At 60.5% G+C, this 65,627-nt stretch overlaps 6 protein-coding genes across 12 annotated transcripts; all 6 read right to left on the bottom strand.

Annotated features, from left to right (window-relative positions):
- Window positions 1–1,852: 1,852 nt before the first annotated feature.
- Window positions 1,853–4,274, bottom strand: ATG101 (autophagy related 101). 3 transcript variants are annotated; one of them, XM_062597323.1, is made up of 3 exons: window positions 4,065–4,274; window positions 3,234–3,510; window positions 1,853–2,961 (listed from the first exon to the last, which is right to left on the bottom strand). In XM_062597323.1, exons 1-3 carry the CDS (start codon window positions 4,109–4,111, stop codon window positions 2,557–2,559), a joined length of 729 nt encoding a protein of 242 aa, XP_062453307.1. In that variant the 5' UTR covers window positions 4,112–4,274; the 3' UTR covers window positions 1,853–2,556. The 3 variants fall into 3 exon arrangements, with proteins under 3 accessions (XP_062453307.1, XP_062453308.1, XP_062453306.1); XM_062597324.1 differs by having other exon boundaries at window positions 4,025–4,080; XM_062597322.1 differs by lacking the exon at window positions 4,065–4,274 and adding an exon at window positions 4,025–4,044 and having other exon boundaries at window positions 3,234–3,551.
- Window positions 4,275–6,573: 2,299 nt separating this feature from the next.
- On the bottom strand, window positions 6,574–11,567 carry NR4A1 (nuclear receptor subfamily 4 group A member 1). Its single transcript, XM_062597236.1, has 6 exons — window positions 9,739–11,567; window positions 9,529–9,658; window positions 8,895–9,046; window positions 8,572–8,774; window positions 8,315–8,493; window positions 6,574–7,273 (listed from the first exon to the last, which is right to left on the bottom strand). The coding sequence occupies exons 1-6, from the start codon at window positions 10,459–10,461 to the stop codon at window positions 7,008–7,010; spliced, it is 1,653 nt and encodes a 550-aa protein (XP_062453220.1). The 5' UTR covers window positions 10,462–11,567; the 3' UTR covers window positions 6,574–7,007.
- Window positions 11,568–18,869: 7,302 nt separating this feature from the next.
- On the bottom strand, window positions 18,870–21,890 carry TAMALIN (trafficking regulator and scaffold protein tamalin). The gene is made up of 8 exons (XM_062597310.1): window positions 21,621–21,890; window positions 21,131–21,180; window positions 20,569–20,623; window positions 20,201–20,303; window positions 19,982–20,075; window positions 19,847–19,913; window positions 19,694–19,760; window positions 18,870–19,608 (listed from the first exon to the last, which is right to left on the bottom strand). The coding sequence occupies exons 1-8, from the start codon at window positions 21,768–21,770 to the stop codon at window positions 19,235–19,237; spliced, it is 960 nt and encodes a 319-aa protein (XP_062453294.1). The 5' UTR covers window positions 21,771–21,890; the 3' UTR covers window positions 18,870–19,234.
- Window positions 21,891–24,784: 2,894 nt separating this feature from the next.
- On the bottom strand, window positions 24,785–43,945 carry ACVR1B (activin A receptor type 1B). Of its 2 annotated transcripts, XM_062597248.1 has the most exons (9): window positions 43,862–43,945; window positions 33,866–34,105; window positions 32,313–32,561; window positions 31,199–31,429; window positions 30,635–30,802; window positions 29,898–30,054; window positions 29,271–29,395; window positions 28,527–28,657; window positions 24,785–28,054 (listed from the first exon to the last, which is right to left on the bottom strand). In XM_062597248.1, the coding sequence occupies exons 2-9, from the start codon at window positions 34,038–34,040 to the stop codon at window positions 27,929–27,931; spliced, it is 1,362 nt and encodes a 453-aa protein (XP_062453232.1). In that variant the 5' UTR covers window positions 34,041–34,105; window positions 43,862–43,945; the 3' UTR covers window positions 24,785–27,928. The 2 variants fall into 2 exon arrangements, with proteins under 2 accessions (XP_062453232.1, XP_062453231.1); XM_062597247.1 differs by lacking the exon at window positions 43,862–43,945 and having other exon boundaries at window positions 33,866–42,563.
- A 1,844-nt stretch (window positions 43,946–45,789) lies between these two features.
- ACVRL1 (activin A receptor like type 1) lies at window positions 45,790–56,634 on the bottom strand. Of its 4 annotated transcripts, none has more exons than XM_062597186.1 (10): window positions 56,155–56,178; window positions 54,259–54,546; window positions 50,602–50,672; window positions 49,584–49,808; window positions 49,260–49,465; window positions 49,083–49,182; window positions 48,375–48,887; window positions 48,106–48,303; window positions 46,997–47,127; window positions 45,790–46,656 (listed from the first exon to the last, which is right to left on the bottom strand). In XM_062597186.1, the coding sequence occupies exons 2-10, from the start codon at window positions 54,267–54,269 to the stop codon at window positions 46,522–46,524; spliced, it is 1,590 nt and encodes a 529-aa protein (XP_062453170.1). In that variant the 5' UTR covers window positions 54,270–54,546; window positions 56,155–56,178; the 3' UTR covers window positions 45,790–46,521. The 4 variants fall into 4 exon arrangements, with proteins under 4 accessions (XP_062453170.1, XP_062453168.1, XP_062453169.1 ...); XM_062597184.1 differs by lacking the exons at window positions 54,259–54,546; window positions 56,155–56,178 and adding an exon at window positions 50,801–51,258 and having other exon boundaries at window positions 48,375–48,650; window positions 48,741–48,887; XM_062597185.1 differs by lacking the exon at window positions 54,259–54,546 and having other exon boundaries at window positions 56,155–56,634.
- Window positions 56,635–61,156: 4,522 nt separating this feature from the next.
- ANKRD33 (ankyrin repeat domain 33) lies at window positions 61,157–64,431 on the bottom strand. Its single transcript, XM_062597105.1, has 4 exons — window positions 64,123–64,431; window positions 63,562–63,691; window positions 62,606–62,746; window positions 61,157–61,929 (listed from the first exon to the last, which is right to left on the bottom strand). Exons 1-4 carry the CDS (start codon window positions 64,429–64,431, stop codon window positions 61,157–61,159), a joined length of 1,353 nt encoding a protein of 450 aa, XP_062453089.1.
- Between the last annotated feature and the right edge of the window lie 1,196 nt (window positions 64,432–65,627).

Raw genomic sequence — 65,627 nt, 5'->3', positions numbered from 1 at the left:
CCGCGGCACGGCCGGGAGCAGAGGAAAAGCAGCTCACAGGGGCCGGATCCGGCCCGGGGAGCTCCGTGTGCAGAGCCAAATTGGGGGGCGGGGGGGGGCCCCACATCCAGCCCTGATATCCCTGAGAGCAGAGCAAAGGGGGCTGACACGGGGCCGGATCCGGCCCTGGTATCCCTGAGAGCAGAGCAAAAGGGACTGAATCTGGCCCTGGCATCCCTGAGAGCAGAGCAAAGCGGGCGGAAAGAGCCCGGATCCAGCCCTGGCATCCCTGAGAGCAGAGCGGAAGGGGCCCGGATCCCTGGGAGCAGAGCGGAAGGGGTGCGGGGTGCAGCCTCAGCACTGGGAGGGCAGAGCAGAATGGGCTCAGAGGGGCCGGATCCAGCCCTGGCACCCCCGGAGCAGAGCACACGGGGCGCCGAGCGGCAGGATGCGGCTCCCGTCCCCTCCCAAGCCGCGAGAAGCCGATGCCCCGCCAGCAGCCCGCAGGGATTAGCTGTAAAACAGGGAATAAAAGTTTCCCTTAATCCTCTTGGCGGGATTAGCGGCGCCGCCAAGCCCCCGCGCCGCGGCTTAGGGCCCCGTGGACGCCAGCCGGGGCGGCAGCGCCCGCTCGAGGGTGTCCGGCGACCCATGGGGGGGGGGGGGGGAGCGATTCGGGGTCCCCAGGGCCGGAGCGGTGCCCGGCCCAACGCAGAAGCAATCTTCCCCCAGGATGAGCCCCCTCCCCGCGACGCCGGGGACCGCGGCACGGTGACGGGGCCGGACGCCGGGGCCCGGCGGGAGGGGTGTGCCCGCGGCTTTTCGGGGTGCCCTGACCTCCCATTGTGGCCCCCACCCCCCACCCAGCCCCACAGCAGCTCCGCTGGCACCCGTTGCCTTTTAATGCGTCCGCACAAGGAGCCGGGAGGGGGGCAGCCCCCCAGGGCCCCCGCGCGCAGTCTGCTCGAGGCTCAGCGCGGATCAGCGCCGGGAGCAGGGATGCTCCTCGCAAAGACGCGGCTCTCCTCCCATCTGGCTCCGTCTCCCTCCGGCCCCCCCCCCCGGCGCTAGGTGCCTTCGGCCACCACGTCGGCGTCGCGGGAGGCCCGCCGCTCCTGCGCCAGCTGGGCCACCAGGCTCTCCAACTTGATGAGCAGGTTGCAGCCGAGGAAGAAGATGCCGAAGGCAACGGTGAGGCAGAGCACGCAGAGGACGGCGATCTGGACCGCCTTGGCGAGGGGCTGGCTGCCGGGGTCGCCGCGGGCCGCCCCGTCGGCGGTGGCCAGCGAGCAGCAGGCGCTGACCGCAGCCTCCACCGTCCGCGGGGAGGGGGCCGCCGCGGTGCTGTTCATCCTCCTCCTCCTCCTCCTCCTCCTCGGGGGCTGCTCGGAGCGAAGTGGCAGCGCGCAGGGAGGCGGCTGCGGGTCAGCGACAGACGGGGAGGGTTTAAGTGATGTCAGGCACCGTCCTCGCGCAGCCCGGCGAGTCCTAGCCGCCCGCGGTGCCCCCCTTGCTCCAGGGAGCAGCCTGCCCGGGGGGCTGGCGGCATCTCAGCGAGGGGGCCAGGCCCCACGGGCACCCCCGGCAGCAGAGGAGCCGAAGGGGCTCCTCGGGTGGGCAACTGGGGCTTTTTCTGCAGGAAAGCAGCCGGGGGTTGCCGCCCCGCATCTGACCCCGCGCCCCCCTCCCTCGCATGCCCGCAGCTGCGCTCCGGCAGCGGGATATCGCCAAGCCCACCCCGCCACGGCCCCACGGACACGCCGCCAGGCCCCTCTCAGCTCAGCCTCATCGCCCGTCTCCTCCCCATCCCGCGGACGCCTGCCCCAACCCCCAGCAACACCCAGGACATGATGCGACTCCGGCAAAAAAGGGATGAGGCTCCCACCTGGAAATAACTTTATTACTGTCCCAGAGGAAGCCCACTAGCCCTTCTGCGGGCCCAGAAGGGAAGCACCTCAGCCCCAGGGACGGGACAGTGCCACCAGATAAGACTCGGGCGCTTCGCTCACTCACGACTGGGGCAAGGACGTGCGGCAGCGAGGGTCCTGGTTCGTGCTGCCCACGCCAGGCAGAGCTGCGGGGAACGCGCAGGTCGGTTTAGTGCAGCATCTCCAAAACACCCAGCTCCAGCTCCCAAAGTCCTACTCCAAACGGAAAGGGAAGAGCCACAGGCAGGGACGGGACAAGGCACAGGCACCTCCCCTCCCCTCTGACCATCGCCTTCTCGAGCGCTGCACCCTCCCCGTGGACATGCGGGGCCACACGTGCCGAGCAGCAGGTCCTGCCCCAGGGAGCTCGCGGCGGCTCATCCGACGCAGGACGCAGACCTCGGAGCCAGTTCCACAGGACGAGGGCAAGGGCAGGCTGCCTTGGCCAACGCAGCGGGGCGCTTGCCCCAAACCAGCGGCAACCCACAGTTAAGGGATAGGCCAAGTTCAGCTCCTCGCAGAGGCTTTTTAGAGGGGGAAGAAGGATCTAAACAGAGACTCTGGCCCAAAGAGCTGTGGGGAGGTGACGCTCCCCACCAGCCGTGTAGGAGGAAAGTTGCTTCAGCAGTGCCTGTCCCAGCACCCAGCTCTACAGAGCCAGCGTGTCCTTGATGAGCCGCCGCATGGTGGTGGTGACCGAGGTGCCCAGGGAGTCCGTGATCTGGTAGGAGATCTTGTACAGGTAGGGTTGCACGTCCTTCAGGCTGGTGTCGAAGACGTTGTCCACCTCTGACTGGGTGGGCATCTTGGGCAGGTATTCGTGGCGGTTCATCACCTCGACGATGTTGATGATCTTCTCGCACAGCTTCTCACCCACCTTCTCCCGGCAGATCTGCCTCTCCTGTTCGTTGGCCAGGTTCACCACGTTCACCTTGATGGTCCACAGCTCCCAGGGGATGCACTCGTCGGAGAAGGGCCAGCGCGACTTCTTCTTCTGGTAGAACTCCAGGGAGATCTGCCCCATGCCGTCGCTGCCCGAGCTGCGCAGCGCATCCTGCCGAGAGAGCGCACAGGCCTGCTCAGGGGGGCCGCGGCCTCGCGGGGGGAACAAGGAGCTCACGCCAGCAACACGCAGCTCCAAGCCAACGCGTAGCCGGGACACCGCGAAGATGGTCAAGGGGGATGACCTGATGGCAAGGACACGGCACAGCCCACGTGGAGCTGGCTCAGCAGACCCTGCCGGCTCGCCAGCTCCCCTCCCCGCTGCTCAGCCGCACCCCAGGACGTCCCTGGAGCGCTCGGGGCAGGTGCCTGAGCGCGCGTTACCTTGAACTCCCCAACGGCCTTGCGCAGGGCCCGGTCCAGCTCCTCGGAGGAGACGCGCACGTAGGCGAAGTCGATGAAGTCGCAGTCCACGTCCTGGGTGCCCACGGTGCCGATGGAGTAGGTGCCCTCCTTCTTGTAGTGGAACTTGCCGGTGCTGCGGTGGAGCAGGACGGTGTGCAGCACGGCCAGCATGGCCTCCTCCACCTGCCGGCCCTCCACCGACACCTCCAGCACCTCCGCGCGGCAGTTCATGGCGGCGACGGCTCCGAGCGCGCTCCTGCGGGGCACGAAGCGCAGGCCTGGCGGGCGGCTCTGCCCCTGCCCAGGCCACCACGGCTGAGAGCCCTCTGCCCCCGACTCCCCCCACCACCACCACCTTGGGGGACTCGAAGCTCCCAGACATCCCAGGCCCCTCCCCAGCCCCCCTCCAGAGGGGCCCAGGCGTCCTGCCCCCCCCGACCCCCTCGAGGGGCCCAGGCGTCCTGATCCCCGTCACACCCCTCGAGGGGCCCAGGCGTCCTGCCCCCCCCCGACCCCCTCGAGGGGCCCAGGCGTCCTGATCCCCGTCAGACCCCTCGAGGGGCCCAGGCGTCCTGCCCCCCCCGACCCCCTCGAGGGGCCCAGGCGTCCTGATCCCCGTCAGACCCCTCGAGGGGCCCAGGCGTCCTGCCCCCCCCGACCCCCTCCGATGGCCCCAGGTGTCCTGATCCCTGTCACACCCCTCGAGGGGCCCAGGCGTCCTGATCCCCCCCCCGACCCCCTCGAGGGGCCCAGGCGTCCCGGCCCCTCACCCGCCGCCGGCGCCGTCCCCACTCGCGGCCCGGAACCCACCGTCCGCCCGGGGCCGGGGCGGGGGGCGGGGAAATGGGACAGTCCATCTACGTAGGGGGGTCGGGACACATAATCTCCCGAAAGAGGGGTTTTCCCCCTCCTCCGCCCGCGTCGCCGCCACACGAGGCTCCTCTCCGTGATTATCCCGCCCGGTTGATCTGGTCCAGGCCTCAGTGCGGCCCCGACGGCAGAAACGCGCGCTCGGCCCGCGGAGCGGCCACCCCCCGCCGTCGGCGCCCGCTTGGTTCGCTCCGGCAAGGAGCAGCCATAGAGCTGAGCTGCCCGCGGTGCAGAGCGCCTCATTTCCGGGGGAGGGGGGAGCCCGGGCGCACACTGCCCCCTGGGCTGGAGGCCCCGCGGCGGGGTTCGGGGCGCCGTGACCGCCAGTGACCCCCCCCGCGACCCCGGTGACCCCGGAGTCCCGCGTCCCGGGACGTGGGGGACAGGGCACCGGGGGGGGGGGGGGACGTGGGGCAGCAGACAGGGCTCGGTGTGGGGCCGGGGGACGTAAGGACGGGGGACAGGGCTCGGGGAGCGGGGGCACAGGTACCCCGGGCCGGGGGGGGGCTGGGGACACGGGGACACGGGGACACGGGGAAAGGGGGGTGTGGGCGTCCGGGACAGGGGGACAGTATTCCGGGGGGTGTGGGATGGGGGCGGCATGCGCACGGCGGGGGCAGAGGCTTCCCGGTCCCGTCGGTGCTGTCCCCAGCCCCACACCGCCCAGGCATCCCCGTGGCATGTCCCCACGTGGCCCCCCGCCCCACGCCTGCCCTGTGCAATGTCCCTGCCCCATGGCATGTCCCCATGCGGCCCCCCACCCCATGCCTGCCCTGTGCAGTGTCCCTGCCCCATGGCGTGTCCCCACGTGGCCCCCCCGCCCCATGCCTGCCCTGTGCAATGTCCCTGCCCCATGGCATGTCCCCACGCGGCCCCCCACCCCATGCCTGCCCTGTGCAGTGTCCCTGCCCCATGGCGTGTCCCCATGTGGCCCCCCACCCCACGCCTGCCCCGTGCAGTGTCCCTGCCCCATGGCATGTCCCCACGCGGGCTCCCGCCCCATGCCTGCCCCGTGCAGTGTCCCTGCCCCATGGTATGTCCCCACGCAGCCCCCTCCCTCTGCCACCCCGTGCAATGTCCCCATGCAGTCCCCTGCCCCGTGCAATGGCTCCCCGCAGCCCCCTCCCCGCGCGGCGCCCCGGCGAGGAGGATTTCCCGGGCCCCCGCAGGGAAGCGCGCGCGGCACGCGGGAGCCGCCCGGCGTGCGTCAGACCCCTTTGACTATTGTGCGGGGCCGGGAGCGCCGGGGACGCCGGGCCGGCGGGGACAGAGGCGCCTTGTTGTGCGCCCGGTGCGGGGCCGCGGGCCGTCCCCCGCCGGCCTCAATGTGCCCCTTGTGCGGCACCGGCCTTTGGTGGCTCCAGCAACAGTTGTGCTGCGGCCAGGCCGGCCCCGGCAGCGCGGCGGAAGGAAGGGGACAGCCCTGGGGCACGGGACCGTGCCGTCCTCCCCCCGCCCCCCCGCAGTGTCCCCAGCTCTGGCCCCTCTCCTCCTCCTCAGCATTGCAAGACCGTGGCAAGGTGCCAGGGCCTTGCACCGGGGGCTTTGCACAGTGCCGGGGCCTTGCACCGCGGTGCAGGGGGGGGCGGGGGCTTTGCACAGCGCCGGGGCCTTGCACCGCGGTGCAGGGGGGGCCGGGGGCTTTGCACCACGCCAGGGGCCTTGCACAGTGGTGCGGGGGGGGGGCGGAGGCTTTGCACCGCGATGCAGGGGGAGCCGGGGGCTTTGCACAGCGCCGGGGCCTTGCACCACGGTGCAGGGGGGGCCGGGGTCTTTGCACCACGCCAGGGGCCTTGCACCGTGGTGCAGGGGAGGGGCGGAGGCTTTGCACCGCGATGCAGGGGGGGCCGGGGGCTTTGCACAGCGCCGGGGCCTTGGTGCACAGGGAGCCGGGGGCTTTGCACAGCGCCGGGGCCTTGCACCGCGGTGCAGGGGGAGCCGGAGGCTTTGCACAGCGCCGGGGCCTTGCACCGCGGTGCAGGGGGAGCCGGAGGCTTTGCACAGCGCCGGGGCCTTGCACCGCGGTGCAGGGGGAGCCGGAGGCTTTGCACAGCGCCGGGGCCTTGCACCACAGTGCAGGGGGGGCCGGAGGCTTTGCACCGCGGTGCAGGGGGGGCCGGGGGCTTTGCGCAGCACCGGGGCCTTGGTGCACAGGGAGCCGGGGGCTTTGCGCAGCGCCGGGGCCCGGGTGCAGGAGGGGGGAGTGGCGCCCGCTCCCCGGGTTATTTTGGGGAGGATAAATCAGGCGGGCGACAGGTGCGGGGCGGCGGGCGCCGCGGGGTGAGCGCCGGTTCAAGGGCAGCGGGGCCGCGGCGTGGGCGACGTGTGGCTCCGCGCTGTTCCCGGCCGCTGCAACCGGAGCCGCGGGGCGGCCGGCACCCGGCCCGGGGCACCCGCGGGTGCTGCCCCCCCGCCCCTGGACGGCGCAGAGTCACGGCCAGCCAGGCGCTTTCTTCCAAATTTCCATATATTAAATATAGAATATATTAATTGGAGGAAAGGGCAGAGGGGAGGGAGACCCATCGGGTAAATCCAAAGGGGGATACACAAATATAAATGTCGATTTTTTTTTTTTGGTTGCTGTCAGTTTTTACGTACAAGTTTATATACAGAAAAAGGCCCCCCCAAAAAAAAGAAAAGAGAGAAGAGAAGGCGAGGGAGGAGGCCAGGCGGCCGGGGCCATCCGCGCCCTCGCCCGGCCTCTCCTCCCACGCTCTATGTACAGGGCTGAGCTCTCGGTATTTACAACGCGGGAATTTTTACAATTAAAAAACAACAAAAAAAAAAAAAAAAAAGGGAGAAAGGGAGAGCGGGAGGCGGGTGCCGGCCCCGGGGCGGCCGCGCCGGGCCCCCGCAAGGCACGTGCGGGCGGCCGGGGGCCGCTCAGAAGGGCAGCGTGTCCATGAAGATCTTGTCGACGATGGGCGGCGGCGGCACCAGGTCCTCCAGCTTCAGGTAGAAGATGCGCTGGAGGCCCTGGGTGCAGAGGGTGCGCAGCTCCGGCAGCTTGCCCAGCAGCTTGGAGAGGCCGCCGGGGCGGCCGGGCTCGGGCGCCGCCGCCGCCGCCGCCGCCGCGTGGTCCTTGAGGCAGCTCACGATGCGGTTCTGCAGCTCCTCCACCCGCTTCGGCTCCTTGAGCCCGTGGCGGTCTGCGCGGGGAGCGGGCGCCGTGAGCCGCCGCGGGGCGGGCGGGGACGGGCACGCGGGCGCTGGCTCGGCGGGGACGGAGCTCGATGCAGTGGTGGGGACGGGGACCAGTGCAGCAGTGTGGCGGGGACTGATGCAACGGAGAGATGGGGACCGGTGCAATGGTGGGGACGGGGACCGGTGCAATGCAGTGCTGTGGTGGGGACCAGGACCAATGCAGTGGCGGGGATGGGGACCGGGACTGGTGCAATGGTGGGGACAGGGACTGGTGCAATGGTGGGGATGGGGACTGGTGCAATGGTGGGGACGGGGACCGGTGCAATGCAGTGCTGCGGTGGGGACCAGGACCAACGCAGTGGCGGGGATGGGGACCGGGACCGGTGCAATGGTGGGGACAGGGACCAGAGCAATGCAGTGCTGTGGTGGGGACCAGGACCAACGCAGTGGCGGGGATGGGGACCGGGACTGGTGCAATGGTGGGGACAGGGACTGGTGCAATGGTGGGGACCGGGACCGGTGCGAGGCAGTGCTGTGGTGGGGACCAGGACCAACGCAGTGGCAGGGATGGGGACCGGGACCGGTGCAATGGTGGGGACGGGGACCAGTGCAATGCAGTGCTGTGGTGGGGACCAGGACCAACGCAGTGGCAGGGATGGGAACCGGGACCGGTGCAATGGTGGGGACGGGGACCGGTGCAATGCAGTGCTGCGGTGGGGACCAGGACCAACACAGTGGCAGAGATGGGGACTGGGACTGGTGCAATGGTGGGGACAGGGACCGGTGCAATGCAGTGCTGCGGTGGGGACCAGGACCAACACAGTGGCAGAGATGGGGACTGGGACCCGTGCAATGGTGGGGACGGGGACTGGTGCAATGGTGGGGACGGGGACCAGTGCAATGGTGGGGACGGGGACCAGTGCAATGCAGTGCTGTGGTGGGGACCGGGACCAACGCAGTGGCAAGGATGGGGACCGGGACCGGTGCAATGGCCAGGACGGGGATGGGATGGGGACCAGCGCAGCGGCGCGGGGCCGCCCGCTCACCCGTGATGATGACGAGGGCGGCGAGGCAGGAGAAGGAGGGCACGTCGACGTTGAGGCGGTGCAGGCTCTGCGAGAACTCGAGGATGGCGTCGATCCAGTCGCCGAAGCCCCGCACGCACTGCAGGCGGTGCAGCACCACGCCGTTGCAGAAGATGAGCTTGCCCTCCTCGGGCTTGGAGCTGCGGGGCGGAGCGGGGCGCCGTCAGCGCCGGCGCGGCCCGCCGCCGGCCCGCGCGCCGCCCGCCGCCCCGTCTCACCGGTAGGCCAGGCGCAGGATGAAGAGCTCCAGGAAGGCGGATTCCAGCAGCAGGTCCTGGTCCTCGCGGGGCAGCTCGGCAAAGCCCTGGATCTTCTCGGCCCACTTGCGGATGACGTCCATGGAGCCGGTGAGCAGGTCGTAGAACTGCTGCACGTCCACCGAGTCCTCCTTCTCGAACTGGCACGGCACCGACTCCTGGAACTGCCGCCGCGGGGACGCGGCCGGGGCCGGGGCCGGGTCAGGCGCCGCCAGGGCCGGGTCAGGCGCCGCCGGCCCGGGGCAGCCCGCGGCGCACGGGGACGCCCGCGGCGCCCGCCCTACCTTGGAGTAGTCGAGCTTGGTGGCGCTGGGGATGGAGTCGATGTGCGCCCGCACCAGCGAGGTGATGAGGCTGACGGGCGACGCGTCCTGCGGCTGCTTCGGCTTCGAGGGCAGCCGGCCCCGGCGGCCCTTCAGGCTGTCGGTGCGGACCACTGCGGGCAGGAGGCGGCGTGAGGATGGGGCACGGCATGGCTGCGGGGACCCCCCGGCACAGCCGTGCACCCAGCTTGGCCGTGCAACGAGTTCAGCCATGCAAGGAGTTCGGCGTTGCAAGGAGTTTGGCCGTGCAGCGAGTTCGGCGTTGCAAAGCCTCCCCCCACGCAGTGAGTTTGGCGTTGCAAAGCCTCTCCCCACGCAGCGAGTTTGGCGTTGCAAAGCCTCCCCCCACGCAGCGAGTTTGGCGTTGCAAAGCCTCCCCCCACGCAGCGAGTTCGGCGTTGCAAAGCCTCTCCCCACGCAGCGAGTTCGGCCTTGGCGATGACTTGACTTTGCAACGCGTTCAGCCGTGCGACGAGCCCGGCTGCTCTCGGCACCGCTGCCCGGGGCGGGCAGGGCGCCGGGCGCAGGGCACGCGCCTCCCTGGCCCGGAGCCCGCGCGAGGAGGGGGCCCGCGGCCGGCGGCGCCCCGCCGTACCTTCTTTGACCATGCCCACGGCCAGGCACTTCTGGAAGCGGCAGAACTGGCAGCGGTTCCGGCGCCGCTTGTCCACGGGGCAGTCCTTGTTGGCCAGGCAGATGTACTTGGCGTTCTTCTGCACCGTGCGCTGCGAGCGGGGAAGCGAGGCTGAGCGCGGGGCGCCGCGCCGGGCCGGCCCCGCCGCGCCGTGCCGCCCGGCCCGCTCACCTTGAAGAAGCCCTTGCAGCCCTCGCAGGTGCGCACGCCGTAGTGCTGGCAGGACGCGTTGTCGCCGCACACGGCGCAGCGGCCCTCGCCGGCCCCGGGGCTCCGCGGCTTGCCGGGGGCCAGCGCCGGCGGCTCCAGCAGCGGCGAGGCCGGCGGCAGCCCGCCGAAGCCCCCGGGCGAGCCCTGCGCCAGCGCCGAGGCGTCCGGGGCCGGCGGCGCCTTGGGCGGGCCGGGCACCGCCGGCCCCACGGCGAAGAAGGGGGGCTGGCACCCGGCACCCTTGGGCGCCTCGGCCCAGCACCGGCCGCCCTCGTAGCTCTGCGGCGGCGGCGGCGGCGAGTAGGCGCCGAAGGAGCTTTCCCACGCCGGCGCCGGCGCGGAGCAGGGGCTGCCGTAATAGTCCGAGCCGCTGGACGACAGGGTCTCGTCCAGCTGGGAGCCGAAGGCGCCGGGGTAGCAGCCGTACACCTGGAAGTCCTCCAGCTTGAAGGCGGCGGGCTGGGCGCTGGCCGGCAGCTGGTAGAGGAAGGCGTCGAACTCGCCCGCGTAGCTCTCCATGAAGGTGCTGAAGCTGGGCAAGGCCGGGGCGGCCGCCAGCTCGGCGCCGGCCGAGGCCGCCGGGAACTTGCCGCCGGCGTCGGGGCTCAGCAGGTCGGCGGGGTAGCGCTCGCCGGGGCCGGCGCCGGGCGAGGCGGTGCCATACTGCGCCTGGATGCAGGGCATGGCTGCGGGGAGAGCGGGGCGTCACGGCGGGGTCGCTCGGGCCCCCGGGCGCTGCACGCTCGGAGCGAGCTGGGGGGGCTCCGCGCCGCCACCACCGCCCCTGGGAACCTCCGTGCACCGTGGGACCCCCGGGTGCTGCGTGCACGGAGCGAGCTGGGGGGGCTCCGTGCTGCTACCACCCACGGGAACCTCCGTGCATCACAGGACCCCTGGGTGCTGCATGCACGGAGCGAGCTGGGGGGCTCCGTGCTGCCACCACCACCCCTGGGAACCTCCATGCACCGTGGGACCCCCGGGTGCTGCGTGCATGGAGCGAGCTGGGGGGGTCTGCGCTGCCACGGGAATCACCCCCTTGTGCAAGCGGCCCGAGGGATGTGATGCTCCCGCCGACAGGCAGGGAAGGGGCAACCGCTGCGGCGAGCCGGGCAAAGGGGCTGCCCCCGGGCCGGGCGGCCGGCGGGATGCAGCGGCGGCGGCCGGGCCGGAGCAGCCGGCGAGCCGCCGCCGTCCGCGGGAAAGGCCAGGGCGCAGCCGCTGGGCGGAAGGGACGTAGCCCGAAACGCCGGGTTAGCGAAGCCGGGGAAGGCGAGGAGGCAGGAAGGCGCCCGGCGGGGCGGGCTGCGCACCGGGGGCTCGACGGGAAAGCGGCAGCGGAGCCCCCGCGGCGCGAGCCCCGCTGGCAGCGCCGCCGGCAGCGCCCTCGTGACGGGGCGATCGTGTAATCCATATCGCAGACCTTTAAAGGTCACGTTGCGCCCGGCGCCCGCGCCAGGCCCCGAAGCTTTGCCGCTGCCTCCAGAAAGCTGACACCCGCCCCGAGGCCGGGAGCCGCGGGCGGGCGCCCCGTGCCGCCGCCTGCGCGGTTCGCCAAGCGCCCGGGCACCGTTCCGCACCGTTGGCTTATTCCAACGCGCTCGCCCTTCCCGGCCTGATCCCGCGGCCGCGGCACCTTGCGGCATCGCCCCCTCCGCCCCCGGCTGTAAAGTCCCACCGCAGCGCTGGGGACGCGCCAGGGGCCCGCGGCCGGCGGCGCCCGCGGCAGGCGCTGCGCGAAGGGCTGTGCGCGGGTGCGGGAGCAGGGTGCTGGCGCGGGCGGGCTGGCGGCCGCCCCTGGCACCAGGCCCGGCCCAAGGGCGGCCGCGGCACGGGGAAACGCCGCCAGCACCCGGCCGCCGCTGCACCTGCTGCGCGGCAGGGCCAAAACCGCCTGCCAGGGGCCTGCCCGGGCGGCAGAGCCCGCAGCGAGGGGTGCGCAGCGGCACCCCCTCGGCACCACCCCCGTTGCAGCGCCCGCAGCACCCCTTGCACGATGACGCCCCTGCGGCAGCGCCCGCGGCGCCGTGTACGTGGCAACACTCCCGCAGCAGCGCTCAGCGGTGCGCCGGCACAGGAATACCCCCGGCGCAATGCCCGCGGTGCCCCTCGCGCCACGCTGCCCCACCGGCGGTGCCCGCGGCTTCGCAGCCCGCTCCGAGCCCGGGCACCCAGCGGCCTCTCTGCTGCAGGCCCACGGCGCAGTGCCACGTTTGGGGACAGCTTCGTCCCCTCATGCGCGCGGGGCCCGTGCACCCTCCAGGGTCTCCCTGGGGTCCAACCCGCTGCCGATTCGGCTGCTGCAGGTGGCTGCAGTGGGGGGGGGGAGGTCCTGTGCCCCAGGGACACCCCCGGCCCTGGGGACACCAGGGTCGGCTCTGGGGACATCTGCCGTGGCGGTGGCTCCTTCCAGCCTGCTGGCTCCCGGTGCCCCCGGGCCACCCACCTCCCCGGCCGCCCTGCCGGCCGGTGCTCCGGGCCAGCGCCCAGCCCGCGCCGTGCACGGCGCCCGCGGCGCTGCCTCGTGCCCTCCCTCCCAGGCACATCGGGACACCCTGCAGGGTGCACGCCGCCCGGCCACGGGGACACCTGTCCCAGTGCCACCGGGACCTCCCCACCCCACGCACCTTGCACGGCACCGCCGAGCCGCCCCGTCCGGGTGCCACCGGGACCCCCCCACCCCACGCACCTTGTACGGCATCGCCGAGCCGCCCCGTCCGGGTGCCACCGGGCCCCCCCCACCCCACGCACCTTGCACGGCACCGCCGAGCCGCCCTGACCGGGTGCCACCGGGCCCCCCCCACCCCACGCACCTTGCACGGCATCGCCGAGCCGCCCCGACCGGGTGCCACCGGGACCTCCCCACCCCACGCACCTTGCACGGCACCGCCGAGCCGCCCTGACCGGGTGCCACCGGGCCCCCCCCCACCCCACGCACCTTGCACGGCACCTTGCACGGCACCGCCGAGCCGCCCCGACCGGGTGCCACCGGGACCTCCCCACCCCACGCACCTTGCACGGCACCTTGCACGGCATCGCCGAGCCGCCCCGACCGGGTGCCACCGGGACCTCCCCACCCCACGCACCTTGCACGGCTCCCCTCGCCCCCCGCAGTGCCACCCCGCCCCGTGCACCTTGCAGGGCGCCCGCTCCCCCCGGGACGGGGCCGGACGGGACGGGACGCGCCGCTCCGTGCCCGGTGCCGTCGGTGCCGTCGGTGCCGTCGCCGCCGCCGCGCACCGAGCGCCCGCCGGGGCTCGCCGGCCCCCGCCACTACTTTCTCTTAAGGGCTCGGTGACGCAGGCGGCGGGGGCGGGGCGGCGCGCGGGGGCCCCGTGACGCACGCGCGCGCGCCATAGAAGGCGCGGGGGGGCGGGCGGTTCCGGCGGCGGCGGGGGGGCGGCGGCGCGCGGGGGGCCGCGGCCGGTGACGCACGCGGGGTTCCATTGACGCAGGGCCCGCGGCGGCGGCGCCTATAAATAGCGCCGCGGCCCCCGGCTAAAAATAGCCCGCGCGCCCCTCCCCCCCCTCCCCTTCCCCCCCCCCCCCCTCCGCCGCCGGCCCGGGGCCTCCCGGGGAAGCGGCTGCGGCCCCCCCGTGCGCCCCCCACCCCGCCCGCGGTGCTTCCCCCCGCGGCCGCTCTGCCCAGCTTCCTCCCAGTTGCCCCCAGTGCTCTGCCGGCACTGGTATCCCCAGTTCCCCCCAGCGCCGGGGGGATACCGGCACCGGCGGGGAAGCAGGTGTACCAGCGCCGGCAGAGCCCTGGCGCCGGGCCCTCCCGGGGCCGGTACCCCAGGGCCCCCGGCACCGCTCCCTCGGGGCCCGCCCGTTGCTGGTATCCCCATTGCCCGGGCGTCGGCGGCGCGGTGCCCTCGGGGTGCCCCGGTGCCCATGTGCGGGTTCCCGCGGTGCCGGTGTCCTGGTGCCCTCGGGGTGCCAGTGCCCTGGTGCCCTGGTGCCCTCCCAGTGCCAGCGGCCCAGTTCCTGCGGTGCTGGTGCCCCCGTGCCGGTTCCCGCGGGGCCGGCGGCCCGGTGCCCGGCCGGGGCTCCCCGCGGCCGGGTGCCTGGCCCGGCCCGGCCCGGCGCGGCCCGGCGCGGGGCGCCGCCGCAAGCCCGCGCCTGGAAACACTGATGCGTTTTCCTGTTGTTGGCGTATTTCGAGCGCGGCCCCGGGAGCCGTCGAGCGCTCACGTCTGTGAAGGCAACTGCGTAAGGAGCCGCGGCCCCGCCGGGCCGGGCCGAGCCGCGCCGCTGGCAGCCGGCCCGGGCCGAACCGCGCCGGGGCCGCGCTGCCCGGGGCCCGGCCCGGCCCGGCCCTGCGCGGAGGCCCCGGCAGCCCGCGGCTAAATATAGCGGCGGGAGCAGCGCGGGGAGCACCGGGGCCGCGGCGGGAATGTAGGTCAGCGGCCGCGGCGGGCGCCCGGCCGGGAGCTCCCGGGCCGGCACCCCGGGGCACCGCCCGGCCGCGCCGCCCCCGAGCGCCGCCGGCCCTGGCCGGGCCGACGGAAACATCGGCGGCTGCTGGCGGCCGCCCCAGCGCGCTGCCTCCGCCAGGAAAACAGCCGGCGGCTCGGAAAGATGAGCTCAGCCGGGCTGGAGGCGGCGGCGGCGCGGCCGGAGCGCGCGGCCGCCCGGGGGCACCGGGGCTCGGCGCCCGCCGCCGCCTTGGGCCTCGCCGCGGGAGCCGCAGCGCGGCGGAGCCCGGGCGGCTCGGGAGCGGCTCCCGGCCGGCGCCGGCACCGGGCCGCCCAGCAGGGCCGCGGGGCGGCCCGGCCCCGCGCAGCGCCCGCTCCCGGCATGGCCGGAGCCCGCGAGGCCCGTCCCGGCGCTGGGGCCGCTGCAGGCCCGTCCCGGCAATGCCATCTCCTGGCAATGCCCACCCGGCAATGCCACCCCCGGCAATGCCATCCCCCGGCAAGGCCACCCCCGGCAACGCCCCCCCCGGCAACGGCCCCCCGGCAATGCCACCCCAGGGAATGCCACCCCGGGCAATGCCACCCCGGGCAATGCCACCCCCGGCAACGCCCCCCCGGCAACGGCCCCCCGGCAATGCCACCCCAGGGAATGCCACCCCGGGCAATGCCACCCCGGGCAATGCCACCCCCGGCAACGCCCCCCCGGCAACGGCCCCCCGGCAATGCCCATCCGGCAATGCCACCCTCCGGGCAATGCCACCCTCCGGGCAATGCCACCCCCCGGCAATGCCAACCCCCAGCAATGCCAGTCTGGCAATGCCGTCCCTGGGAATGACAGCCCCGGCAATGCCACTCCAGCAATGCCACCCTTGGCAGTGCCACGCCCCGGCAGTGCCACCCCGGGCATTGCCACCCCCCAGCGATGCCACCCCCGGCAATACCCCCCGGCAATGCCACCCCCGGTAAATCCAGCTCCCGCAGCGCCAGCCTGCGGGTAGTGCCGGGGGCGGGAGCGGCCGCCTGACCCACCGCCCCGCTGGGGACGGAGCAGCGAGGGGCGCCGAGCGGCAGGGCCGGGCCGAGCACGCGGTGGCACCGGGCGGGCCGGGGCAGCGAGCATGGGAGCGGGTCCCTGCGGCTGGACCCCGGGGCGGGCTGGCAATGCCGGGGGGGGGGGCAACCCCTCCCCCCGGAGCGCCGCGTCCTGCCTGGCGTGTCACCGAGGTGGCACAGGGGTGACATCGCTCGGGGCACGCTGCGGGCACGGAGGGGAGCAGCCGGTGCCATCCTAGCCCAGGCGGGCCGGGAGCCGCGGTCCCTCTGCAGCGGGACGCCGCGACCCGCCAGGAGCACCGCGCTGGAGGGGTGCTGGCGGCCACCCGCAGAGTGCCCGGGCACCGGGAGGGTGCAGAGCCCCCGGGGACGCACCGTCACCGGGAGGGTGCGCGGGCACCGGGGGTGCAGAGCCCCCGGGGACGCGCGGCCCCCCGGGCCGGGCAGTGCCGCCGCCCCCGCCCCGCCGCCCGTTACCTCGCTGCCGCCGGCTCCCGGCCCCGCCGCCACCGCGCTGCCCCATCCGCGCGCCGCCGCCGCCCGCCCGGCGGGGGCCCCGTGACGTCACGCCGGGCCGCTGACGTCCTCGGAATCCCGGCGGCATCGCGGGGCCGCCCCGGGGCATCCCCGGGCCGCGGGGGGGGGGGTAAGGGGGGGAGCCGCTGCCGGACGGGGCGGCGGCCGGAGCCCCGCGGGCGCCCAGCGGGGCCGGGGTGCGGGCAAACGCGGCGCCAGACCGGGGCACGGCCAGTGACGGCTGGGGCCTCAACTGGTGCAGACTGGGGCCACGGCTGGTGCAGACCAGCGGCACAACTGGTGCAAACTGTGGTCACAGCTGGTGCAGACTGGGGCATGGCCGGTGCTGGATAGGGCTCAACTGGTGCAGACTAGGGCTCAACTGGTGCAGACCAGCGGCACAACTGGTGCAGACTGTGGGCACAGCTGGTGCAGACTGGGGCATGGCCGGTGCTGGATAGGGCTCAACTGGTGCAGACTAGGGCTCAACTGGTGCAGACCAGCGGCACAACTGGTGCAGACTGTGGGCACAGCTGGTGCTGGCCGGGGGCTCAGCTGGTGCAGACTGGGGCATGGCTGGTGCTGGATAGAGCTCAACTGGTGCCAGGTGGGGGCTCAACTGGTGCAGACTGGGGCCACGGGCAGTGCTGGACTGCGACTCAACTGGTGCAGACTGGGGGCACGGCTGGTGCCAGCCGCGATGCGCAGCCCTCGCACCCACCGCCCCGCTGGTGCCGCCGGCCGGCTGCCACCGCTCGCCTGCGTCACCGGCTGGTGCGGTGGTTCCCGCAGGGTTAACGGTGCCGGCGCCCCTGGCAAAGCACCGGATTAACCGTTTCCGGAGCCGGCAGCTCCGGGCAACCGGTCGCCTTGGAGAGGCCGCAGGGCCGGATCCGGAGGGGGAAACACGAGCGGCGGCGGCTGCAGCTGCCAGCGGGTGCCGAGGGCGCCGGGGACCCCCAGGCTGAGCCCGCCGCCCCGCGTGGGTGCCAGGCGGCCGCAGGGCTCCAATTACCGCGGTGTAATTAAAGGCAGCCGGGGGGCGATTACAGGCCTCCTGCACGGCTGCCGCGCCGGACCCGGCCTATATTTGTCGGTAATGAGCGGGTGGCGCGGCCGGGGCGTTGCACGGGCACCCGCCGCTGCGGGCCCCCGCCCTGGGGGCACCTGGCAGCCTCGGGCTGGGGCTAAAAATACCCGGGCGGCGGGTGGCACCTGCTGCAGGGAGGTCCCGTGACAGGGCCGCGGGGCCGGGGCTCCGCGGTGCTGGCAGCGGGCGCTGGCGAGCCCGGCGGCGCGAGCCTGCCTCTAACCCCTACCATAAATGTCCAGGCACGGAGTCACGCTGGCACGGGGACAAGGCATGCGAGCGGCACGGCGCTGGCCTGGCCCCGTGCACACCCCCGGCGGCTCGGGCGCAGCACGGGCACGCTCACGCCGCCCTGCGGCACACGCGTGTGTGCATGCCTGCGGGCACCACCCTGCGGCACAGGCGTGAGCGCACAAGCAGTGCGCACATCTGCACACACTGCTCTGCGGCACACGTGTGAGTGCACAGTGTGCACGCCTACACACACCACCCTGCAGCACACGCCTGAGTGCACACGCAGCAGGCACACCTGCACACAAAGCCCTGCGGCACATGCATGAGTGCACATGCAGTGTGCACGCCTATGGGCATCACCCTGTGGTACACGTGTGTACATGCAGTGCACATGCATGTGTACACACAGCACACACCTGCATACACTGCACTGTGGCACACACGTGCACAAGCAGCATGCACACCTGCATGCACTGCCCTGTGGCGCACACACGTGCACACGCAGCCCTGCAACACATATATGCATGTGCACTCACAGTCCTGCGGCACACGCACACACATGCAGCCCTGCACATGCAACCGTGCAGCACACACATGCACACACAGCCCTGCAGCACATGTGCACACACACACACACACACGACCCCCTTGAGCGCACGCACACAGCCCTGCAGCACAGCTCCCCCCTCGCTCCCCCCACTCTCACGCCCTGTCCCCGCTGGCCACCCGCTGCGGCTGGCCGGGATCCCCGCGGCGCAGGGCTCTCCCGGCCGGGACCCCGCTGGGCGGCGGTGCCGCTGCCAGGGCCCCGGGCGCGGAGCCACGCGCAGCACCTGGGGACAGCCCCAGGCGGGGGCACATGGGGGGCAGGACGCCTGGGCTCCTGGCGCCGGATCTGCTGCAGCTCACGGGGGTCCCTGCGAGGACTTTGCAAACGCAGCCGCAGCGCCAGCCCGGCCTGGCGCAAGCTGGAGGGGAAACTGAGGCACAGAGCCCTACAGCAGAGGCCCGGGGGCTGCCAGCCCCCTCCCCGTGCCACCAGCCCCAGCGCTGGCTTGGGACCGCCAGCTGCATGTGGGGCTTGCACAGAGCCCTCCCGCTGCTGCTGAGCACAGCCAAGGCCCCCCGCCCCGTGCCACTATCCCACCTCACCAGGGCTGGCAGGGCCCATCCTGCTCCACTGCGGCCCCCGGGCCCCCCGGGCGGCAGGAAGGCCTCGGGGTGGGAACCGCTTTCCAAGGCGCTTGCAGGCTCCCGGAGGAAGCGAGGCAGGAAGCGGGGCTGGCGGCGGCCCAGCAGCGCCGGAGCCTCCGGCCGCGGGCAGGATGCCGAGGCCGGGGACGTGGCACCCGCGGACGGAGGCGTCACCGAGAGCCGGCGCCGGCCCCTCCTTGTGAGGCCGATGGGGCCGCAGGATGCGGCCCCGAGCAGGCAGAAAGGGCGCGGGGCAGCCTCCTCCCCGCTCCCGTGGTTGCGCTGGGGAGCTGGGTGCTGCAGGGCTGCGGGTGCAGCCGTGCACGCTCGCGCTGGGGAGGCGGCGCGCAGCAGGGCTGCACGCACAGGCATCTGCCTGCTGCGAGGTTGCATGCACATTTACATTTGCACAGGGGTGCCAGCGCCATAGTGCAAGCCCCTCTCCCCGCTGACCTGGGGTGCAAGCCGGCAACAGCAACCTGCAGGCATCGCTGCAGCCCCTCGGGATCAACAGCCGCCTCTTCTGCTTTAGGGGGGGCAGAACACCCCCAAACACCAAGGCCGAGGGAAGCTGGGGCACAGCCACACACGGGTGCAAAGAGTCTCTGTATTGGGGGGACGTGGTACAGCCCCCCCTCAGGGCACCGGGCCCCCCGCGACGCCGCTCACACAGCAGGAAGGGGAGGGCTCCCGAGGCAGAGCAGCGACATTTCCAGGGAAAAGCCCTGGGGCGGGCCGAGCACTGCCCCCTCCTCCCCGCGGCCCGGCTTCCTCACGGGCGCCCCGGGGTAATCGCTGGTGCGCGGGGCCAAGGCAGGAGCTGCCGTGGGGGGGGGGACCCCCCGAGGGTGCACCCGAGCGCAGCCCCACGCAGCCGCCCAGGTGCAACGTTCACCCCGTGAGCGCGGGGGCTCAGCCCTTGCAATAAATAAATAAATAGGGTCCGGGGCCGGGCGCCCTAGAGCTGGCTCTCCTCCTCCTCCAGCGAGCGGTTCAGTCCCGGGATGAACTTGAGCAGGCACCGGCGGAAGCTGCAGTGTTTGCCCTTGCGGGGGGCAGCAGCAGCGGGGGGCCAGGGTGGCCCCCCAGCCCCAGCAGTGCCCCGCAGGCTGGTGCTGCGGGACAGGGCCAACCGGGCCGGCGCGGCGCCGTCGCCGTCACCCTCCAGCGATTCGGCCGAGTCGAAGACGCAGGTCTGGTAGAGCGAGTCGTCACTGCCGGCGCTGAGCCGGGGCGAGCTGCTGCCGCCGGCGCCGGGCAGCCCCGCGCCCCGCAGGCACCAGCGCAGCGACTCCAGCGTGGCGTAGATGCTGGGGTCCTTGGCCACCACACCTGGTATGGGGGGGGGGGGGGACCACAGGACACATCAGGGGGCTGCCGGTCACCCCGGCCTCCCCCCCCGAGGCCCCCCACTCACCGCGCACCAGCCGCTGCTCCTGCACCATCAGCGAGCGGTACTCGCCCCACTTCTCATAGAGGGTTTGCTGCGGGGGGACGGAGCAGGTGAGGATGCTGCAGAGGGGCCGGGGCCCCCATGGAGGGGGATGGGGACCCCCCAGCACCACCTCACCTTGAGGTACTGCAGCCGGGCCTCCAGCTCGGCCCTCCGCACCGAGGTCCCGTAGAGCGTGGCGAGCCTGTGGGGCAGAGCCTGTGAGCACGGGGCGGGCACAGGGACGGGACCCCCCCGGCCCCGCTGCCTCACCTGAGCACGTCGCCGGAGCTCTTGATGATCTCCACGATCTCACGGTGCCGGATGCCCTCCACGTTCAGCCCGTTCACCCCCGTGATTGTGTCACCTGCGGAGCGTCGGGGATGAGGCTTGGGCAGCTCTCGGGGACAGCTCGGATGCCTGGGCCCTCTCCAGGTACCCAGCTCCACCTGCTCCCCCAGGGAGGAGGAGGAGGGGAGGGGATGCGCTCACCGGCTTTGAGCCCCGCCACGGCGGCCGGGCTGCCGTCGTGCACCCGGCACACGAAGGTGAACATCTCCACGCTGTTCTTCTCCTGGTGGTGCAGCCCGTAGGTCTGAAAGGGGCCGCGGGGTGAGGAGCGGCAGGTGCCCTCTGCTCCGGGTGCCCCCACGCCGCAGCGACGTTTGCACAGCGCAGGGCGGCTGCCGGCCCCGCGCGGGCCACCGCCAGCACGGCCGGAGCGGGCAGGGGGGAGGCTGCGGCATCCCAGCAGCTTCATCACCACTAAAAATAACACCTTCCCCCCACTCCCCCCCCCAGCTCAGAGACGATTCAAAAATACCCCGGAGGCAAAGCGAGGCAGGCGGCAGGGCGCTCACCTGGATCTCGAAGCCGAACGCCTCCTCCGCCTTCTTCTCCAGGGTCACCACCCGCCTGCGGGAAGTCGGGGTCAGGGCGCCGGCGGAGCCCCCCCGGCTCGTCCGCCCCCCCGAGGCTTCTGGCACTTCTCTAATTAAGCCCATCTTTGGGGGTCGGGGCTCTTTTTCTTCCGCCGCGGCTGCGGAGCGCAGCGCCGGGGCGGGGGGGGGTCCTGCCTGCCGCCTGCCCTGGAGACCGGTCCCCCCCGCGCCCCCCGTTACGGTGAGTCGCCCGCTTCCCTCCGCTCTCCCCCGCTTTGGGTTAAAGCGCAAAACAAACTGAATTTAGGAGTTTCCTCCAGCCGCCGGAGCGCGGCGGCTCCGCTCCGCCGCGGCCCCGGGGACGGGAAACGCCGGCGCTGCCGCGGCCCCGGCCCGGCGGCAGCGGCTCGGCTCGTCGCAGAGCCCCGCTCCGCGGGAACGCGGCGTTCCCGGAAGCCGGGGCCGGGCCCGGAGCCGGGATCCGGCCGGGGGCTGCAGCCGGAGCCGCCCGAGCGCGCTCCCCGGCCGCGGCCGCCCCTACCTGCGCTCCTCGGGGGACTGGCGCGGCGACCGCCGCCTGCTCCCGGCGCCCTGCGGCAGGGAAGAGCCGTTAGCGGGCGACCGGGTCCCGCGGCCCGTGCCCCCCCCCCCGCCCCGGCCCGCGGCCCCGCCGCCCCCGCGCCCCGCTCCGCCGGGAGCCCGGACAGAGGGGCCCTGTCCGCACCGCAGAGTTTTCTTCTTTCCCTCTTTCTTTTCCTTCTCTCCGCCCGCCCAGCGCAACCCCCCCCCCCCTTCTGCCCAAACAACCCCCCTTTTGTGGCGGAGGCCGGCGCGGGCGGCGGCGCCTCGGCCTCAGACGCCCCTTCGAGGCCGGACGGGGCCCGAGGGCCCCCGCGGCGCCACCGCGTCCGGCCCAGGCGGCCGCTGTCACCGCGCCGACGAGGGGGTTTCCCCGCCGCCCTCCTCCGCGCACCGGCCCCGACGGGACCCCCGCGGTGGAGGGGAGCGGAGGGGAGCAGGCACCACCCTACCTTGCGCATTCGGGGCAGGGTGCCGCCGGCGGCCGCCAGCGCCCGGTAGACGTCGGGGGGCGCCGGGCCCGGGGCTGCCGCCGCCGCCGCCGCCGCCGCCGCCGCCTCCTCCCCGGGCGGGAGCCGCCGCCGCCGCCGCCGCAGGGTCATGGTCGGGGCCGCGGGGCCGCCGCCGGCGGCCGCTATAAGGGCCCGCGGGGAGCGGGGCGGTGCCAGCTCCGGCCACGCCCCCCTCCGGGCGGCAGCCACGCCCCCACCGCCTCAAGACACGCCCAATCTCGGCGGCAGCCACGCCCCTCCAGGCGGAAAGCCACGCCCTCCTTACAACAAAACCACGCCCACCCCAGCGACAGTCACGCCCCCGTCGCCACCAAACCGCGCCCCTCTCGGTGGCAGCCACGCCCTCATCACCGAAAACCACGCCCATCACGGAATCAGCCACGCCCCCCTCACCAACAAGCCACGCCCCCCTCCTCTACTGATAGGCACCGCCCATTTCAGCGGCTCGGCCCTGCCTCTCGCGCTAGCCCCGCCCCCTCTGGGGTCTAGCCCCGCCCCCGTCAGGGGGCCATGTCCACCCCACAGCTGGGGGGCAGGGTTCAGGGCTGCCCCGGGGGGGGGGGGGAAGGGGCATCGGGCCATGGGGTGCTGGGAGGGGAGCAGGGGGCTGCAGGGCCCACAGGGATTGCAAGGGGGGACCAGGAGGTGCCGGGGCATCCGGGGGCACAGGGACGCTATGGGGCACTGGGGGGAGCAGGGCACTGGGGGGGGAGGCATGGAAGGGAGCAGGGGGCAGCCAGGACCCAGGGCATCGGGGTGCACCAGGCATGGGGAAAGCTCCGGGCATCGGGGCGCACAGGGACCGCAGGACGTGGGGATGCTGGGGACCGTGGGGCTGCCCCATTTTTCTCCCTGGAGCCGGCGGGGAAGCATTTCCCCCCGCGCGGCTTGGCCCGGGGCAGCTGATTTGAACGTTCAGCGAGGAAGGAGCCGGGGCGCCGCTAACTCCCACCCGCCCCTCGGCCCCGAGCGGGACAAGGGGCGCCCGGGCGGCCGCTTCGAGGGGGGAATCAAAGCCGCAGGGGAAGAACCTGCCACGCCGGAGCCCGAAGCATCCTCGGCGAGCGCCGCGCAGAGGCTCGTCCCGGGGGCAGGCGCCGAGCTGCAAAAAATACAGCACCTCGAGCTGCCGCTTCCGCAGCGGGGCTTCGGCCGCTGCCCCGGCGCGAGGCCCCTTCCCTCCGGGGCTTTCGGGGGAGCGGCGCCGGGCTGGGCCGAGCCTTTGCCCCGCTTTGCCCCGAGGCGAAATAACCCGCAGCGAGAGAGAGGCCGGGCTGCGGCGGCTCATTTGCTGCGTGACTTCAGCCGAGGCATCTGCAGCTGCTTCGCTCCGGCCACGCCAGGACATTCCCCTGCCCCAGAGGCGTCCGGGAACTTAGTTCAAGGCAGAGCTCCACGAGGGGGGCAGCAGGAGCCCTCAGCCCTGGTTCCCGTGGGGGCGGATAGGGCAGGGAAGGGGATTTTCACCGTTCCTGCCAAAGCTTGACCCACGCTCGGGGCGAAGGTGCACAGGAAAGAACAGTTTGGAGAAAGTAACGGGGCTGCTGGAGCTGCGGGTCTGTTTGCGTTTTGCAAAGCCTGCAGCAGACAAAGCCTTGCTCCAGGACGCAGCAGGAACTTTCCAGCTGGAATTCAGGGGTTTGCCCAGATGTTTATTTAAAATTTGCCAAAAAAAATTAGCTTGAAACAATCCTGATTGCGTTACACCCAAACCACCCGCCCACAGACTGTCTACTCGTTACCAGGAGACAAGTTTGCTCCCAAAGCTGAACTCGTCTGGTTTGAGAGCGCTTAGGGAGGAGTGGGACTGCACCCGCTACGCGTTCTGGGGCTCAGAGCATCGAACCACAACCCCTTATATCCAGGGGAAAAAGCAGGAGCAGCCCCGTCTCCTCCCAGAAATCTGGCACCCCAGACTTCCCCCCCATCCCAGCACAGCCCAGACCTCTGCTGGCCCTGCAGCCTCCCCCTCAGGGAAAAGTAGGCAAGTTTTGCTTCAAAAAACCACAAAGCAACCCACCCTCACTCACCCGCTGCCTCGTCTTACGGGATGGGGTCACGGCTTCCCCCCGCGCAGCCCGCCGAGCACTCAGGACTGCGGTGGGGAAGCGCAAATAGAGCTTAAAGCGCAGGGAGGGCAAGGGCAGATGGCAGCTCCCCCGGCCCCGCAGCGGGCTAATTCCGTCCGTCTGAGCCCCCGGGGTAGCCCGGGCACCAGAATGTGCACAGCGGATTTTCCCCTTTATCCCTCCACAACATGCTCGTTCACAGGAGGCTCTAATTAGGGGGAATTAGCCCAGGCAGTTGGAGCAGCACCGGTTACCCTCCGAGCAAATAGGATTTCATAGGGATGCTGAACAGTTTAGACTAAAATTTATCCTTCTTTGAAGCTGCTGGTCCGTGCAGACGCGGCAGCCCGAGGGGGTTGTTTTGGAGAACCTCCTGCAGGACTCGCTCCTTCTTCAAATTACAGTCCCCAGACAGGGGACGCTTTGATTGGAGCTTTTACCCCCGTGCAGAGTTTTAAATCCCGCTCTGCCACGCCGTGATCTCGCCTGCGCTACAGTAACGGCGTCTCTTGAACACACAGCAGACGCATGCAAGCTGCATCTCTGCAGAGAAGGGGAACGTTTAAACTACACTAAGGTCTGCTGGGGAGGATCCCAGGGGAGCTTATTTCAGCTGTAGCCTGCTTGTGACCAAACAAGCTCCCCAAATGCTTTGCTTAGGGTTTTTAAGGCTATAACCTCCACCAGAGACAGAAGTCCAAGCTTTACCCCGGCGTCACCGGTCAAGACAGAGGGATGGAGCTGACCTGAAATGGCTCTGGCCCCTTCTGGTGACGAATAACAGATGCTTGAGATGCTGCTGGCTTACAAGAAGCAGTGCTGGGCTCGGGCTTTAATACAAAGATCCAGGATTCGGTCACTCCCAGCGACAGCTTAGGCCTGCAGGGAGAGACCTCCACCAAGCCTGCTCCGAAGATGCGGAGCGTTGCGGCGCCTGGTTTTGCTCTCCGTGCCTGCTCGGTCCTCGCCGCTCGCTACTACCCCTGCACGACGCGGCTCACCTCCTGCAGCCAGCAATGAATAAAACACCTCACATGAATAAAACAAACTTTTAATAATGTACAGCAGAAATTGACAGCCTTGTTTTATATTAAACAAAAGATTTCCTATATTACATTGTATTTACATTTGCATACTGAAGAGGTAAAGTGTCTAAGTGGCTATTTTACAGTCCATTTCTAATAAAACGTACAAAACCAAACAAATAAAAGGGGCAGATAAGTACCAAGAGATCTGTTCTGAAGCCAGCGTACCACTGATGAACCCTGTGCCACAGCCGAGAAGCACGAGCTCCGTATCTCTGCCTCTCCCCAGCAATTTTCTCCCAAAAAGCTGAAGTCTCCCGCTCCCCGTTTTGAACTGATGTGGCATTGGTCTCGTCCTGAACTGTCAGTGTTGCATCCTGTAACAGTGGCTGCGGCCACCTCTGAGCTGGGATACATTTCAGAGCCGGGCAGCGATTCCTATGCTTGCTACCAGTCAGCTAAGTAACAACTGCACCTCACTGGCACGTGTTTGCATGAAAAGTGCTGTATAAATGCTACATAGTTAGCGTTTCCATCTCAGATCCTACTCTGTTTTGACCATCCTGTGATGGCATCTGTCTCTGCAAACAAGGCTTGTTTTACAGTCCCCCGTGGAGGGGGCACTCTGCCATCCTGCCCTCGCCCTGTCCGGTCCGATACAGCTCTGCTGTTTGGTATAGCATTGAGGCAGGTGCATGTGTGGCTACAGTAGGAGGAGCGGGTGAGTGAATCAGTGCAAGTTACGTAGCTGATTTTAGTGTCCTCAAGAAGCAGCCTGCACAGTTGACAGGAACAGGAGACTCGTGCTTGGGAACGAGGATCCGTGACGCTCACGGAGGAGCGCGTGGCAGACGTACCTACCAGCGTGATGGGCTTTCCTACGGCAGTTTGTTTCACGGTCGCTAGGACTTCCTCCCCGACCTGCCGGGAAGGGCCATCGCAAGGGTCCTGTTACAGCAGCTGGGTATCTTAAGGGCCCTCCACCCAAGGTTCCTAAATGCAGGAGGGTTTGGTAAAGGGATGCACGGTACTGAGGATGCATGGTAACCTCTGGCTGAGAAACAAGTCAGAACAAATCAGAAAGGGAAGGGAAGCTGTACATTCACAAAGCGTATACTCCACACTGCTCCGTGAATCAGTCTGAAGTCTGTAGACCCTCCCAAGACAGCTTTGCACTGCCTGACAGTTAAAATCCACAGGAGAATGCAAAAATGGCTCCAAACATGATGCAAAAAACACTTTGCACTTGACACAGATAAAAATCACAGACAAGATGGGGGTCTGGGAGAAGACAGACACACAGATACACAGACAGCAAAAACAGAGTGTTTAAAAAGAAGAAAATTTTTTAAAAAGAAAAAACCTAACCCCGGTGGCCGGAGCAGAGATGAAACCTCACCCTACAGAGCAGGCTCAAGGTTTGAGTAGAAACAGTTCCAGTGTAAATCGAGCTGCGTGCATTTGGTTTTTTTTTCCTTTTTTGCAGTGATTTCTTTACAAACAAACAGGTTGAGAGGTAATAATTATAGATTGTTTTTCTTCTCTTATAAAGAATTAACAACATTAAAAAAAGTTAAAATCCAGACCCTCCCATAAAATAAAAAAATAATCAAAACCACTCCAGTTAAAAGTTATGGCTTCAGAATTATATACCATAGATACTGACCTAACCAACAAACAACTGATACTTCCAAGATTGCTTTCAGTGCTGCAATCAGCGCTACAGATTCAGCCCTCAGCTACTTCAGGTTTTGCTAACCCCAGCTGCAGACAACAGTCTAATCAACTCTACTTCACCCTGATTGGTCATTTAAGTAAAATAAAACTCATGCAGTTCCCCCCACCCCACAAGTTATACACAGCCACTTCCAGATTATGACATATTTATATATGTATATTAAAAAGATGGACATTTATTTCCAAGCCCACACCCCACTGTCAGAGCCTGTGAAGTGCTGAATGCCCCCAGGAGGTACAGAGCAGAACCAGTTTGCAGGCTCCTTGCAGCTCAGACCCTAAGTAGTCTGCCTCAAGTTACGGATCGCTCCTGCTAGGACGCCTTGACGGTGGACTCGGGAGTTGGATTCCTGCAAGAACACCCTGCCATTTCCCCCTGGCCCAGTCTCCTTCCAGCCAGGCGCAGCGCCTGCTCTCTGACGTGCATCTCAGCTCCATGGCATCCCCCTACGCTACCAAGAATTATAAACCCCAGGGGCTCAAGACAAAAGCCTGGATTCCAGGAATGAAGTCAGTTCCTCATTTGTTTCGCTTTGTTTTTTAAAAAAGGGAGGGGGTGGCAGTGAGGCAACCTAACGGGACGTTCCTGCAGCCAGCGCACGGACAGCAAGGCACCCATAGGAGAGCTAAGGATCTGGTTTTAAGCAGCCTGTCCAAGCTAGACAATGCTCACTACTGAACAAGGAGAGCACCAGCACGCACAGCTCAAAAAAAAGGACACTCTAGATTTGCACATGCACAGAAAGCACAAACGGAGATGAGTGACCCTACAGGCAGACACTGCACGTCTACAGAAGGAGATGAACAGGCACAGGGGACACGCGCATCTTGCGCATGCATACACCATTGCGCACACTGACAGCCAGTTGGATTTTTGTCTTAGGATTTTTCAAGCTTAAGAAAAAGGAGGGAAATGGTTTCATGAAGCTGATGAACTGTCCAGGCTCAGCCTCTCAGAAGGGAGCACCATTTGTTTTTCAATGCTTTTTCTGCATTAATGTGCCAGTCCCTGAAAAATCCTCAGAGTACGGCAAGAAAACCTTCCCTTTCCCTTCCCACTCCCAGCACCTAGCACCCAGGCCGTGAACACCTGCCAATGGGTGCACCATACACACTGAACTTTACAGGGATTTCCATTAAAGAAACAAAAGTTACGACCATGGCTGAGATCCCTCAAAGCAAGTCCCTCTCAAGTCTTCGTGCTGTCAGGAGGTGATCATAAAAGGTTTCAGATTGTTTCATACCCAAGTAGGGAAGAGAGCAATTCAATAGGCTTCCTCATCCCACCTAGCAGCCTGTAGGTAACGCTGTCTGGTTGGTAGCAGTAGGTTGGGTAGAAACACGAGGTAGGCCTCCATCACACGTCTACTCTAGCATGGCAGCTTTTGTGCAGTTTCCTCATGCTGGGGCTCAGGGGCTAGATTTTCACATCTTCCTGGACACTGAGCTGTGAGAGGGTTTTCTTAATGCGGAGGGCTGTGAGTCGAGCCGCTCCGTTGGCGTACCAGCACTCTCGCATCATCTTACCCATGACCCGCAGCGCCTAGGCAAGAAACACAACAGCAGATGTCAGTCCCCTCCTCTCCGAGCTGAGCTAGTGTTTACAGAACTGAGCTAGGGATCAAAGGTGAATGCAGTATCTGGGATAGCACTGGCAGGCTTGTGCTAAAATTTGCATCTTCAGCTTTTTTAGCAAACTGGTACAAGCCCTGCCTGCATAATTTCCATAAGCTCCCAGGCACACTGACAGAGGGCCACTGCCATTTAGAAGGATGTCCTCTTAAGGGACGCATGGAAGCTTCCACTTTCTTCCTCCACAGTGGGAGGTAATAGGGCAATGAACTTCTTCCTGCAATTCTCGCCCCCAAACCCAAGCCTGCCTGCCAAGCTGCTGCCTGGCTGAGGTGGATGCCGATATAACCCTGCACACTTCCTAAAACTGGAAGTCAGCTCACAAGACTTGCTCTTTACCTGCCTTACTGGGTAGGGGATGTGAAGATGAAAGCAGATCTTACCTCATAGCTTTGCCACCAGTTTGGGATGTTGGGCCGTAATTTCTGATCACATACAACTTTCCGCATCTCCTCAATAGAAGGATCAGAAGGTACAAGGTCATAGTATGGAAGCTGATATTCCTCATGGATACCTAAGAGAGAGAAAGAGAGGAGTGAAATGCAATTCCTAGAGAATGGATCACCACCAGAACACTCACTGAAGGAAGACTGATATTGGTTTGGACTGCATGACTCAATGCTGAGATGCGTCAACACTTTGCAGTTGTTCAGAACAGAAGTGAGGGGACTCAAATCAGGGATTTGAGTTTGTAAGAAAAAAAAATCCAGGGAAATAAAAAAGCAGCTGCCCAAACTGGAGCAAAGTCAGTGTGCTGCAATCAACACCTCCCGCCATGGGGGAAGGGTCACAACTGAAAAAAAAAAGGTGGTAGGGCCATCACATCCCCAATGGTGCTGCTTGCTTGCCTGCCCGCAGCTGGATGTGCCAAGACACTGATCCAACACCAAATCGCGGAAGAAAGGTACTTCCCAAAGCAGCACTTCCTTAAGATCTCTCCAAAGGAGCACTAGCTACCAGTCAGAGCATTTACTCCCACTTCCTCACATAGGCCAGACTTAGCAACAGTCTGGAGTCACTTCTCTGTTAACTCTGTTCCAGAGTCACCTCAAACCTTGTGAATGACACAAGCCACCAAGGCTGGGAAACCCAGACACTACTAGCACAGACGGGTGATGGGATACTACCTCCTGCATTGCACCTTCGAGCTATCTCCCAGTAGACCAAGCCCAGGGCATAAATATCCGCACATTTAAATGAATCGAAATGCTTCATGTTAATGGTTTCATCCAAGACTTCAGGGGCCATATATCTGTAGAATAAAAAAGGAATATCATGTTAGTTTTGAGAGGAGATTCTCTGGAAAATAATAAATGGCAACTCTTTCCACACAGTTGTTCTTAGCAGATAAAACGTGGTACACTATGGCCTTAATCAGAACAGAACTGGGCCCAATGGCCAGTAAAGTGGAAAAAAAAAAAAACACAGTAAGATAGAAAAAAAGGCAAAAATGTCCAAAAGTACATCAAGCTCCAGACAACAAGCCCCCAAAGGCTTTGAGAATGCCAAGCTTGTTGTGAAATACCATGACATAAAGTCTGTGTAGCTGGCCTGTACCTTTCAGTCTGATGGGACTCGGAGATGATGGTACTTGCGTCCCTTCAATACCAATTCAAGGCACAATTCTGGTATTTGGCATGACACTGGAAATGCTCAAGACAACAAATTTCACCAGTGCTCCACTAGGAGCTCAGGCATTTGCTAGTTACACTCTGATGCCTTCAAACCCTGACCAAGAACACAGATCTCCCTACCGTTTGGTTCCAACCCTTTGATTTGGTGCAATATCAATTGTATCGGTAACAGAATCATGCCGGACAGCCAGACCAAGGTCAGCGATGGCACAGGTGCCATTCTTCTTCACCAAAATGTTCTTGGATTTCAAGTCTCTATGAGCAATCCCAGGCTTTCCTAATAGAGCAAAATAAGAAGCACCAGAGGTCAAGGTATGGCGAAACCTGCTAGTCTCATTAGTGCAGAAGCAGTCACAGATTTCATAGTGTTAGTCAAGCCCTCAGTCTTGCAACGTATTTTCTTTTTTTGGATATGCTTTAGCATTGAAGAAAAGAGCAAGCGCTGCCAGTCTGTCAGCAAAGTCTCCATTTATGCTTCAAGGTACCACTGATGCAGTAGCATCCAGAGGCCTCAAGAGGGACATAGACTCCATAACGCCAGGCATCAAACATGGTGATGTGGATCTAAGGAGTTTATAATGTTGGCACTGCCTGCACCAACATCCCATCCAAGCAGCACCAGTTTTAGGATGCAGATGAGAAGCACTGATGCAACTCCCAGGAGCCAGACTGAGATTAACCCACTTCACAGCCAGCCAACAAAGCAATCGGTCAATTTTTCATCAATACTGACCCAGCCGAGATTCATCTGGGCTGACACAGCTAATGTTTTCTGTGCAGCACATTAGTCCTTCTCAACAATTCCACTTTACTCTCCCTTCCAGAATTCACAGCATCTTTTCAAACTTTGCTCTTACCCTGAGTACCCACAATCTCCATGTGTAGATGGGCCAATCCGCTAGCAGCAGATAGGGCAAGTTTAATCATTCCCTCAATAGTCACTGTGTACCGATTAAGGTAGTCGAAGAGAGATCCATGCTCATGGTAATCAGAGACAAGCCACAGCTGGGTCCATGTTCCATTATCTGCAGCAAGAAGAGGACTCTGTTCAGATGGGCACAGCACAGAAAGGGACAGGACAGTAAACAGTCACATATTTTACATCCTATTTTTTTGGTGCAAACAGAGAAAAGCTGTTGGGTAAGACCACAGGTCAACAACCACCCTGAAGCAAATAAGATTATTAACACAAAACATGACTTGGGAACATGCAGCTAAGGTACTACTGCACTTTTCAACAACAGCACTTGTTTTACCAGTTCTCAACAAAAAACATTCAAATATGTAACTAATACTTGAAAAGCACGCCAAGAGTTTTTCTAAACCATTTCACTGTAAACCCAACTAAAGAAATACAAGTCCCAAGAGCAGACCACACATTAGTGAAGAACCTCTACTCTCACTACTGACACACATTTTACCTTTGTTATCTGCAGCAATAAATCCTAGGATGTTCTCATGTCGCAGCATAACAGTTTGATATATTTCTGCTTCCCTAAACCAGGAGCGCTCCTCACGTGAAGAGAAGATTTTTACAGCTACATCACCTCCACGCCACCTGCCACGCCACACTTCCCCAAAGCGGCCTTTACCAATGATCTCCTGAAGGACGATAGTTCGAGCCACAGTCCGTTGGACAAAGAGCGGCAAGCCTACGAACAAGAAAACGAAGAACTGAACGCCTGTCACAGCAAAGGAAACTACTGAAAATCCAGAGTTTGAAATACAGCATTATCAAACCTAGAATGTTCTGCATTTGGTAACACTCAGCAGCCTAAACAAGACCCAAAATAGCAAATGGCTGTAGCTCCTGCTTCTGTGTAAGACATGCCATTTGGCTGTTTGGGCAGCATCTGCATATCACTTTGAAGTAGCTTGCAAACCACTAGTGATTAGGTACACAGCAGTTGGGGAACTTGTGCTCTGCGGAAGATCAAAGAAACTTTAGCCTGAATATGCAAGGAGTAGAACTTGCTGAAGACAGACTGTGCTAAAAGGCAGTAAAACCCCAGAACTTTTCTTAAGAGAAAGGACTCCTAACGTAGCTGCCACGTATTATGTAACTTAGAGCCAGCATGCTGATGGTCTGCGCAGAAAAGATCCCGTAAGACTTTCTACAGGAGATGCAGCACTAAAGGTTTATTCCCCGGTTGAATATTAGATTGTTATCCTGTCTGCCTCAGCAGATTACCCCACAATTCTCATCTACTACAGAGTTTGTTTTTTAACCAGTTGCTTTTATAGTTCAAAGCCATAGATAAAACAAATTCCATATCCATCCCAAGGATGACTTCTTTTAAATTGCTCTTTTGTAATCTAAGCACTAGAAATACCTAAACACTGACTTTGAGCCATGGCTACAGGGTCTGCTGCATGACTGAATTTAAAATATGCTCTCCATACTACCCATGACAAGAGGACGACTAGGCAATGGCCTCGCATCAGTGCCTAGAGGCTGTACTAGGGAGGAACCCAGAACAGACTACTCCATTAGTTACAGGTCATCATTTGTTATTTCCAGTCGTATCTTAATACCTGAGCCAGAGCCAGAGGTGGAGAGATCATAGACTAGATCTTGCAAGGTCTTATCCTTCGACAGGCACATTTCACAAGAGGGATCTTCCATGTCCAGCCGCTGCCGATTGTGATAGACTCGTTGATGGTGATGAAATACAAAGACTACTATGATCATGACAACAAACACAAGGAAGACGGGTCCAGCAATCACTGCCACTAGCTCCACAGGACCCCAGCTTGACTGCGGTTCATTATCTTTCAAGTGTCCTTGGGAGGGGGAAGGAGAGGAGAGAGAGAGAGAGGAAAAAAAAAGACACTTTTAGAAAAGCAGACTCTTTCACAAGTGTTCTTGAAGGACCTTCTTGTGTTCTAATTATCCTCTCAGAGCCAGATTATTTTAGCTTGCTGTTCCAGGATGGTAAATGGCACGTCAAATAATAATGTTAACATGGGATTGATCAACTAATCATGCAGACAAACTAAAGTTAAAAATCCCCAAAGCAGATGGTGCTTCAACTGTCAGAGCATGGATCACAGCACCAGCTATTTAAACTAGAATGGGAGCCTAGTCTAGGCTGACTTTGCTAGAATAGTTTGTATTTTACTTTCCACTTGAACTCTAAGTGGAAGAACAAGCCAGCCATCAGCCAGCTTTAAGGAATCCTTTCTCCCTCTTTCCCTTTTGCCCTGTAAAAAGTGGTGAAGAACAGTAACTGAAGACAATTATTTGTCTTTTTGAGAGCAAATAAGATCCCCTACAGTCCCTAAGGAAAATGGATCCAAGACCCCCTAAGTAACAGCCTACAAATGGAGAGGGAAGAGGTATGAGGAAGTACTATATGCCTTCTCTGTCCCAGAAATTAGAAGCAGAATTTTCCCACACCCTCACTCAGAGGCAGGGCCACTTCCTCCTCATGTATTTAGGATTCAGGCATCCCTCTACCCTCCCTACACTTTATTGTGAAGAGGTTGCTGCAATGTTCCCATACTCATGGCTCATCACTGAAAAAATTTTCTTCAGTCCTAAAAAGAAGGAAAGCAATTCTATCAGATAAAAGGCAGGCTGCAGCACAACTCAGCACCACAAAAGGGATCCGAGCTGTGCCCAGAGAACACACGCTGTCCTCAGGCCACTGCAGGCACACAGCACCCTGCTGCAGAAGCTTGTGTTAACTGCAGATGAACATATTAGAAGTCTGCGAGGAAATTACCAGCAGGGCCAATACGGTGAAAGCAGACACGTTAATATGGAGCTACTGAGAGAAGGTGAAAAACAAGAACCACCGAAGTAAAACCTCAAACTTTGGAAGCTTCTACCCTGAAGTATAACCAGATCATCTGGTGACATTTTGTCTGCTACAGGGGAGTTCAAACAGCTTCGTGTTTTGATCTGGAGCATTTTAGTCATTATTCCACCTTGCAAAACAAGGAAATAAACAGAGCGCTCAAGTTCACACAGCAACCTAAGAAAAGAAGTGAAAACAGAACCAAAAAGTCCTCATTCCCTATCCCAAAAAGACAACTTCTCCCCACTTCAAACAGATGAAAGGTTTATTTAGCTCTTTACTCACCACTGGGAACCATTAAATCAATTTTGTTGCAAAAATCAGAGTAGCAGCAGTGAGTATTACGTAGGTCTTCTGAACTCAGACAATAGAAGGGTTTTCCAGCAGGAACCAACTTCGCTTCAGGAATGCAGGTCCGAACATGATGCTCAACACCATCCAGGTTAAAGACAGAGACCATGCACGCACCATCTGTTTCACATGTGGAATTTGCTTGGTTGCAGTTGGAGCACAAACATGTCAAAGCTGCAAAAATCAAGATGAGAAGACCTCCAGAAAACCTACCAGAAACTAAATGTAAAAAACAAGAAAACTTCATTCTTCGGAATTCTCGTTTCAATTGGGACAGGCCATTTTCAAGGTCAAGAAGTACCAGCTTTAATAGCAGGACAAGTAATATTCAGTATTTCAGACAAGTGAGAATTCATGGAACCCAATCTAAGTACAACCCCAGAAGCCAAAGAGCCTCCTAGAAGATGATCATCCAGACAACCCTTTTCCTGTCCTTGTCACAACGACTAACTGAGATGACCAGACTCATCTCTGCAAATTAAGTTACATCTTACCAAGATCCATTCCCAATTCAATCCAGGGTCAGAATTCAAGTCAGTTTGAGAGATGGGAGGGGAAGAGAAAAAAACAAACAAACAAACAACATACAGCAGCTAACATACTTTATTTCACCTGAACTCCCCCATCCAGGATTTTTCAGCTATGCCAAAGACAGACACCCATCATAGATTAGTTGGGGTCCAGGACCTCAACTCCCATGAGACAACAAACAGCTGACAGATGCCAAAACAAAACCAATCCAAACCAACTATACAAGCCAAGCATGCTACACCCAACTAGATCAGCCACTTCTTTAGTAACTGCTTTTCTGATCCAAGACACTACCTTGGGTCAAACACATTCCTGGCTTTTTGCCTGCTCTCCATGAAGACTATTTGGGTAAAGAGCGAAGGAGAAACTCCAAGATAGATTCCCACATTTTTCAGCCTTCCAGCTGTCACTGTGCTTTTCTCAAGCTGCCTGAAAGAAAGCTACAAGCAAATCCCCAGGCATCGCCATCCTTGGGAACAAAGAGCCATGCAACAGTGTCAAGAAGCAGGGTGGGGCTTGGTTAGCAGCATGCAGCATTTTCCTCGGCTTTCATCAGATCTTTCAGTCTCCCCAGAGGGATTCAGGAACATGTACTCACCCCGCTGCAGAACGTCTTTTAGGTAGAGAGTTTGAAGAAATGTTTTAGGAGATACAAACACCACTTAGCTCTTCCCCATCCAAAAGCTAAATCCTCTAAGTCTGCTTATGCTTATCAGGGCAGACGCACCCACGAGGGAAGTCAGAGTCGCTACCAAGATGCGCATGTTGGTCACCTTCCCCCGGGGCCGTGGAAAGGCAGAGCCTTCGGTCATGCCATCTCTGGCAACCAGAAGATTTAACGTGCATCAACGTTCAAGAATATTCAAGGCGCTGGAGAAACATCTTTCTCCCCGCCCCAGTCGGCACGCTGTCCAAAGTGCAGGGGAGAGCTGGACAGCTCGGGGCACGTTACTGCCTACTTAATGGAAAACAAGCAGGTCTTGATCAACCTCAGGGTGCGCCTGAGAGGAAGACACCCATTAGCCCTTATCTGCCCGGTCCCAGGGAAATCAGTTAGGTTAATTACATTACCACTCACTTAACTCTCTCCGGACACTGTGTTCTTCATTTCCTAACCGCTGCGAGCTGCTTAACAGCTCTAAGGTGGGCTGCAGTATTCCAGGCAGGTGGGGCTTGAACCAACACATCTGAAACTGTGCAAGCAGTGAAAAGCCCATAAAAGACAGAAGAGCTCTTCAATGAGACTTCTTCAAAAAGTATCAAGAGCAAACATAGCTTATTATGATGTGCCTGACAGAGGCTGAAATCCACAGACTATTTCTAGGATGAATCCACTATTTCTATCACTGATATAGGAAAAAGACAGGGAAGACCCCAAGACTGAACTCTATTTAGAGAGGCGTCAAGAGCACCACACCTTTAGACCGCACGGCTTTTAAGGAAAGTTAAGACGAAAGGAAGTTGGATCTGCTTAAGTTGAATGTTAGTGAATGTACCACGTTATTTTCCAATGGTCAGTAGAACACAGAAAGGGCAGTTCTGAAAAACACGCACGCTGGGGGAACAAAGGTTTGTTATAATGAAGTTGTTATGAAAACACCAGAAAAGAAAGAGCAGCCAGGGCACATTCCAGCCTTCAAGTGTAGTTAAAAGGAGATATTATTTTGAAGCATCTCCTTTATTAAAACTTTATCAAAAACCTCAAAGTACAGATTAAATGCATTTAAACCACACACCTTTCACCACATGTGCTCTTTTAAACTTGCTTTAGACACAGTAAAACTGAACTCCGTTCCTGCTAGTTTCATTCCCAAGTTCTCAAGTCCAAATATTAGGCTACAGTACTCGTGCTTGCAGAAGCTCAGAAGTAAACAAAACACTTCAATGCTCTAATAAGTGTGGTTTTGTAAACTTCTCGCTTTCATATCTAGGGCAGAAGTAGGCATCCTTTCAAGCATGAAAGCAGAGGCACTGGTTGTATCCACTTAGCTCCATTCAGTGTGAGAAACGAGCTTAGCTGCAAGGTATGATACCGGGATTCCAGTGCACAGGAACGTAAAGAGATCCTTATCTATTCTGGGTAGAAAGCAAAGGCTTCCCTCCAGGGAGGAGTATGCCCCACGGTGCAGCCTCCCGCTCTTACTGGCTGTTTGACCCAGCTGACATGTTTTTCCTTTGAGACAAATGCACTTTAAGGTGGGGGGGGGGGGGAAAGTGATTCTTAGCTTTGCACCTCTCCTTGCCCCTAAGGTAAGGGGAGCAGTGTAAACAGTGAAACTTAAGACTTCAGAGCAGCACATGCACACCTCTGCTGCACCGTCCACGAGACCCCTCAAGGGCCCTTCCAGAGGCTCCAGTTCATCATATCTGGGCTGCAGGCAGGCAGTCCCAATTTGGGGGCGATTACTGTCAGATCTCTGAATGGACCCTGAAGCCTGGTTCTAATGTCCCTCACCCAGCCAGGAGACTATTCCTCTTCATCTTAATTAGGAAAGAGTCCAGCATACATGTTACTAGAGGCAAGAAACACCCAGAGCAGAGCAGCAAGCTTGCCAGGGCAAGAACGACGTTCCTCTGCAAGCATCGCCCACTGACGGCTGCTAGAAGCGTGGGGAGAAGGGGCCCGTGCGTGCAGGAGCCTGCTGCGCCGGCAGAGGAAAGGCCGGCCCGCACCAGGGCTCGCAGGGAACCAGGAGCCGAAGAGCTTCCAGCAAAGAGGAGAATCACAAGGCAGCTCGTGCAGATCTAGTATTTTGAGTTTGATAAACCAGAAGGGAAAATTTTTCTCCCATTAGTAACATCAGAAGACAAAAAAAAAGCAACTGTTCCTTCACTGTGGATGGCGCTCAGAAAACCCCCCAGGTACAGCAAACCCTGCATCGGGGCATCTCTCAGAGAGCGCTTCCGAGAACAGCTGGGAATGCTTGGGCAAATCAAAAGGAGACAGAATTGAATAAAAGAATTTTCCAAACTAACAACGTTCTTTTTAATTCAGGAAGAAAAGCTCTTTTTGAGCAAAATATATAATCTACTTAATAAAAGAAACTGACTCGGCTGAGGAAAATAGATTGGACAAAAGAAAACAAAGAGTCGTTCACACACTTGGGGTGGTTAGTTCCACTCTTGCAAAAACGCCTGGGGACGCGTTTGCCTGAAGAGCGCTATGGAAGTTGGCAGTGGAGCCTGCTCTATCTGCTCGGCACACTCTGACACTGCTCAAAGACAAGCCCAAGCCTTTAAAGAAGCTGTTTAAACAAGCCTAACACTAAGCTGCAGCTCCTCAGAATGAAAGCTTTGTTCTTACTCAAGAGATAGATCAGATTTGTATTTATACTGTAGCAAACCGTCGTTGCGACTCAATCCAAGGCAGAACAAACGTGGTCGTGACATTGAGTGCAGGAGCGAGAGAGCAAGTGCAGTAACTGCGGCAGTCGATCAGCACTAGCACACGAAGACAGACAGACTTTCCCTTGGTTAAAAGGATCCAAGGCTCGGGTAGTGGGACCGCTTCTCTGAGTGACCGTCCTGAGCCCGCAGAGATGCTACTGCTCACCACGAGACCCAGAGCCGCAACCAGACCCCCGTCTCGCGTATTCCTGCCAGCCATTTGGACTCAACAGGAACTCAGGGGTATGCAGGTATTAATTTTTTTTGAATTAACTACAGCAGAGAAGAAAATAAGATAAGGCCTTCTACTAAGAAATTCCCACATTAAAGGTAGCATAATTATTAAATGAATCCACACAAACAGGTGGAGTTCTTGGATTAGAGCTCTAGACTCCAGTGAGACTGAAACACTAAGCTTTGATGCTTAAAGAACAGGTTTTTTGCAGCAAATATTTGAGCTCATTTTGCACATATTTATTCTTGCACATGAATGCATGTGTCAAGACGTCTATGCAGCTGGGCAGGACAAAGTTTCACATCAAAATTTTATGTATTGGTGTTAATCACCTTATGGAATGTATTTTCCAGAAACTCCTGAAGCTGTGTTAGGCAAGATTCCCCCCCGCCCCAAGGTAAAATGCTACCTGATTAGGATGTTTTAAGCTAATTAACCTGAAGACTATCATTGGTAAAATTGCCAATAATCACCCACATATTTACCAGATAAACAGATTCTTGCAGAGATTGTAAACTGCTGTTCTTTTTCACCAGTTTGAATCAAGCCTGGAAGAACAACGATTCTCCTGACTTTAGAGCCTTTGTAAGACTCTGAAACAGGAGCTGCAATTTATTATGTCTCTGTACAGCACCTAACTTAATGAGAGCCAATCTAGCAGCAATATTTTAATGCTGCTGCAACATAACGTTAACGAGAGAAATGGAAAACAATTGGGTTTGTACCTCTGCTGTTTTTTTAGATGCTGTAATGAGGAGGGACATGTGTAAACATGCTTGGAAGAAACAAATGCCTTTCAGTGTTTCACTATATGCTGTGCTGAAATAAAGAAAGAATAACCATTACCACTATGTGCTTTGCCATAGATTAAGCTAGGAATGAAATCCATTCTCCTGGGGCAAGGGAGCAGAGGACTAATCCAAGAGTCCCTTCATGCTACTCATTCAACCGCATGACCAGACCCCAAGAACGGCGCTTCAAGAGAACAACCAGGGGTTCATTTTTAAAAGGCAGGACTATGGACACTCAAAGCTATCTTTGAACATAATGGAAAAGACATCTTTGTCTTCATCCCCATTCTTCTGCTGCACAGGGTCAATGCTGTGCCCCAGGACTACTAGGATTCCCACATCCATCCACCAGGATACGTTTCAGTCCAAAAACGCCCATCTTGCACTGCAGTGCTCCGAGCCTCAGAGTCACCTCACCTACGGTCGCAGCCTCCAGGACCAAGTGCCAGGCCACTTCTGGACACGCCGACTGCCCCACGCCATCCGAAAGGCAGCTGAGGGCGCAGGCATGAGTCTGCTCTCCTGTAGGTACAGTGCCACCATCTCAAATACCTTTCCTGCATCTTGCTACCTTACCAAGTTCTCCATCTACTTTCAGCTCACAACTACCACCACCTCTTGTCCCTTGCAGCGTTTCTGAAAGTCTACTGACCCACTACTGTAATATAAAACACAAGAGTTAAAATTAACTGCAAAATGCTATAAAAAGCACTTTTGCATATGCCACCCAGAAACTGAAAGTTATACTAGGATATTTAAAGTTAGAAGCAAGAGGGTCCCAATCTTTTCAAGCTGGCTGCAGTCCCCCGGGCACAAGGTGGGCTGACATCGACTCACCACAACAGACAGGAGAACACACACAGAACGAAGGGGGTAGGGGGACGGCAGCAAGAACATGCTCTCGCCTTTAAAGGAAGAGTTTTCCTCGCTTCTACCAAAGTGACACAAAAGGAGAGCTTCTAAATGAATTTTAAATAAGTGAATTGACAGAAGTCTCATCCTCAATACGTTAATTAAAAGAAGGCTTGACACTTCTGCTATTGTTGCTCTTCAACTCAGAAAATAGGCACGTGGCTCCAAACTCCCTCTCCAGGCTCTAGCCTGACACCCATTTTGTGTTTTAACTCGTTAGGAAACGAGCTGAGGAAACACCCATACCACACCAGTACTGTGGAGGAAAGTCCTACAAACCAACAGCACAGCAAGGCAGATAGGCGGATCAGTTATAGATGCTTTTCAAAGCTTAGAACCAAAGCTCAACCATTCCCAGACAACTGGCACTTCTTTTAGGAGTCTAAATAGAAGTTCTTTAGATTAGTGGTTTTAATGTGCAGTACCTAGAAGTCCACAGGTTACTTCCAAGGCCCACAAAAAGCAGCAACTGTTAGAAAAACAGACCTTCACTGCAAATTAAAGCCCCTTAGCAAAGTTTGTTCTTCCACTGGGAAAAAAACAAGGGTCCACAACCAAAGAAAATGGGCGCTGGAAAACCAGTGGTTTAAATAACGAAGACAAAAGAATGCTCCCACCCCTGTACAGCTACACGCGACGGTCTGACTTTAAAAGTTCAGTACTAGCAAACGCTTCATCCTTGTAATGCCATCACAGCTTTCTCCCTCGAGATGAGCAGAGAGCACAATTGCTCTACTCAGCTATCTAACTACTCTATGGATATGTGGCAGAGAACATATTTCCATCGGTCGACACCCAGTGAACTTTGTTTGCTGTTAAGAGAACTGACGTTTTACTTCACTCCTTTCGCAACAGAGATTTCCGGTGCATCTACTACTGGCAATGGACTGCATACTCAGGGGAAAAAAGATAAATAAAAAAAAATCCAAGTTGTCTGGCCAAGGAGTTGAAAGAGTTCAAGAATTCTTGTTGGACAGCGTTTTTAATTTCCAGTTAGAAAAGTCTTTCTTGGAAAGTTATAAAATATAAATTACAGACCGTTTAGTGTGCATCTGATTTAACTGACTAAATACATATTTTAAGCAGCATTAGTAATGAAATTTGCTGGCCTAAGAGTGTTCCCTACAATATCTTCCTGCATTATTTCAGACAAGCAAAGAAAACCTACCTATAACCACACTGTAAAGATCATTGCAGAGACACTAGTTTGTTTATTGTTTTTTTTTTTAGGAAGGGGGTTGTTTTCTGTTTTTTATTTACTGGTGCGCCAGAGGTTTGCAGCTCCAAAGCACTGCAGGAATTAGAATGTTTTTTTACAACATACAATGAAATAAGCAGCTGGTGAGAAAACAGAGGGCACAACAGCAAGCTGCTGAAGGGCAGCCCTTGCTGGTTAACAAGGCACCCTGAATTTACATCATGGCTGCTGAAGCAGCAAACGGCTCACAGGGTTAGCTCCTACACACCCTGCCACTTGCTCTTCCCCCTCCGCTCCCTCCCGCTCACGTTCCTCCGGGGCTCCCCGGAAAGAGCAACCTCCGAAGCCGCCGGGATCTACGACAACTTCCTCGGCGTCCCTGGGAGCAGGTGAAGCCAACACCTTTTGCCGGACACCCCGAGCAGAAGCGCACAGCGCGCACCCGGCGGAAACAATAGCCGGCTACACGCAGCACGCTATCAAAGGCGCAGGCGGCCAGCCGAGCTTCCAGGGGATACGCGCAGTCAATGGGCCCTTTCCTGTTTATTTTTTTTTATTATTATTTATAAACACCAGCTTTATATATAAAACACAAAGTGAAAGTCTAAGACCAGACCTGTGACGAGTCTCATTTGGTCCTGCTTTGCCATTTTTCAGGGAAAAGCTGAAGCACGTACCTAAGGCTAGTGCAGCCTTTCTCCCACGAAGCGCATTTGTATTAACAGCAGATTTTGCAACAGGACTCCAAATACACTCTAGTCTACTGCCCTAGTGGGTTTAAAGCCATTTTATGTAGCCGACAAGTCCAGATCTGCATACGCAAAGTTATTACAGTCAGTCAGTCAGTAAAATATAATGTGAGCTGCGAGAGGACTGAGGAGGAGAAAAATGCTTCTGCTCAGTTCCTGTTGGAACAGGTACCTATGTTACACAAGCAGCTATTGCTACCGGCAGCCACAAAGATACCAATTTTGCAGGGAAGCCCTGGACTCTGGACAGGCTGCTGCGATCAATCCATCCTCTGCCCCTGCCAACAGGTGGTCGGGGCGCATCGGAGACCGCTGCGGGCCCCGCTCCTGCCCCAGCGCTGCATGAAAGGGCCAGTATCTTGGAAACGGAGAAAGCGATGCCTTTCCCTCAGCAAACACCTCACTTCCCCCGCCCCTAAGTTGCGCCCCCAGGTTAAAAAGAAAAAGAAAAAAGGGAAACAAAAAATGATAGCTACAAATGCCACAGAGCAAACAACCGAAACAGCTTTCCCTCACCTCCCTCCAAACAAATATTTACAGTTGCTACAGAGGCACAGGCTTTTAGAGAGGGGAATGGGAAAAAGGAGAAAGAAGAACGAACCCCCCCCCACCAGCACGCACACGCAGCCCGCAGGACGCAATACAGGCAAATTGCAACCCCAGGGAGGGGTCCGGGGGGCTAGAGCTCCCCCCTACCCCGCGTCCGTCCTGCTGGGTCGAGAGGCGGGCCCGAGGCACCACGGCAAAGCGGCCACAGGGATTCCAGCGGTCCACCCCGGCCGCAGCCGCGGCGGTCGCTACCCGCGGGCCCCGCCGTGCGCCCGGGGCCCCCGCTTTCCCGGGGAGCACGGGGCGTCCGCCCCAGCGGCGGCGGCGGCCGGGGCCCCCGGCGAGCGCGGCCTCCGCGCTGGGAAAAGCCGGGGGATTTCGGCTTCCTTTGTATGTACCTCCCGAAAACGCGCTAGGAGACTCGGGATTAGGACGAGGCGGGCGCTCTTATGAAATACCCTTGCAGGCTGCAGGGCACAGCGCTCCCCTCTGCGCTTGGGGGGGGGGGGGGGGAGATGTCCCCAAATCTCCTGCCACCCCCAGCTTGCTCAACCCCCCCCTCGCAGCAGCCCAAAAGCAGGGGGGAGGGGAGGATCCACCAAACTGCCCCCCCCCAGTGATACCCACTCCGGCCCAGCCAGCCCCTCCCCCACGCAGGGGCACACCGTGGGGCTCAGCCCCCCCCCAAAACAACTTGGGGGGGCCGCTTCCCCACGTGATGCTCTCAGAGACCCCCCCCCACACACATCCCCCCCCGGGGCTCCCCCCAACCCCTTCCCCCAACACAACTCCAAGGACCCCCCCCCAGCCTGGCCACCCCCCAAAATCCTCCAGTCCTGACCCCCGGCCCCCCTCCCCACGGCCTCGGAGGGGCCCACTGGCACCAAACCCCCTTCCCTAGAGCCCCCCCTGGTTTCGATCCCTTCCCCCAGGTCTCCTCATCGACCCCCCCCCCCGGTTCTCCCCCCCCGACCTCCTCATGGCCCCCCCGGTTCTCCTCACCGACCCCCCCCCGGTTCTGCCCTCCCCCCGGTTCTCCTCATCGACCCCGGCCCGGTTCCCCCCCCCCCCCCAGTTCCCCTCACGGCCCCCCCCGGCTCTCCTCACAGCCTCCCCAGTTCCCCCCCCCAGCTCTCCTCACCGACCCCCCCGTTTCCTCCCCCGGCAGCTCTCCTCATCGACCCCCTCCGGTTCCCCTCACCGACCCCCCAGTTCCCCCCCCCCCCCAGTTCTCCCAACCGACCCCCCCCGGTACCCCCCTCCGCGGTTCCCGTCACGACCCCCCCCCCCCCAGTTTCGCCCCCCGGTTCTCCTCACCGATCCCCCCCCCGTCCCCCCTCACCGACCCCCCCCGGTTCCCCCCCCAGTTCTCCTCATCGACCCCCCCCATCACCCCTCACGGCCCCCCCGGTTTCCCCCCCGTCCCCCCTCACCGACCCCCCCCCCCCGGTTCCGCCCCCCCCTCGGTTCTCCTCACCGACCCCCCCCGTCCCCCCTCACGGCCCCCCCCGCGCGGGCCGCGGGCGGGGCGCCGCCATGTTGCGCGGGGCGCGGGCCGGGCCCGGCGGCCGCACTCACCGCGGGCGCCGCCGGCCCCGAGCAGCAGCAGCAGCAGCGGCGGCAGCAGCAGCAGCAGGGCGAGGCGCGGCGGCGGCGGCGAGCGCGGGGCGGCGGCGGGCGCGGGGCGGCGGCGGCGGGGGGCGCGCGGCGGCGGGCGCGGGGCGGCCATGGCGAGCGCCGCGGCCTCGCTGCCGAGCGGCCGCCGCGAGCAGCGCGGACGCCAGCGCCAGCCGCCGCGCCTTAAAGGGGAGGCGCCGCGCGCCTTAAAGGGCAGGGCCGCGCCGCGCGTGTCGGCCGACACGGAGCCGCCGGCGCGCGGCCGCGCGCGCATCCGTGTATCCGCGTGCAAGCGTGCTTGTGTGCGTGCTGCATGTGCGGGTGTGCACATGCTTGCGTTCACGTGTGCATACATAAATGCAAGTGTGTAAACACGTATTTACATGTGTGCGTGCATGCGTGGTGCGCGCGCCAGTGCTTGCACGTGTGCGCACGCACATGCATGTATATGTGTGCATACATGCGCATGCGTGTAGGCTTTAATGTGCGAGCACACATGCAGAGTGTGCACGCGTGTGCGTGCAGACATGCAGGGTGAGTGAGAGCATGTGTGCCTGTGGCTGCAGGGTGTGCATGTGTATGCATGCAGGATGTTAGTGTGTGCATGTGTGTGTGTGCATGCAGGGTATAAGTGAGCATGTGTGTGCAACGTGTGAATGCATGTGTGTGCCTATGTCTGTAAATGTACAGTGGGTGAATGTGTCCGTGTGTGTGCTCAGGTGTGTTTGCATGGTGCAAGTGTCTCTGCATGCATGTGTGCTTATAGAGTGCAAGTGTGCGCATATGTGTGCATGTACATGTAGGGTGTGAGTGTGTGTGTGTGTGTACACTCAGGCAAGGTGCAAGTGTGTGTTTGCATGCATGCAGGGTGTGACTGTGCATGCAGGCAGCATGTGAGCATGTGTGTGTTGTGCCTGCATGCATACAGGCTGTGCATGCAGTGTGTGTGGATGTGTGCACTGTGTGGATGGCTGTGGGCCTGCACACCTCCATTGTGCACACGTGTGTGCATGCACACCAGTGTGTGTGTGTGTAGGAGAGCATGTGCATGCAGGGGTGTGCACACACTGCATGCCTGCCGGAGTGCATGCAGGTGCAGTGTACGCATATGCGTGCAAGGGCTGGCACGTGCTGGAGTGTGCATGCAGGGTATACATGTGTGCATGTGGGGACATGCGTGTCTGTGCAGGGCACACACGTGTGCACATGCGTGCAGGGAGAAGAGGTGCGCAGCGTGCACGCGCCGGCGCTGTGCTGGGCGCGCGGGGCCTTCGTCCCCCCTGCTGCGGGCTCCCGCGCGCCTCTTACCCTTTCGCAACGTTACCGGAACACGTACAAAACACCAATTCCAGGAAAGGTCAGCGCCGCGCATGAGTTCATCCGAGAGCAGGAAAAAAAAAACTCTTATTTCGATGAAATCTTCTGCGCAAGTTCCTCTTTCGCCTGCGGTTCGCCTGCGGCCGCTATCGCCAGGAAACTGCTGCGCGCTCGGCGGAGCGGGCGGCCGATAAGGCGCAGCGAGCCCGCGGCATCCTGCCGTGATTCCCCGCGCTCCCAAACGAGCCCTGCCCTGGGCGCTTCGCCGCCGTCCGCACGGCCCTTTCCAGCCTCGATTCCTAGAAACCCGGCGGCTCCCCCCCACCCCCCCGATGGATTTTGCCCTGGAAAAAGCCTGGGAGAGCCGGGATTGGCCCCAAAACCCAGCCGCGACCCGCCGGCGCGCCTTGGACGCGCCATCACCGACACCGCGGCAGGCGCCGCGCCGCGCTCCCGCCGGGGACCCGCCGCGGCACCCGCGTGTGCGAGCAATAACCGCGGTCGCCGGGGCTTGGCGCTGGGTCTCCTCCGGCCGCCTCACTCGGCACCCGCGGGCCAGGCTTCGCGGCCGCTGGGAGATAAAATCAGCCTTTATTAAATATATTAAATCTTGATAATTAAATAATTACAGAGTAGGGCCGTGGGCTGGGCTTGCCGACCCCCCTTGCCCCGTCCACCAGGGCCCGAGGCGCCGGGCCGGGCTGCAGGCACCGTGGCAGCCACCGAGCTCGCCGGCATGGGCTGGGATGCCTCGGGAAGCGGCAGGACAGCTTGGAAAACACCAAAGCGGCATGGAAAGCACCAGAATAGCTTGAGAAAAAAAGCAAAACCCCATGGAAAATGCCAAAACGCCATGGAAAACCCCCAAGGGGCTCAGAAGCAGAGCGCGGGCTGGCAGCAGCGGGCAGCATCCTGCGGGAACTGCCAGGCGGCCGGAGGGGGCTCGCAGCCTGGGCCAGCTTTGCACCGCGGCGAGCGCTCCTGCGGGCCGAGGCAGGGACAGACGGACGGACGGAGCTTCCCGAGCAAGCGCTGCCGGGGAATTGCTGCCGCCACCGCCGGCAGGAGCCGGGTACGGGCAGAGCCCCGGCCCCACGGCCCTGCTGCCTGCGTCGGGTTACCGATCTAGGGGGTATTTTTATAAACGGGCTTGAAAAGTTGCCTTTTTTTTTTTCCTTTTTCTTTTCAAATTAAAAAGCCCGAAGAGCCCCGGAGGCGCTGGGGCGTGCGCGGGGAAGGGCCGGGGGGCCGCGGGCGGCCGCTCCCCGCAGCGGGGCGCAGCCGGAGCCGCCTCCTGCGGCCGCTCAATAGTCCTGTTTGGGCTTTTCCAGGGAATGGCTGAGCTTCTTGAGCGTCTTTTTAATCCGCAGGGCGGTGAGCCGGGCCGAAGGGCTCTGGTACCAGCACTCCTTCATGATCTTGGCGAGGGCCGACAAAACCTGGCAGAGGGAGGAGAGCAGGGGGAAATAAGAAGCTTTGATGGGAGCTGATGGGCAGGCAGAGCCGGCAGGGCGCCGCTGCCACCGGCCTCCCCGCCCCGTCCCCGCCGTCGAGCGTTTGCAGGGAAGGCGCCGCGGGAAAGCTCCTCCGGGCGCCGGAGCTGCCCGGCAGCTCCGCCGCCTCCGGCACCTCCGGGTCCCGTTTAACGGGTCCAGACCGAATCGCTCCGTATGCAAAGGTGGGAGCTGTTGGCGCGCGGCTCGCGGTGGATGTTTTTCCCGGGAAAGCGGGTGCTTTGTGGCTGGATCCCGCGGCCGGCGCCGCTCCGGCGGGTCGTACCGAGTTGGAGTAGAGGCGGTTGGGCACCACGGGGGTCTGCTGGTCGACGCACACCACCTTCTTCATGTCCTCGAAGCTGGGGTCGCTGGGCACCACGTCAAAGAAGGGCGGCCGGTACTCCTCCACGATGCCTGCGGGGAGGAGGAGGAGGAGGAGGAGGAAGAGGAGGAGGAAGGGGACCGTGAGCATCGCCCCGGCTCACCACCTGCCTCGCTTGGAGCCCAGCAGCCAGGGGAGCCCCGAGCCAGCAGCTGCTGCTCCAGGGCACAAACCCCCGGCTCCAGCGCTGCGTCGCGTGACTGCGCAGGGTCCGCTCTGCCGGGCCAGAACCGGCTCTAGCAGCGGCACCAGCCTTAGCCCTGACACTGGCTCTAGCACCAGCTCTGGCATTGACTCTAAGACTGGCTCCAGCTCTAGCACCAGCACTGGCTCTAGCATTGGCAGCAGCTCTACACTGGCACCGGCTCTTCTGGCTCTAGCACCAGCTCCAGCATTGACACTGGCTCCAGGACTGGCTCCAGTTCCAGCACCGCCTTCGTGCCCTGGTGCCCCCTCGCAGCCCAGCACCTCTGCTGCTTCCCAGGCCGGACCCCAGCTAATCCCAGCTCGCTGCATCCACGGGCTCCGGCCCCTGGCGCAGCCCCGGAGCCCCTGCAGCGGCTCTCGCTTCTCCCGGAAGGGTTAAAACCTGCCGGCTCAAGGTCCCAGCCTGCACGTGGCTTCGCTAATTCGGAGTAAACGTTTAATCCAGAGGAGCCCCGGGGCAGTCAATGAGATTATCCCAGGCCAGACAGCACCTCGGGCCACCTCCCGCTTCGCCCAGGCTCCCTTAACGCGGTTACCGCACGCGGCTGGCGGGGGCCGGCGCGCGGAGCCGCGCTCCCGCCGTGGCCGGCTTCCAGGCAGCGCTCGCCGCCGCTGCTTTTCTAATCAGCACCGAACAAACACGGCGCTGATTGAGCCTAATGGGCCCTTTAATCAGGGAGCCGGGCGCTGACACGAGATTACAGTGTTTATAATTTGCAGCTAATCTGCCGGGCGAAGGGAAGGGAGCGAGCGGCGGAGCAGCTGGGGAGCTGCCGGCGCGCGGCCCCGGCGCCGCCGCTCACCGTTGACGGCCGTGCGCCGGGCGATCTCCCAGAGCACCAGCCCGTAGGCCCAGATGTCCGTCTTCTTGTAGGACTCGAAGCAGTCGGTGCGGATCTGCTCGCTCAGCACCTCGGGGGCCATGTAGCGCTTGGTGCCCACGCGCGGGTTGTTGCCGATGTCCAGGTAGTCGCTGCCCTGCGAGTGCATGACGGCCAGCCCTGCGGCGAGGCGCCGGGTCAGCCCGGCGGCCCGCGGCCCGGCCGCCGGCCCCCCGCCGGCCCCGTCTCACCCAGGTCGGCGATGCAGCACTGCTTGTTGCTCTTCACCAGGATGTTCCTGCTCTTCAGGTCGCGGTGGGCGATGGCGGGTTTGCCCTGCGTGCCGAAGATCTCCACGTGCAGGTGGACGAGGCCACAGATGATGGAGGAGGCCAGCCCCAGGCAGGTCTCGCTGTCCAGGGCCGTGCGCTGCAGGTAGTCGTAGAGGGAGCCGTGCTCGTGGTAGTGGGTGATGAGCCACAGCTGGGTGCTGGAGTTCCTCGACGTCATGTCAGAGGCGATGAAGCCTGGAGGGCAGGAGAGCAGCGAGGCGTGGAGCGGCCGGCGGTGGTGGCCGGTCCCCGTCCCGGTCCCGGTCCCCGCCGGCCGGTTCTCACCCAGGATGTTGTCGTGCCGCAGCAGCACCGTGTTGTAGATCTCCGTCTCGCGGAACCACGACTGCTCGTCCCGCGAGGAGAAGATCTTCACGGCCACGTTCTCCCCGTGCCACACGCCGCGCCACACCTCGCCGTAGCGCCCTTTGCCTGCGCGGCGCGAGACCCGGGGGACCCCGTCACCCATCCCCGCTGGCCCCGGCTCCCGCGGGAATAGCGCCAGGACAGCAGGGTCTCTGCTCCCAACTGCCCTCTCGGGCGAGACTTTGCAGCCGCCACCGCCGGAGCGACGGGAGCCCGGCACACGCACGGGCTGCTGGCCGGGGACTTGGGGTAGCCGCTTACCCACGCACTCCACCAGCGCGATCTGCCGGGCCACCGTGCGCTGCACGAGGAAGGGCAGCCCCGAGCCGCTGCCCGTGGTGCAGTCGTCGCTGAGCAGGTCCTGCAAAACCGGGCCGGCAGCGAGGTGAGGCCGGGGGCCTCCGGGGCGCCCGCCCGCCGCCCCGGCGGCTCGCCCACCTCCAGGGTGCTGTCTCCCAACACGGACGTCTTCAGCATGAGGTCGGTGTCGCCGCCGCGGCTGCGGGCCGCCGCGCGGCGGTGCTGGGCCAGCTTCCAGCCGAAGAGCGCCGTGAGCGCCGCGAGGAGCAGGAGCGCGAGCAGCGGCACGAAGATCAGCAGGAGCAGGCTGGGCAGGGAAGGCGCCTTCCCCGGTGCCTCTTCGCCTGGCGGGAGGAAACGCCGGGTGGGAGCTGGCGCCCGGGCGGACGCTCGGCTCCCACTTCGGGGCCGCGGAGCCGCGCAGCAGGGCCAGCGATCGCTGCCGCCGCGGCCCCGTCCTACCTCGCAGGTAGATCTCCAGGTCGGCGTTGCACATGCTGGCGTGGCAGCACTTCATGCCGAAGTGCTCCATCACGGGGCCGCGGCAGTTCTCCAGCAGGTGCTGCGAGAAGCAGCCCTTGTTCTGGGTGATTTTCCCATCCTCCTTCTTCTTGCTGACGAAGCACACCTTCCCCGAGCAGGTGGAGACGTTGCAGTGCGGCACGTCGCAGGCGCAGAGCAGCTCGTCTGTGGGGCGCGAGCACAGGGCGCGCTCGCTGCGGGGCCGGCGGCGACGCCTCCCTCCGCAGCAGCCTCCCGTGGGCAGGCACCAGTGGTTTTGGAGTAACCGATGTTTTTCCAAGGGCTCGGGGGCGGCTTTGCAGAGCGCGAACCCCAGACCGCAGAGGTCCGGCTCATCCGGAGCATCCCTGCTTGCCAGGGGCATGCAGGGCAGGAGGCGAGCAGGGACAGCGAGCCCAGCAGTAAACAACAGGACTGGCTAGGCTCGCGATGGCCAGCGCCGGGGCCGCATCCTGCCTGCAGCGGCCTCCTGCTGCCTTCGGAGAGCCTCGCTCCCGGGGGCCAGTTCCCAGGAGCCGAGGTAGCTTTGGAGCACCCGGCTCTGCGCGGGGTCCCGGAGGGCTCGGCTGCAGCCGCAAGCGCCGCGCGCCGCTCGGGAACCGCCTGCCCTCCGGCTTCGGGCACCCCGCGGCTGCCCGGCGGGATGCATTTCGGGAGCAGGGCTCCAAAGCTGGGATCGTCCCCCCGGTGCTTCCCCAGCAGCGGGGCCGGCGCGGCGTGGAGGGCGGCGATGGCCTGGTGAGATCCGCGCGGGCCGGCCCGGCTGCATTCCTGCCGCTCGATATAGCCCTGCCCTTTTGGGCGAAAATATCCCGCCTGGAATCAGCAAGTTCAGGGCGAGGGCAGCCAGACGGGGACCGGCCGGGGGGCGGGCGGCTGCAGATGCCGGCCGGAGACGGACACAAACCGAGAAAGCATCAGGCCCCGGGGTAATTTTTTGCACGGTTTTGCTACTCACCATCGGCAAAGCTCAGCGAAACGGTCAGAATCGCCAGCAGCACCGTCCCGGCGGCTCCTCGGGGCATTTTTCTGCAGAAAACAGATGCGGAGAACGGCTCAGCCTCACCGCCCGGCGCGGCTGCCCTGCTCCCGGGGACGCCGCGGGCCCCAGCAGGCCGCCGGGGACGGCACGCCGGCCGCGGCGCCTCGCCGCGGACCCATCGCCGGGTGCCCTGCCGCCGCTCCGGGGCCGTGCGACGGGCTGGGGAAGGAAGCGGGAGCCCTTGCGTCCAACGGCGATCGGCCGGGAGGGAAGCGGCGCTAGGTAGGATGTGCTCGCTCCGAGTGGAATTTGGCTCCGGACGTCCAGGTTACCACCCCTTCCTGAGAACAATTCCCTGGGATCGGCGGACACGTGCGCACGGAGGAATTCGCGAGCGCGCTTCCCCGTAACGGGGGGCATCGCGCTCCGGCAGCGCCCCAAAGCCGGGAGAGCCGCCGTGGGAAAGCCGGCGAGCGGGGACCCGGCTGCGCCCACACGGCTCCAGCGACCTTCCTTTAATCTAACAATTTCTATTTCAGCGTCTTCCAACTTCACGGCAAAAACGCAAGCCCCGGGTAGCTCCGACAAGCTGCGGGGCGGGAACGGCCGCGAGCCCAAAGCCCCCCGGCCCGGCTCGCGCGCCCCAGCCGCCGGCTGCGCTGGACCCGGCCCCCGGCAGCGGGCCGCGGAGATTTGACATTTTTGTTCCGAGCTTATCAATGACCCAAGCGGAGTCATTGCGGGAAGCCAAAAGTTTCCCAGCTGCTCCTCTGGGGAAGGTTTTGTTGTTTTTTGTTTTTTGTTTTTTAATGCTTCCTTGTAACAAACTTCAGCCAAGGCAAACACGATGGAGGCTGGATCTCACCCCTGCCCCTCGCCTCCCCTCGGCCTCACCCCGCAGGCATCTCCCCGCTTTTCTCTCCCTATTTCTACGCGCCCGAGACCTCGGGCCTCCACGTCCAGCCCCGCCTCGTTTGGTGCTTCGTCGCCCAGGGTTTCTCGCATAAACAAGCCAAAGGCTCCGTTTCCTGCAATTCAAGGCGCCCTGCCCATTGCAGCCAGGACAGGAATCAAGATTGTTTAGATTCTGGCCTTGATGGGGAAACGCAGTCACGCAAGCACAGACCTCATAAATACACATATACATATCTGTCCCAGACAGGCCTCCAGTGGCTCCAGCCGCGGCACAGCATGAAATGGATCTTTCCTCCCTAAAATAGCTCGCTTTGTTGCTGCTCGCGGAGAGGAAGCTCCCGAGGGGCTGGAGGGCGGGTGCAAGAGCCAGAGCCGCTCCGGGGCGCCCGGCGGCTCCCGCAGCTGGAGTGGTGCCCTGCCAGCCGGGAAATCGCCGCCGCGATGCTCGGCGCGTTTGGAGGACGGCTGGGTCGTGGGCTGGACAGACAGACAGGCGGCCCCAGCGGAAAATGCCCAGCGCCAACCCCGGGGAAATCCGGGCGCCGGATTGCGCCCAAAGCAGCCGGCCGTGCCCAGCGGCCCGAGCCCCCGCTGCGCTGAGCCCAGCGCCCATCCCTGGTTCTTTCCAAAGGGAGCTTTGCTCCAAAAGCCGGGGATTTGGTTTCCTGCGCCCTCCGCGCTGCCGAGCCCCTTGCCGCACGAGTCTTGCCAGCCCCGCAGCCGCGGGTCTCCCTGCCAACACCCTGGCGCTAGCTGGGACAGAGCCGCTTCACCAGCCTCTGGGGTGCTCTTGGGCACGTTTTCTCTGCCTTGTTTTTCTCCACAATGAGGACAGCTACAAAATCTATCTTTTTCACACAGAAGCTGAGACTCCCATACAGCGAATTCCCTCTTAGGAGGGAACTTCCAGTAAAGCACAGTGAGTAAAATTCTGCCTCATTAGAAGCCCACAGGATTTTTGCTGTTAGATGCAGTACAATCCTCACCCAAAATATTGCAATATACGTGACAAAACCAAATAGTCTGTAAATAAAATCAAATCTTAACCCAGGCCCACCCAGGACAACCATTTCTGATACAGACCAAGGCAGCAACCCGAACCCAAGCAGCTCAGCCGAGAGCCTTCCTCCCTCCCTTCCTCGTCCTTCCAACACACACATTCAAGCTGCAGCTTACAGACACTCCTCGTGCCCAGAGCAACATTTTGAGCCCAAGTCGCGAGGTCCAAAAGGATCAATGGCAGGAAGTCACTGCAGTTTTGCATCTTTTCATCCTTAAAGATTTGTAAGATCATCAATGATACAGAGAGAATAAAAAAAGCTTTGGAGCATCCCATTGCAAAGGGAGGTACCAGCGGGGCGCTGGGGCCAGACAGACAACGCGGATGGGTGAGCACCTCCGACCGGCACCACCAGCAGCATTTCAGCGTCTTCTGCATTGAAGTCACTGAAAACTACTGAAACTGCTGCCCAGGGCGCTGGCCTGCCAGAAGCATCTTGAGTAAGAGCTAGCCCTTGCGAGGAAGAATTTCCCTGGGACTGAATAGAGACACAGAAGTTAAGGGACAGGTTGGGAAGCTGTAGGAGAGAGCGAGCACACAGGAGGCAGCAGGAGACACGGTGCCAGGTGATGCCAGTAGTCCTCGGAGCACGGGACCAGCTGGAAACGGGGCCTCCCGGGAAGGTGAAAGCTGCGGCTCGTTCCCTCCGTGCCCTGGGAAGCGGGACATGGTGAACACTCCTGGCAAATAGCACTGTAAGGAAGACATTTTTTGCTCTTCTCAGCAGTTATTTCTTTGCATGGTTAAACCCTGGGATGGGCTCCGAAGGTTTCCAGAACAGCCTTAATGCACGCTGGGCACAGAGGGATTACTGCTGCGTGCCCTGTCTGGTCATATTGTAATGCAGGGCTCTGCCAAAGCCCTTTGGGAATATGCTTTTAGCAAAAAAAACGAGTGCAAAACACACCACCGCCCAAACCTTTGAAATTGGAAGCTGCGTGCGGCAGGGAGGGGCTGCTCTGCGCGCTGGCGGGGGCGCGGAGCCCCCGGGGAAGCGGGGCCGTGCAGACGCGCCGCGGCCTCCCCTCCGCCCTCCGGCCCCGCTCCCCCGCGAGGGTCCGGCCAGCCCTGCTCGGCAGCGGGGGCACCACCGCTTTATTTCGGGGAGTCGGGATGCACCAGGCTCATGCCTCGGGGCGAGCGGAGGAACGGGGCTGCAGTACCTGCCAGCTGCCCCTGCACGCTCCCGGCTGAGCGAGCCTTATCCATCCTGCCTTATCTCAGAGGAACTCTCTCCTGCTATGGTGACAAATACCCTGTTAATGTCTCTCCTTGCGCTTAGCCGCGCGCCCCTGCCCTTCAGCAGCCTGGCTCTGCAGAGTGGCCCTTGCACTGCTTTCTGCTTTACAGTCTCAGCACTTCCTCTCTCCTCTGCGGTTATTGCTGCTGCTGGGAGTTTTCTTAATAGCAGGATGCACTTCATGACTCAGTTCCCTATTCGCTACTCTTTTCGCAGGGAATCAGCCACCACAGAGACCCTCTTGCTAGCCCAAAACACTGCTGCAGGACGGGCGCAGCCTGACAGCGCAAGCACCGCTGCAGCATGCAGAGACGGAGAGGAGGAAAGAGCCGCGCGCGCAGGCTTTTGGCAAAGCAGGTTGCAGGTGCGAAGGGCTGGGTCTGAAGCACCTCAGAGTCAGTAGGACTGCAACTCTCACCTCCCCATCATCACAGAATCGGTCAGGCATCAGTAGAGAGATTTTCCTCCTCCGAAGCACTCGGGTGCAGCAGGCACTCAGGGGAAGGCAGCGTTTAGAGTGAAGGGTTGTATGTTAAGTTGAGATGACACTCAGATGCAGGGTCTGATTCAGACCAGACGCAGCTTGCCACGTGCGGTGCGGGCATTGGCACGGGACAGAACAAGGCTGGCCGCAGCAACCTGCCCCGACGGGCTGCAGGGAGGCAGCACGGCGCTGCCCTGGCCCTGCCAGCACCCACGGCGATCGCTGCACCACGAACAAGAGACACACAAACTTAGAAGTTAATTTGTTAGAGAAACAGGAAAACAATGCTGATATTCCATCAATCTACTCATCCAGAGAATGGCAAAGGAGAGTTTTGTTAGCATGACCCTTTTATAACATTTATGCATGCCACAAGCTTTAAAAAAGTCCCTGCAGTATGTCTCAGAGCCCCCAAACCGCAAAAAATCAGGTTTCTCTCTAGGCACTTTGCTCTGAAAATTGAGCCCTTCCTCCCAACAGCAGCTGCTTCACTGATCTGACAACACCATATCCCAGAGCTGCCTTTGTATCTGCAAAATCTCATTAGCTTCGATAGCTGGTGCAGCCCAAGGAGCCGAGGTCAAGCTCTCCTCCAGAGTCTTTCCTGCACCGATACAGCTCATTTTATACCTCAGAAAGGTGTCTGAGTTGCTCCAGTTATTCTAACTGGCCAATTTGCTTTTCTGGTTTAGGCTGTTGAAAGCACCTCAGTGGCTTGACTCTGTTAAGCAATTTAACATTTTGTGCAGATTTTTCCTCTCTGCCTCTCCTTCCTGGCTGGTTGAAGCTACCGAACCGCCCTGTCCCCTCCAGCACAGTGCGAGGTCTCTGCCGTTAGCTTTTCCTGATCGGGTGAAAATTGACCATTTTTCTTAGTCCTTGCTCTCTGTCTCTTAGCTGCTGTCTGACTCCAATAGCTTTTTACCTCAAAGCCTTTTGGGACAAACCTTGTAAAAAAATCTTTCTGAAAGTCAAAATAAATCACGTCTGTTAGCTCTTCCTTGCCCGCTCTTTTTTAGAAAGTATGTTAGCAAAATACAGTTTTGCTTTGCAGAAACTGTGTTGTGCTGAGATATCATATCATGTTGCTGCCTTCTAACTGCTTCTTTTCTCTGTCATTTTGAGTCATTAGCCAGAGTTTTGAACTTTCCCTCATTTTAGTTCATGCCTTTTAAAAATACACTCATGTTTACTGTTTTCCAACTCTCTACTACGGTCTTTCAGTTCCAGGTTCTTGTTAGAAGCCATATACTATTTCAGCTCTTTAATGAGGATCTGGGGACAGATCCTGTCATTGCCTGTACTGGTGTAAATCCATATTTATGCTATTGACTTTGCCAAAGTCCAGATTCCTCCATTACCTGAAGTAAACTTGTGTCCTAACAACTGCAATGGAAATAGGGCCAAATTCTGATCTCAGATACGCTAGTGCAAATCAAGAGGAAAAGCCTCTGATTTTGCTGCCATTGCTCCAGGACCGGATTCATTTATCTGAGGCTAGACTCTGTTCCATACTAAGCAGCAAATGACCCATGTGGATGGCAGTAGATTTGACTCTTAAAAGGTGATGAAAATTTTGTGGTAATGAAAGGAAGACCCAGAGGAACAGCCCGTTTTAGCAAGCAATGGAGAGAGCCAGCACCAAGCCAGAGGCTGGAAGGAGCTGCGAACGCAGACTCAATCCTTGACTGGTTTGAACTAGCGATGTTCTGATTTCTGTCCCATGTGGATCTACTTCAGCTCTGAGCTCCTCGTGACTCCTTTTTCTGTTCTGGACAGCAGCCTCACCACCATCCAAACCCCGAGAACACGCAGCGCTTTCCAACTCACCTACAGCTCTGCCCCTTCCCTGGGCAGCATCTGCCTTCGCCAGCCGGTCCCACGGGCATGCAGAGCGCTGCCTGACTCCAGCTCCGCACTTCTTCTCTTCTTTGTCACCAGCAAGGCCTGGGCAACACTGTCCCAGATGCGATCCTTTCGTCTTGAGCCCAAGTCCAACGCTCGGAGGAGACACACTTGGCTCACCCTGGGCAGCTCTCCTCCGTGCCGTGCACTCTGGCCTGGAGTAGCTTCATGGGTCTGCTCCCCTCCCCTCCCCGCTGCACACCGACCTTCCCAGCGCTGCAGACGGGAGGCTGACGGGGCAGAGCGTGGGCTCTCGTGTAAACCCCAGCCACAGCGTCACCCGTCCCAGCTGGGGACAGGGCGGCGAGTCTCAATTCCCGTCTGAACCCCAGGGGCTCCGCTCCACGTCCCTGTTGTCCGAATGCAGCAGTTTGGCAAGCGCTCTGTGATCTGGATGTGGGAGAAGTCAAAAAAAATGTTTCTTATTACTGCCTCTTCCTGCCTGGCTTTTCTCCACCACTCCCAGCTAATAAAGCATTTCCTATTGCTGAGCACACATCCACATCCAGCCTCCCTTCCTCCCGCACACACCGGGCCCCAGCTTCATCCTGGTTGCTCTCCCTCGTCCCATTCCTCTCACCCTGTCCTTCGTCAGGAGCTTTCTCTTACTTTCCCAACTTTCAAACAAGAAACAACCACTTGAGCTGCATGCAGACAAGGCAGCATCCATCATGTTCCTTCCATGAGCATCTAAAGACCTTTGCGCCTGGCAGAAAAACAGCTGGTTGATTTGGTTGTACCTGGGTTACGAATGGTCCATAGAGATACAAGGGCTGGTGTGGGTACGGCATCAGCATGCACTTCCAGCACGAGCCAGATGCAGGGATGGGAGGGAAGAGAGGAGGGTTTGGTCATCCTCCTCCTCCTGGTCCCAGGGTTTGTCCTACTGCCCCAGTACAGGGAAGGGAGCATTACTGCAGAGAGACTTCCCAGTCATTGAGTGCTGGCCACAGTGTCCTGGCAGGACTTTTGGGCAGCTATGTCAGAGGACAGGGGCTCCTGGACCTAATGTGACAGTGGGTGGGGAGTGCTGTCGAAGGGTGGCCCTGTAAAGGATGCTATGCGCTGTCCATGAGCGGTGACCAAAAGGAGCAGAGCTGGGCTGGCATGGATCAAAGGGGTTTGATAGGTGTCCACTATGAGGCACGTCCTCGGTAAAAGGTAGCTCCCATCCAGGGTGAGAGATGCTATCACTGCAAGATATGCTGAGATGCTAAACACTGCAACGTCGCCCTTGAGACCACACAGCCATATAAGCACGCGTTGGGACATTAACCCCAGTGACATTCCCACGGCGGGAGGATGGGGTACTTCCTGCTGCCCCAGCTGGCCCTGCAGCTCCTTGCCCGAGACGCCACGTGTGGCCAGCGCGGGCTTCGGGGAGCGGAAGCGATGCTTCCCCTTTTGCCGTTTTAGATTCGTTCTTTTCGCCATTCCAGGTTCAGCTGCTTCACACTGCTTCCATCCCCCCTCTTCTTCCTCTGACACGTTCCCAGAGCCTTCCTCCTGGCTTCTAGCTGTCTCCCAGCTGCTTCTTCCTGACTTCTTGACCAGCTTATTTGGGTTGGTTGGAGGAGGGAGCCAGCAACACTCGGGCTGGCATTACATCCTCTTTCACAATGAAGTTACAGGATCCGATTTACCTCTCCTTTCCTCATTTCATCACGAACCCAAACTGCACTCCTTGACCCTCTCTAAGGCTGGGACAGGTTCCCTGGCTCTTGGACTAGGAAAGCGTAAGCACAGCTCTGTACCTATACATACAGTTTTGAGGTCTTGCTTGTTACCATTCCTCCACCATCTTACAAACCGCCTGTGATCTAAGAAGTTAAACAAACAGTAGCACAAAATCAGAATGAAACAGGAATGACCTTCATTTGTGGCCTCGTCCATGAAAGACTCTTATTTATTGTGAGATTCCTGTCCCATTGCAAGTCTGGGGTTGGGGCGGAGGCGGAAGGAATTTTGCGGAGCTGGCGTCCGTGCATGGGAAACGGGCAGTTTCCATCAGATAGGAGAGGGCTGTCTGCTGTGCCGACGGGAGAGGAAGTCTGTGCCTGCAGACGCTTTATCGCATTAACCATCTTTGCTCCTGCGCGCGGATCTCGGCCATCTGACTCGCAGGCCGCCCCTCCCGGAGTTATTCCTGGACAGCTCTTGTGTCACTGATACGTTTCACGGATGCGAGCAAATCACTAAAGCTAGTGCAAATCACAGGGGCTTGTACCTGCACGGGCTTGTCCGTACCTGGCTTGAGGCGCTTCGGTCGTGGTCATCCGGAGCGCCAGAGGAGCCGAAGCATCGGCGCGTGGAGGATCAAGACCCGCGCTCGCGGCGGGATCCAGCTAGAAGGCCCAAAGGGAGAGAAGCAGGAAGGTCAGGACGGCCACAGAAGCTCAGCACAACATGCAAATGCCTATAACCGCGGTCAGGAATTTCGCCCTCGCCAGCCAACCGCTGCGGCGACCTTCCTCCCACGTGCGGGCTCCCAACGGAGGCCCGAAGCCGGCTGCTCCGCTCCGCTGCTGTCTTCTAAAGGAAAGCCAAGCTGGGGAAACCGCAGTTTTTGAACGTGATCTTCGCTAGGGAGGGGGAATAAATACATTTTTTTTTATATATAAAACCTTCTAAAAGTCCTTGTGCCTAAATTCCAGTGGTGCAGCAAGGAAGTGAGGCAGGAAGGGGGAAGGAGGCAGAGCCGGGGGGGAACCGCAGCGACTCGGGACCGCCAGCAAGGGCCACGCGGCTGGGACGCGTCTGCGGTGCGAACGCTTGAGCTGAGGAGGGGGCAAAAAATAAAAATAATAAAAATGATCAGTGAATATTTGACAAAAGACTGCCCCAGCGTGCAATCAAACACAGACAGGCTTCCTCAGCAGTGGCGAGGGATGGCACGGGGCTGCCTAGACCCCTCGCGGGGCAGCGCCGGCCTGTTCTGACCCAGATGCCAGGCCAGAAATGGCTACTCCCTGCCCCTGGAGAACAGCCCCTTCCCTCGCCCACACCTCATCTCCCAGCATCTCCCACCGTGCCCCTTTTCGGCCTAAAACCACGCTGCACCCCCCCCCCCCGCCATGCACGCAGGCTCCGTGGAGGCGATTAGGCCGCAGCACGTTGCCTAGCAACGGGCCCTGGTTGGGGGGGGGGCGCCGCCATGACAGCAGGCCCTGCCGCCGCAGCCCGCGGCTTCGCCCCACAGGCAGCCCCGATCCCCCCCCCCGGGGCCTTGGACCCACCGTGGGTCACCCCACGGACCGGGGGTGGGGATTCCTACCCCCCCATGGCGGGCAGGAGCCGCTTTCCCTGCGGGACAAACCCTCCCGGGCAAGGGGAACCCTCCGCTCGCAGCGGCCAGCGCACGTTACTTCCTCCTCCCAGGTGCCTTGGGGGGAAACCAGCATCTACATCATCATCATTATTATTTTTTGAAAAGGAGCGATTTTCCCAGAGCAGCTGGTAGCCCCGTCCCCTGCGCGGATGCCGCTGCCCTGGGACAGAGAGCCCTAAGGCGCCGCTCGGGGTCCCCGTTTCCCCCCACCCGGGGGGCTGGGGAACCTCTCTGCTGCCTTTTGGCCTCTACATTCACAGCGCTTTGACCCCAGTTTGGGCAGGGGCTGCAGGCAGCCTGCCCCTCTCCTTCCCATCGCCCTCAGGACCTCCTCGGTGAAGGTGCTCCATGTCCAGCCCCGGTCCCCCACGCTGGACAGGAGCCGAGGCAGCCAGCCACGAAGCCCGCAAGAGCTCCTGGGCTCTACTTTCAGCCCGTGCCTTAAAAAACAAAAAGGGTCGTGCACGTTGGTGCTTGGGGCTCGTATCTGCCGCGGTGGGACGCGAGATGCTTGCCCTCGCTGAGCCTCCGCTTGTGCGTCCGCAAGCTGGGAATAAACAGGAGGGGTGAGGTTAACGTTTCGCTTCCCCGGACACAAAACGGTAGCAGAAAGGGTAAAGCGTTACTGCCAGCATGACAAGCAACCCGAAGGTTTATTCATTAAATCAATGCTGTTAACATGGCAACCACTTCCATTTTAAGTTTACACAGTCACGTTCCATCACCGTCTGCAAGATCAAGATCTCAGTAAGATCAAAGAGGCAAAAAAAAAAAAAAGAAAAAAAAAAGAAAAAGAAAAAAAAGAAAAATAGCCCCTTCTGTCACAGACTTGCTCTCTTCGTTTGTCACAAGCCCAAAGCAGCAGAGCAAGCGAGGTGCTAGCGAGCGAAGAGCCTGCCCAAAGGGGCAGCCGGGCTGCCGCAGCGTCAGGAGCAACCTGCACCCGCAGCATCACTGCAAGGTGCCTCCTGCCCTGTCCACGAGGAAGCAGGCTCAAAAATCAACCTTGCTCTATTACAAACAATAATGTAGGAGACCCAGGGACAACAAATCCGTTTCCTCCCTCTCAGTTCAGCATTCCCTGTCTCTTGGTCGCAACTCCTATTTCCACGCAGACTTTTAATCACGGTTGTTCATGCCCCAGGAGCCGTCTCTGCAGCACACTGTGCCTCAGGACCCCAAAACCGAGGTGCACAGGCACTGATGGGCCTTGCCAGGCACCCGAGCGTACCACCTGAGAACCTCCAGCTTCTTGAAAGCATCGTGCTGCTGAGCAAGGCAGAGCCAAAGCACTTTGGAGCCTAACATTAACAGCAGGCAAAGTGCCAGCTCTGGGCTAGCACCCTGGAGGCAAAAGAGAACAGGAGCCTGAGCGGGATGTTGGGAGATACAGTACCAAGAATGAGGTAGGGGCTGGGTGGGATCTCAGCTGACTTGGGTTGGCTACATATGTGCAGTGTCTACCTCTCAGATGTCTCCACTCGCATCCTTCCTCTGGGGACGTGCCCAGCACAACCTTCCTGCCCAACAACAGAATGAAGTGAGCAGGTCCAAGGGGACTGTCTGGGACTGCTTTGCCCTAGCACCTAAGCTCTCTGCTTAGGGCTTCTTCTTCCCTTTCTTTTTCTTCCCACCCGATGCTTCCTCAGCTGCTCGCTTCTCCTCCTTCAGCTCCTTGTATCGCCACTTGGGTGGTTCCAGTAGCTTCTTGTCCCTTGAGCGTCGCTTCTTCTCCTTGCACGCAGGTGGGGAGGAAGACTTGGTCAGTTTGATTTTAGGGATTTGGTCTCCAGGGAAGATGCTGTTCCTCCACAACAGCCTCCAGGGTAGGAAGCTCCTGAGACCAGTGACAGGTTGATAGGTTGACAGCAGCCTGATCTCTGACACAACTTGGCTGTTGCAAGAGGATCCCCCAGCACCAGAGCATGAGCTGGTTTCTGACTCAGGGTCCCGGTCTGGCGTGTACTCCTTGAGGATCTCTGGAACAGACAGTCTGTGCTTGCCTACTTCTGGGGGACTGTTGGGGCAGATGGTTTGGCAAGCAGTGGCTACAAATGGACTGGCTAGGCAGGTGATCATCCTGACCATGTGGTCCATCACACCATCCTCCTCAGGGTCATGGGGGAAATTGAAGGTGAATGCAGACCGGATCTTCTCCGACAGCCTCTCACCTCTGGATTTTGGGCTCACAGCCTTGGCCACTAGCTCGGCCAAGGCTGGCCACTCTGGCAGGTACCGGCTGCTGAACTGTTCTGCCCGTGGGCGCTGCAGGAGGTTCCGGATGTGAGCAATCGTCTCAAAGCGCCCTGTGAGCGCTGCCCAGTCCCTGGCCGTCTTCCCCTTGATGTGGTCCACCGCTTTCAGGTCAGCTCCTGAGAACACCAGGATGCAAAGAGACATCACGGCACATCAGAAAGCGCCCCAGACCAGAACGCAGGCACAAGCTGCCTCGCTGCAGCTGAGGGAAACAGCAACACAAAGAAAAACACAAACAAAGAAACCACCCACAGGAAAACCCATGTTTCATCTAAAAAGTTTTGGAACCAAGTTCAAAGCCCAGCATTTGAGGGGAAGTGACCAGCAGGTGTCAGCCACGACCCAGGCTGTGCGCTGGCCCTGGGCTCCCAGGCCTCAGTTCAGAGGAAAGACGGAGCAGCCCTCGCCAGAGCTGCCTCCTCACTGCAGGAGCGGTTCTCTGCAGAGCCAGGCAGACCAGGCTACCTCTCAGCTATTCAAGACTAACACCACACCTAACGCCAAGCGTGCCTAGCGAATCACAAGATAGGCATGAAGTCCTCATGCTCGCTTAAACCTTGCAGCAAGAAAGCACCAGTGCAAAACCCCCATGTTTTTCCACAAAGGCATCGTTTCTAATCTTACAAGAACGCATGAAAAGACAGCAAGACAGTTGCCACATTTAACCAGAGAGGAGGCATCCATGAGATGTCAAAGTAAAAACCAACTCCTTTCATGAGGATGTTCATGTCTGCAAAAAAAAAAAAAAAAAATCTTACCCAGAAATTTGAATTATCTGAGAACAGTACTCACCAGCCAAGAGCAGGGCTGTCACGCAGTCCTTCTTCCCCTGCACCGCAGCCTTCATCAGGGCGGTCAGACCCCGGAAGTCTCTCTTATCGACTTCTAGAGCTGGGTAGTAGTTCAGCAGATAGTTGACTATTGTGATGTGTCCTTAACAATCAGAGAGAAGCTGCATTGTAGTTTTGACAATTAACAAGTGATAACTATTTAATGCCTACTTACAGGAAAAAATGTTTAGCAACTACATTTTATGAAGACATGCAGTAACTTACAGGGAACTGGACCTAAAAGATTGTTTTATTTTTTAAAAGCCTAGGTAATGAAATGCAGAGAACATTGTTAGCTCACCAGCTGCTTTGAGCCGATAAAATGGGAAAGAATCCAGCAATGCAAAAATCACCAATTCCAACAACTATACAGAAAGTAGGAATAAAATGTGATCCCCATTTTTAGATCTTACTTTTTTTCCCTCTGGGGTTAATCAACAAGGACTTATGCCAAAGGGAGCAGCATTATTCTGCTGTAAGGAGAAAAATACATAAAACTGTGACAGAAGATTCAGTCCCTAAATGTGCAATTTATCAGCTCAGACCTTTTGTTGATGTAAATCACTGTAGCTGGTTTGGCTTTATTGGAGAGCTGTTGCATTAGCTGAGCTGAGGGTCTGGCTCAATCACTATTTCTGTTGCTAGAAACAATTAATCAGGCAGGACAAATTGCATGGCCAAGAGAACATTACTGTAAGAACCTCCACTTTTGCAGAAGCTACCAATTTTTAAAGCTGTGCTAACATAAGAAACCATGAACCTGGATAGGGTGAGTCACTTTTCTTAGGACTATGAACTCCATGACTGTTTGTTTTAGGGCCCTCGGAGGGGAAATGTAGGGGGTTATGGTGCTTCTTGAGAGAAGTCTCAACATGAGCTGTCACATACAAAGTAGGTTGGGTTTAGCATGGTGCCTACCTGCTTGAGCTGCCATCATCAGCGCCGTGTTCCCATCATTATCTTGATGGTTGATATTTATATATGGGCATTTTCTCAGCAGAGGCACAATATCCATAAAGCCCTTGTAGCAGGCAACCATCAGTCCATTCTGGAGAGGAGGCAGCAGTAAGATCCAAGGCTGTTGTCACACTGCCCTCCCCACCATGATGTTCTCCGCAGCCATGACCTTCTCCCAGCCCTGCACGTTGCTCCTACAGTCCTAGTCTCTCTTTTTTTTTCCCCCTCCACCCTAAGCCAGCATGGGAAAACAGCTGATAATGTGAGAAAACTGGGGGCACCTGGGCCCACTCTGAGGACTGGTGCAAAACCAGGACAACCCATGGATGGCTCAGCTCACTGGTCCCTCAAGTCTGACTTGCTTCCCCAGCATTTCAACCCAGCATCCTGCCTCCTGCTCTATCTGCTTTAGCAGTGGCCATTCTTCAGAATTTGCCTGTTCCTGGAAAATCCTCTTTCTAGTCACCACATCTCTGCCAAGGTCCCCCAGTGCCTGCACATGTCTGGCACCCCATCACTTACCCTCCCATTGATGTCCAGCTCCATGGCTTCCTGCCTGCTTACCCCACGCTCCAGTTTCTCTTGCACCAGCTTGGCATCATTTCTGAGGCAGCACTGGTAGAGGCTAAGATCCTCACCACCGTCAGCCCTCACGGAGAGCTCGTAGCAAGGGTAGACAGAGTCATCAGAGAAGATGCTGCTGGTATCTGAGGACTCAGACTCCTCACTTGACTCATCTTCCTCCTCTTCATAGTGCAACTCTGGGTCAGAGGCATCCAGGCTTGGAGCAGGGTCTGCAGCTTGTTCTCTTCCACCACATTCATCTGTCATCCGGCCCATTCAGAGGGAGCAAGTCCAGCTTGGCACCAAGCCCTGCCTTGGGCCAGAAGCGTCTCCCCTGCTCAGAGAGGCCGTGGGCACTTCTGAACCTTTCACTCCCTGCTGCGCAAACACAAAGCAGCGCCTGGGAACCACGCGAGGCCCAGGCTCCTCTCTCCCGGCTGTGAAATCTCAGCGAACGTCAACGGGCCAGTCACTTCCCAGCCTCTGGGACAAAATGCATTTAAACCTTAACTCTCTCCCCATTTCAAATGCTTGCATCAAGAGCTTGGATGCTGCAGGACTTATGCAGAGTTAGAGTCAGAGAGCAGGCAGATCGCTCCTGAGAGCATTATCTACAGTGCAGAGCAGGGAAAACAAGGGGATATCACAAGAGTTCAAAATCTGGATAAACTCACGACCAGAGCAGAACCCTGTGTAGCAGCATCTAGCCAAGCACGTAGGGTTGAGATAATTTTCTAAACAGAACCCAACCATTAACTAATGACAGCCATGAGAGAGAAATCTTAGCAATTTCATTAAATTATCCCACCCCCCTTAAAAATCCAGAGCCAGAAGGTGTCTGGGTGAGGGGTGTCCTGCTCTTAACACCCTGCTCTTACCTGGGGCTGCTCAGACCCTCCATGCAAGTCCCTCTTTGGCTGGGTGTCATCGCTGCTCAGACCAGGGAGAAGAGCTCTGTAAGACTCCACAGCCAGTGGAAAGTTCACCCCCTTTTTAGCATGGAAAAAGGCTTCTCTCTGGTCCTGTGATGGCCTTTGAGCACCTAAGCTGTCACAAGCTGCACATTAACATGGGCTTAGCTAGCCAAGGTATCTTAATTTAAACTGCTGCTTAAAATGGCTCCATCCATCCTGAGCAGGATCAGGACTGCTTGGGCAGGCTTTGGCATCTTTAGCTGAGAAGCTGCTGCCCTTCTACTGCAGTATTTTTATACCTGTTTCACCTCAGCACAGCACGCACCACCCCCATCAAAAAGCCCCTGGAGGGGGGGGGGGGGTATTTCCAGCACCCCTTTTTAGATAGGTGAATTTGCTGATCACGGGGACACAAGCAATTGCTGCTCTTGCAAGTGCCACAGGCAGCCACCACCGTGCATGCGAATTAAATAAACTCCTGTGCTCACCCCCTGCGTGGTGCATTTGAGGCCTGTCCCCACCAGATGCCCTTCACCTGGTGCTGCTTTG

Source organism: Rhea pennata, chromosome 29 (genome assembly GCF_028389875.1).
Source record: "Rhea pennata isolate bPtePen1 chromosome 29, bPtePen1.pri, whole genome shotgun sequence".
NCBI lineage: Eukaryota > Metazoa > Chordata > Aves > Rheiformes > Rheidae > Rhea > Rhea pennata.
The sequence above is the reverse complement of the archived record's forward strand: the minus strand, read 5'-3'. Positions and strand labels throughout refer to the sequence as shown.

Coding starts and splice junctions, on each gene's coding strand:
- ACVR1B (XM_062597247.1), bottom strand. CDS start 34,178: ATGAAGTTTTCTTGTTTTTTACATTTAGTTTCTGGTAGGTTTTCTGGA. Junction 30,803..31,198: donor TATTGCTGCAGATAACAAAG/GTAAAATGTGTG, acceptor TTCTTGCTGCAG/ATAATGGAACATGGACCCAG. Junction 30,055..30,634: donor GGAGATTGTGGGTACTCAGG/GTAAGAGCAAAG, acceptor TTGCTCTATTAG/GAAAGCCTGGGATTGCTCAT.
- NR4A1 (XM_062597236.1), bottom strand. CDS start 10,461: ATGCCCTGCATCCAGGCGCAGTATGGCACCGCCTCGCCCGGCGCCGGC. Junction 9,659..9,738: donor GCTGCAAGGGCTTCTTCAAG/GTGAGCGGGCCG, acceptor CCCCGCTCGCAG/CGCACGGTGCAGAAGAACGC. Junction 8,494..8,571: donor ATCCTGCGCCTGGCCTACCG/GTGAGACGGGGC, acceptor TCCGCCCCGCAG/CTCCAAGCCCGAGGAGGGCA.
- ANKRD33 (XM_062597105.1), bottom strand. CDS start 64,431: ATGACAGATGAATGTGGTGGAAGAGAACAAGCTGCAGACCCTGCTCCA. Junction 63,692..64,122: donor AGCTGGACATCAATGGGAGG/GTAAGTGATGGG, acceptor CCTCCTCTCCAG/AATGGACTGATGGTTGCCTG. Junction 61,930..62,605: donor GACAGCCCTGCTCTTGGCTG/GTGAGTACTGTT, acceptor TGGTGTTCTCAG/GAGCTGACCTGAAAGCGGTG.
- ACVRL1 (XM_062597182.1), bottom strand. CDS start 51,045: ATGCCCCCCGTTACGGGGAAGCGCGCTCGCGAATTCCTCCGTGCGCAC. Junction 50,673..50,800: donor GGCAGGGCACCCGGCGATGG/GTCCGCGGCGAG, acceptor TGTTTTCTGCAG/AAAAATGCCCCGAGGAGCCG. Junction 46,657..46,996: donor ACCGCCTCTACTCCAACTCG/GTACGACCCGCC, acceptor TCCCTCTGCCAG/GTTTTGTCGGCCCTCGCCAA.
- ATG101 (XM_062597323.1), bottom strand. CDS start 4,111: ATGGACTGTCCCATTTCCCCGCCCCCCGCCCCGGCCCCGGGCGGACG. Junction 3,511..4,064: donor GCCCCGGCCCCGGGCGGACG/GTGGGTTCCGGG, acceptor CGTGCCCCGCAG/GAGCGCGCTCGGAGCCGTCG. Junction 2,962..3,233: donor AGGCCGTTGGGGAGTTCAAG/GTAACGCGCGCT, acceptor CTCTCTCGGCAG/GATGCGCTGCGCAGCTCGGG.
- TAMALIN (XM_062597310.1), bottom strand. CDS start 21,770: ATGACCCTGCGGCGGCGGCGGCGGCGGCTCCCGCCCGGGGAGGAGGCG. Junction 21,181..21,620: donor CCCTGCCCCGAATGCGCAAG/GTAGGGTGGTGC, acceptor TCCCTGCCGCAG/GGCGCCGGGAGCAGGCGGCG. Junction 20,624..21,130: donor CAGTCCCCCGAGGAGCGCAG/GTAGGGGCGGCC, acceptor GACTTCCCGCAG/GCGGGTGGTGACCCTGGAGA.